This window comes from Rhinolophus ferrumequinum, chromosome X, assembly GCF_004115265.2.
Source record: "Rhinolophus ferrumequinum isolate MPI-CBG mRhiFer1 chromosome X, mRhiFer1_v1.p, whole genome shotgun sequence".
Taxonomy (NCBI): domain Eukaryota; kingdom Metazoa; phylum Chordata; class Mammalia; order Chiroptera; family Rhinolophidae; genus Rhinolophus; species Rhinolophus ferrumequinum.
Window position 1 is genome coordinate 7,356,935 of NC_046284.1, and position 72,089 is coordinate 7,429,023.

Genomic DNA, 72,089 nt, shown 5'->3' on the forward strand with positions numbered 1-72,089 from the left:
CCTCTTCCCACCCGCACAGGGCTTTCTTGCCCTCTATGCTGCGCGTCCACATTGGCAAAGGAGATTTTAAAAAATGTTCTTTATGAAGACCTCCCCGCAAATGGAAATAAGTGTTCATATTGTACTTTGGTGCCACAATGGCTTGCCATGTTTTAAAACTTTTGTTTCAAATGATTAGAATGGCTTGTGCAAAAGTGTAAACTAATTTCAACTGTGATGTTACTATTTCCCTTCCATTTGAAAACCGTGGATTCAAATGTCCCCGGGTACTAGGAGGATAATGTGCAGTGCTGGGGGAGGGCAAAGGTGAGCAGTGGAAGCCAGAGGCTTTCTGGGCCCAGATAAAGCTCCTTCCCATCAACAGAGAAACCACAATGACCCATAAGCGTATTTGCCATTACATATATATTTATTTTCTCCTCTGGCCTATTTACAAACCTTTATTTCAGCATACTTTTCAGAAGCATCGTTTTTGTTTCTTCATGTTATCCTTTTTTGAAGTCAGAACCGCTCAAGGTCCTTTTCATTCAAAAATGTACATTTAATAAGGACAAAGAGGGGACCAGGTGTCTTGGGGGGGCGGGGTCTCTGTTGCTCTGTGTCCTTTCATGGGTCAGGCCATCCAGGGCACGTGGGTCTTGGTCCTTTTCCTTTCTTGGTTTCCACTGTCTGGGCCCAGCACCACTCCTGAAGACCTGCATGTGTGTGTGGTTTTACTGTCTTTCATCTGCCTTGGCTGCCTTCTGAAAAATTCCCTGGCATGGCGGCTAGTGGCAATACACTTCGGCACCTTCAGTTGTGCTGATGACTGCTGACCCCGGGAACATAGCCAGTCTGACAAGATGTTGAGTCAACAGAGATGACCCTGACCAACTGGGGCTATTTCATAATTGAAGTATATGAGGGAGACACTGTAACACCCTCCCCCTCCCTACCCCGAAAACCCAACACTAGTAATAGAGATTTCATATTGATCACAGGACACTATACAACAAACACAACCGCACTTGGTAGGACAAGTCACAATTTCCTTTGATACTCAGCACCACAGTAGGGTACCATGCAGGTGGATAGCTTAGTAAATGCATTCATTAGTTAATAGCTCAGAGGGTTAGCTTTTTTACGTACAGAATAAGGAATGGCCACAGTCTCAGCAACACATCTCTACATATGCAGACTCTGCAGCCTTGCTATTAACAAGATGACGTGGATTGTAAGAATACATTTGAAAAGCTCTGGTAAGACCCAGCAGATTGTCTGTTATCTCTGCAAAGGCACCCCACAGTGGCAGGTGGAATGGGCAAGAACTTGGTAGGAAACGTGTGACACATCCCCACAACGACACTTTGGAGAGACACAGGATGTCTTTCCCACGGTGGTGACAGAGAGGGGATTCGAGGGGAAAAGTTAATGATAGCCCATGTGAGGAAAAGGGAAGGGGTGTAGAGGAGTCAAGTGGGGGTGGCTCCGTCCCAGACTTGGCAGGCTCCTTCCCATTGCCCAAGCTCCAAGTTATCTATCCCAAGCATTCTCTGATTGGCTGGGGTTGAGAAAGGCTCCATGGCCTGAACCCCAGAAGTTCCCTGTGAGATGCTCTCTGTACTTCCAGAGTGACTTGGTGTGAGATGAGGAGTGGGAGGGGATGTAGGCAGCCAGTTGGAGGAAAGTGTGCCTGCAAGGCTGGGGACAGCTGAGGATGGTGCTCAATGACGATGCTGATTACAAAACACACATAGAACATGACAAGGGGAGATCTGGCAATTTTCAGACTCACATGACCAAGTCCATGGCAAACTCAGAAGGTTCAAGTTTCTGAAAAGGTGTCATTGCCAAACCTCCGCCTCACCTTGACACAACCTCACATAGTGTGAGTCGCAGTCGAGTTCAACTGCTCTCATTGCAGCACAATAGGGCAATTATACCTTTTTAAGGTATAATGTTATTTCTAGCTACATGGATCTATAGATATATTTACAATTGGCCTCTTTGCCCTTCCTCACTGCTCCAGTCTGTCTGTATGACCTCACCCCAAATGAACTGATTGCCTCCCACAGGGCTCAAAGGCTCTCCAGGGTCCTGGAAACCCCAATCCAAATCAACCAACCAATGTTGAAGCCTTTCCATAGCCCTGAAGGGAGCTTTAGATGTGGGGTTATTGCTCTTCCCCCAATCTGGATCTCTCTGTGAAAGGGTGTCCACCTAGAAAGAGGCAATCTTAGACATTCCAGAGGCAACTTTCTTGTTTCTACCTGTCTTACAAATTTGTGTGTGTGTGTGCATGTGTGTGCAAATATGACAATAAATGCACATGGTTGTGCTTGTGAACATATATACTGCTGAGAGAGCCCAATGTGTATCCATGTACCCAAGGTCTCCGTGGGTGTGTATGTGTAGAAGGCTATATTTATATACTACGTGTATAGAAAAGAAGAGGAGAGATGGCAAGCTGGGCTGATCCAGGCAGTCAGTCCCTAGGGCTCCTTTGCACTTCTCTTCTTCACCAGCCCTCTTACCCCTCTGACTATCTCTTTCCCTGGAGGGGGTGGAAAGAGGGAGTTCCAGCTCCAAGGCTGAAGTTCAGCGCACAACCATCCCAGGATGGCTACTAAGTTGCCCCTGCCCCTGATCGGGCCCACCACCACGGTCCATGCCTGCAGCCACCTCCCAGGCACCTTTGGTTCGCTGTATCCAGCTGCTAGCAGCCGATTCCCTGGGCCATTTCCTCCCATCACCTACCTGCTTGGGGCTGCCTCCAAGGCCAGGCTTACAAGGTGACTGGAATAAAGGGATAAGTTATAAAGGCTACATACAACCATGTCTCCAGTTCTTTAGCTCTCTGTATTACGTTTCTGTTCTCAATGCATCTTCGAGGCATCCCAAACATGTCCTTCCAGGACAAAGCAAAATGCTCTGCAGGCCTAGCCTATCCCACAGTTGAGAACTTCCTACTTCAAGGCACTAAATCATCACTTCCTAGGTCTCTAGGACTACATTCACTTTTTCTGTGTCTTTTATCCAGGAGATGGCACAGATGGGTAGAGAGGAAAAGAAGAGTGGATAGGGACCGGGAGATGCTGCTCCCTGAAACAGGAATTGGAAAGAAACAGTCAGTTAATCAAGCTGGCCAAATGGGGGTCCCCTTACGTGGAAACAGGTCAAGGGTATTCTGGTGGTTCTACAAGAGCCACCAACAGGGAATACATATGCTTTCAGGTGTATCTCCTTTCACACCCATTCAAATCAGGGAAATAAACATAGGTATGCACTTATACGCATATACAGAATACACCTATGTGTGCACACACATAAGTCACAAGGGGTGCACACATACATATATGCATCCACACGTTGTTACATGTACACTTATACACACCAATATAGATTTACACCAATAAACATCCAGCTTCTCAAATAGTTGTGTGTGCACAGAGAACTACCTTGATGAACACACACACCCAAGTATACACAGAAACACACATGTGGAAACACAGTTAAAGGGTAGGTGGCTGAGGGGCTGTAGGGGAGGCTGCCTCGGGAGGGTGGAGGCATATAGGCTGAGTGCTTGGCAAGTCTTGTTCTCCCATCGCCTGCATCAGTGACGTGGAACTGCTTGGCAAGTTGGAGCACAAGCTCCTTTCTACTTCCCTTCGGAGCCTCACTGGCTGGGCAGTGCCCATGTTGCATCTGTTCGGTTCACACTGGTCACTCACCAGCCTCCATCTGCAGACATGCTCCTGGTGCTTTAGAATGAGGTCTGGTGCCTGGTAGATAAGCAGAACCTGATGGAGCACCCCGTTTTGTAAAGGGGAGAGGTGAAAGGCGAGCATCTCAGTTGACAGTTAAGAGGACAAGAAGAAGGAAGAGCAAGTGGGGTGGCTCTACTACTCACTGCTGCATGTCCTCAAGCTCCACTGTTTTCCCCTCAGAACAATGGGGACAATGTGCTTTGCCTTCCATGGTTCACAGAGCTCCTGTGAGGGTTTGACGATGTGATGGGTCGGTGACCTAGTTGACACTATGCACTAGACAAATAGAAAGGATTAGTATACAGATTTACAACAGTTGTTCATCTGCTATTCTAAATCAGATGGTAGTCTTCGTTCACCAAGTGCTTGCTCTGTGACTAGTCAACTCAGCATCTGACTCAGACAGATGCACTGAGTCCCTATGGTCAAGCATTGGGAAGCAGAAATATATACAAGAGAAGTTCCAATCCCTCCAAAAATGCTAGCTCAACTCGGATAATCTCCAACCTGACACCACTCACCCCCACCCCCGCAAGCTCCTGTTGGAAACCTGCTCTCTCACTTGCCCTGACGTCTCACTCAGCACCCCTAACCACCCACCTACATTCCATGCCCAACCCTTGAGTGGGCCACAATACCACACTCAAAATACAACAGAACAAATAGTGGGGGAAAAGGCACTTTCAAAATTCCTCAAGTTCCCTAGGGTCAGTCCCCTGCACTTCCAAGTCTGACCTTGCAGGTGAGCAAGGACCATAATCCCTAGGAGGAAAAAAACAGAAGAAAAAAAAAGCAATGAAAAGGAAAATTCAACACCTCAGGGGGACAGAAAACTCCCCAGAAATGCTTGTGTGCAGGGCTCGGCTCCTTCCTTTGTCCCTCATCCTGGTTCCTCTAGATCCTCTCAACATTTCCAGGGGCTTTTCTGTGCTTATTAGCTGTGAGAAGTTTTTGAAAAGGTGTTGTCTTCTAGCAGAAAAGGAAAATCAATGAGCTATTTACCTCCAACTCCTCCTCAATCCTTTTCCTTCGAGCCAGAACACATCCTTTCCAACTACTCCCCACCTGGAGTTTCCAAAGAAAAGGGTAGAACTGATTCGACTGCCCAAAGACCCAAAACTAACATGAACAAAGAAAAGAAGGCAAAATAAAAACAAAAGGAACTGTGAAAGGAGCACCGCACAGCGTGCCGGCTACTCTGGGGCAATACGGGCCTAACTGGTATGGTACACCCAGTAAACGATGTTGAACACCACAAAGGCCAGAGGAAAGAGGACCCGGGACCACTTATCAAGCTTAGGGACGTAATCAGGGTCAAAGAGCTTCTGGGAAAACTTTTTACCACAGGAGTACCCAGGGCTCGGGGGACAACTGTCGTCAGATTCTGAGTCGCTGTCCTTGTCTTGATCGAAGCCCACGAAACTGTCACCATCATTGCTGCAGATAGTGTCGTCATCACCGTCACAGCTGCAGGTAGCGTCATCATCATCCCGGCTGCAGATAGTGTCGTTGTCATCATCATGGCTGCAGGGAGTGTCAATATCGCGCTGGACTTCCTCCTCTAGCACAGGGTGGTTGCGCTGAACTTGGTTCTTAGGAACTCTAAAGAACTCATCAAGGCTTGGAGGGACACAGCTTGCTTCTTGCACGTGCTTCTGGCCACGGACGAAAGGATGCCTCCCTCTGGGGCCATGGTCATGGTTGTCATCCACGCTGGCGCTCTCTTCAGTGTCTTCTGGGTCACGGGTCTCAGCACAGCCCTGGTCCTCGGCACTATGGTGGATTTCAGCAGTAGTAACGCCATCATCGCTATCGAAATCATTAAAGTTAATGTCATAGTTGTGCACGATATTCCGTGAGGTGGACGAGAGGTCATTGAGTCCTTCTTCACTGGGCAGGCAGGACTGGTCCGAGAGGGTAGACAGTGAGCTGAGGCTTTCTGAGGTGGCCAGTGGGGCCTGCTTTGAGACGGTGATCAAAGACCCGAGGCTTTCTGAGCTCGCCAGGCGGGCCCGCGCTGGTCTGGAGGGAGGAGAGCCACTTTCATGTTCGACGTTAACCCGGTCAATCTTTGAGGAGACAGTGGATAGACTCATGAAATCAACAGATTCAAATCCTACATGAAGAAGCACTTTCAGGGAGGGAGGACGGAGGGTGCCTTCCTCATCGGCACTTGTAATGTGCTTGTTGGTCTCTTTCACTAACAGAATCACCTCTTCCTGGGGTGTCTGGTGGGCAAGGGACTAAGGAATGGGACCGAGAGGCTGTCAGCGTTTAAGGGAAGTCCCTGGTGGCTGCCAAGCCTGTGTGTCCCTGGGGCAGCTGCTGCCTCTGGAGTGCTGAGTGGCAGACAGAGGCAAGGCCTCCTCAGGCAGGTGGGTTTGGGCTCCCTGTGAAGGAGGGAGGGGTTGCTGGACATGAATGTACCACTACCACGAAAAGCCTCAGCATGGCTTCGGGAGTTGGAAGAGCAAAGGAATGAGGGGTAGCCCAGCCTCTCTGGTGTATGTCTCTTCCGTTTAGCCTTCCTGTGCTCCCTTTCCCCCTGGCTCCATCGCCTGCCCTTGGAAGCATGCTAAGTGGACTAGATTTGAAAGCCAAAGGACTGGGGAAAATCTAGCTCTGCCACTTACTAGCCTTGTGAACTTGGACAACAACAACCTATAGGGGAGTGATGATAAAGTTTACTTCTTTATTATCTGGGGTGTGTGTGTGTGTGTGTGTGTGTGTGTGTGTGTGTGTATGTATGTATTAAAGGAACCACTAAAAAATGTGAAAGCATCAAGGGCTAAGCGTAGGCTGAAGGGGTACTCAGGTAAAGCTGACTGTCAGACAGAAAGACAAACCTGGTGTACCAATTCCCGGTAACGATAGCGGGCCATGATTCTTCGGGCTCTCCTGCGTTGCCTGTAAAGGCGCTGGGCTCCTCTTCGGTTGTAGAAAAGATAGTTGATGCAGACATATTCCAGCAAGGACAGGAACACGAAGAAGAAGCATACAACCATATAGATGTCAATGGCCTTGATACAGGAAAGATGGGGGAGTTTTTCCTGCAGATGTGAGTTGATGGTGTTCAGGATGAGCATTGAAGTCAGACCTACAAACATGGCACAAAGTTAGTCTCCTCAGGAAGCTGCAGTTCTTGACAAGTCACTGGGCCCACATCCTACAGGAAGGGAGCCATCTCTGTGGTGGGGAGAGCCCTCAGCAAAAGGCCTTCAGCTCTCTAGGACTGGGGTCTCTGCTCTTTGTTCCTCCTCCCCCATCTGTACTCCCAGCCTGTGCTTCAATGGTTCAGCGACTTCCTATCGCACTTAGGATCCAGTCCAAAATCTCCAGCGAGGGTTTCGCAGTGATTTAGATCTCCAGCCCCATTTTGCCCTGTAACGGCTCTTTCCCCTTTGCCTTCTAGTCCGTCGGCTTTCCTTTAGTACCTCAATACTAAATGAAGTCATGTCTCTAGGAAGGTTTTGTGAGCCCTAAAATATTACACAAATATAAAGGGTTAGTGCAGCACATGCTCCTAAAGGAGGCTGAGGAGTCTGCCCCAAAGATGGTGAAGGAGAAACCAGACCTGGATCCGAGATACACTGCATTCTTCAGGGTGAGACCAAATGAACGTAGGAGCTGTTTTCTTAGGCCCCTCCTTGGTACTGCTCAAAAACCTGTGATGCTCCCATTGTCTAGACATGAAGTTCCAACTGCTTAAAGTGGAATTTTTAAGGTCTTCCCAAGTCATCCCAGCTACTTTCTGCTACTTTCCCCACTTCCCCAGCTCCTACTTCAAGCACCCTGTGATTTAGCTCCCTCCTTCCCCTCTAAGGCCCTTGTGCCTTCAATCAAGCTATTTCCTCTTTTAGGGAATGCCAAGTCTTGCGACTCTGCCTCCTACAAGTCTTCAAAACCCAGTTCGTGCAACACTTGCTTGGTGTGAGGCTAGCTAACAAGACCTGGGTCACTTCCTTTTCTGGACTCCAATGGCATCTGTCTCAGCATTACACTAGCTATTCATCGAGGGCAGCTCCTCTGGAAGTCCTCTGCTGCCTAGTAGGGTATTCTGAGATGTTGCTTAATCAATGTTTGTTGAATTGCATTTCTGATCTATACGTATGACTTCTCCATTCATTTACACATCCAGAAAATAATAAATTCCGCTACTTTGGGCCTAACATACGAAGATCCCATCCCTGATTTTTTTTCACATCTGTCTCCAACAGGTCTCTCTGCTAGGGATTGGCTGAATACCTATACAAATGCTTGTTGAGAAGGCTCCATTTTGTTTGCTTGCCTTTGTAGTCACACACTCCTCCCAGTACTCTTCCTTTACTCTCAACTTTTTTTCTGAGGAAGATGACCCAAGTCCCTCTGTGGGATGGAGGAGGGTTGGGGAAGGACCTACCGACTGTCACCCTGGCAACAGAGAATTCATGGTTCATCCAAAATGATATCCAAGAGGTGGAAGTGGTGAGGACAGTAGGCCAATAGACCTGCACAAGGTAGCTGATAATTTCCCTCTGGACCAGGAACTTCAGGATCAGGCGCTCATAGGAACCTGGCAAGGAGACATACTGGTATCAGGGTGGCAGGGCTAAGGTAAGGGGAGTTTCAGGGTGAAGTTCAGGATGGAGGCGGGGAAACCGACGGACAGTTCAGCATCTAATAGTTCTGCCTGGGCAGTCTGCAGACCTGACCCCATTTGCTGCCTGAAGACCAGCAACAATGGCATGTGTCGGTAGGCCCATCAGACACAGGAAGTCTGCTCTCTCCTCCTTCCTTCCTTCCTTGCCCCATGTCAAGTGAAGTTTTGAAATGTGAGGGACATGAGATATTTCAAAGCTGTAAACAGATGGAGGGTGAGGGGCTGGCCCTGAGAGGCTTTTTTTTTTTGCTCAACGAGAGCATGAATCTTTTACACCTGATGAGCGTTAAATCTGGCCAAGTGCTCCCACTCCCATATCCTTATTTGCAGAGTAAGCCATTGGGACTTATGAAAGGGGTTTTGGAAGGTTCCAGAACCGGAAGGAAATGCGAAAGGAGGCAACACAGAGTGTGTAGAGGTCCAAGGCAGAGGTCCTCAGGAGTTTACCAGGGTACAAAAGAGACAACAGACAGGAAACAAAGAAGGGGGCAAACCCACCTGTGTACAAAGGCACCTGTTTGCTAGTCAACGTCTTTCCCAGCAAGCTGAACTGAGGGATGTGCAGCTTGTCAGTGCCCTGGATGGCACTCCCATTGCCTTCCCAGTATAATACGATGTCATCCACCGTGTAGCCATCTGGGAGATGGAAAGAAACCGCGTCAGTCAGTCTCAGAAATCAGGCGCAGGCAGATTTCACACCAGGGCAGTCTGTGGGATCCAAACAATGCTTGGAACCTGCACTTTTGGGGGTTCCTTTGTGTTTTGCTAAGCCTAGCATGGGGGCACTTGGAAAGAGAACTCTCAGTTTGGAGTTCTTTAGCCAGGAAGGAAAGCACAGCAAAGAGATGTGTTCCCACCACGACCTTGTGCACAATTTCCCAGAGCAAGGTAAATAGTCCTATGGGACTATTTACACCCTCAAGGCCATCTTCTCCCAGATGCCATGTATCTATCTATCTATCTATCTGTCTATCAAGGGGAGAGAGAAAGGGGGAGGGAGGGAGTAGGGGAGATATGCCGTCCCTTTCACTGTCAAGTCTGCCTTTGCTTTTCTGATGGCCACAACCCCAGGCAGGGAAGAAGGGGCCATGGGAGACAGACGTACAGCTCTCCACCTCCAGCTTGCAAGTCTGCTTGTCCATAGGGAAACTGTCCAGATTCATAGAACAAGCTGCTGTGGTGGTGAGTCTACAAAGGAAAAGCAAAAGAAAGGAAAAAATGAGTCAAGCCCAGGCAAACAACCATTCCTGAGAACACTGCAGGACTGGGGAGGGAGAGGTACCCCAAGGAGTGACCCATCCAATACCTTCCCACACTGCCTTACTACAGCTGGGCCCTCCTTCTCACCCTCACTCTCTTCTTTCTTCCCTTCTTTCCTTCCCAGAGGACAACTGAGTAGCAGTTTTGTAGGGAGGAGAGAGGGAAATTGTATGTGACAAAGAAACCAAGAGATCTGGCAGGACTTAAACAAATAACACGCGTGGCATGTCAGGAAACCTCAGGGTGTCAGAACAGGAAGGGCTCTTGAGGAAACTGAAAGCAGAGACGGAAAGGGGTGCTCAGGTGTGGATGTGAGCAGTGGTCCAGGCCCACCTTTGGCCATGGGAGCTGCTCCCACCCCACAGCACTCTCACCTCTGTGTACCTGCCTATGAGGGTACCAACGCCTAGCAAAATGCCCATGGGTATAAATCGATCGGAGGGATTAACACATCTGAGGTGGGCAACGGAGTGTTGGGCAGGGGCATCAAGTTGCCATGTGTTGGTTCTGTGAGAGGAATCTGAGGAGAGTTCTCGGAGAAGCTGGGGAAGTGGGAGAAGTGACCAAAGGGAAAGAGGATCATTCCAAAAGCTCTCTGCAGCCTTAGCTGGGAGGCTCTGCCCCACCCCTTATGTTGCCCTTCCCAGCTACTAACTCTAGCCTAGTCCCTTTCAATCCTTGAAGTGATTTCCATCTGCACAGAGGGTAGGGGGTGTGTGTGTGTGTGTGTGTGTGTGTGTGTGTGTGTTGTTCTCCCTCCTATGAATCCTCCATGCAGCACTCATCAGCTGACGCCCCCTTAAATGAAACAAGTGTGACCAGGCTCCTGTTCCCTGCAAGCTTTGTTGTTCTCTGAGTCCAGTGCCTTGGTCCATGGGAAAGTGGATGGAGAAAGAAGAAAACAAGGGACAGAGCAGGACCACCATAGAGAAAGAGAGACCCAGATATCGCACTGAACCCTGGCAGCTACCTCTTAGATAAATTTCATGAGCTAAATTTATATCTTGCACTGGTCTTAAGGGGCGGTTTGTAGTAAGAGGTGACGCTGTGAAGTGAGCCTTGGTGGCCGTCTGTTGTTGTAAATAGAGCAGTGAGGAGTTCCAGCATGCACACATTCTGTGCGTACAGAGCCACAGACGACAGACGCATACTGCACACCCCTGGGCCCCTATATGATGCAAATGACCAATGGCAGAAATCGGTCCCCCTCCCTTACTGCACGAGCTTCAGCATTTATGTCTCCCTCCCTCACTGAATGGGAGAGAAAAGACCCAAAGAGAAATGACAACGTGTATACAATGGTAAGGCGGAGGGAGAGACCTTCCAGTTGAGAGAATCAAGGAGGATTTCTTGACAAAGAGAGCATCTGCGTTAGGGATTGAAAGATGGCCAAGGTTTAGACTCATGGAAAGGGCCATTCCAGACAGAAGCAGAAGCCAAGGTACGGGGATAGGACAGCCAAGGATGGCTGTGGGAAACTGGGTGGGGTGAGTGATAGGGCAGTGAAGACAAATCTGAAAAGCAATGGGATCCTCTATGTGTCCGTTAGAATGCGTTCCTCGGATACTCGATGGGAAGAAGGAAGCCTGCCAGGACAGCCTCTAGGCCCTGGGAAACTCACCGGATGCCATACCGCACCGTTCCATCTGGCTGAAGCTGAAACATGCGATTTTCCACAGTCACATCATGCACGAAACCATCCTTGCTATTTAGAAAGTAGCAGTCGGGGACCCACAACTTCTCAAGCATGCGATAGTCCAGAGTCAGGTTCAGGTTGGTCTCATAGTATGCTAAACGTGGGTCTTTCCAGGTCTGATGAAAAAACATTGTGATCGTGTAGTCCTGGGGAGAGCAAGAGAAATCCCAAATATAAGCGACGTTGTCCAGCCGGACAACTCTGTCCTCAGAGAGTGCGTGTGTGTATGCAGGGGTGCAAAATACATTATAAACATAGATGAGTAATGAAACATATGTAAGAATATTAAATGTTAAGAACAATGAAACGAACCTTGTGTAATTAAAATCCAGGTTAACAAATAGAACTATCAGTAACTTTCAAGCTTCAAAGTGTCCCTTCCAGAACCTGTTTCCCACACATCTAAGCATTGTCTTAGATTTAAATGATAATGCCCTTACTTTTTGTTAGAGTTCTATTGCCCATGTATGTATTTCTAGGAAACATATTGCTTAGTTGGACCTATTTTAAGATTTTTTTTTCCCGAATGGCATCATACTGTACGTATTCATAATTTTCTTCCTTCACTCAACATTGTATTTGTGATATTCATTTGGGCTGATGTGTGTAATTAAAATTTGTTCACTTGCTTTGCTTGCATATTGGATAATCTTCCTGCATATGGATATACTATGCATATTATTGTGTGGACACACCATAAATACCAAAATCACGATGAAATAAAAACTATGAAGCAAATGTTCCGCTTTACACCCCTGCCAAGAGCAGATGAGAATTTCCAAAGCCCCTGCCTTGCCAACACTGGCATTGTCTGACTTTGGATTTTTGCCGATGTGGTGGGTATCTAATAGGTTCTCATTGTGGTCTTATTTTGCGTTTTACCGATTAATAATCCAGTCAAAGCATCTTGTCACACTTTTATCTGCTACTTGGTTTTCTTCACAACAGTGAAGTTCCTGTTCAAATTTTCTGATCATTTTTATTGGTTGTTAAATATTCTTATTAATTCACAGGAATTATGTATATTTTCAATATCTTAGTTCACTTTGACTTATCCTTTTGCACTTGTTACACTGGTTTTGTTTGTTTTGCAAAACAGCAGTTCCAGAAGTTTTGGCTAAACAGAATTTTAACATAGTTGGTTACCAGTATTTATTTTCATGGTTTGTGTTTTCTGTTTCTTTTTAAAGAAGGCCTTAGGTACCATAAAGGTGCAAAGACAGTATCCTATTATATTTAAAAAACTTCATAAGCCTTTCACTTTTAGGTCCAGAATCCATCTGGATTTCTTTATTTTTTATTCCAGGTGCCTGTGGTTTCCAAAACCTACTGTGTTTACCCATGTGGGTTCTGTTGCAGGTCAGAATAACTGGAGTGGGCTTGTGACCTTGTCCCATGTACCTTGCCCTCAGCTTCATGGCTGGAGCTGACACACTTACCATAGTCGTTTCTGAGATCTTTTCAATACTGGAGATATACATAGATACTCCCACTGGCACAGGGGCACCTACAATACAGGAAGACACTATTACATGCAGGGTAAGATAAAGGGTACAAATGTGGACTCAGGAGCCAGATTGCCTGGGTATGAACCCCATTTTGAACTAGCTGTGTGACCTTGAATAAGTTACCTAACCTCTCTGAGTCTTAGTTGCCTCATGGGTAAAATGGGGATCATTATAGCACAGATCTCATAGCTAATGCAGGCCAAGTACTTAGAGCAGTGCCTAGCCCGTGATACGCTGAAAGGAAGGAGTTAGGGCAAAATCAAGAGAAAATAAAATGATGAAGCACTCTTCTTGTAAATGTTTCCCTGATAAAAACTGAGGAGCAATGAGCCCCCCCAAAAGAGCTAAGATTTGTGGTGTGTATGAGCATTTTTGTGTGAGCGCATGTGAGTGTGCCCATGTGTGAGTGAATGTCTCTTTGTGGGAATAAATGTGAGCTGTGCACATGAGTGTGTGAGCATGTGTGTGTGAGAGAATGCATGAGCGTGATTGTGTCCTTGAGTGTGTTTTGTGGGAGCAAATGTGTGTGCATGTACGTGTTATGTAGGCATGTTGTGTGGGAAGGTGTGTCTATGTGAGCATGTCTGTGTATATGAGTATGTGTATTCACATGTGAGTGAATGTATAAACATGTTGTGTGCTTGCATATATTGCATATGAATACATGAAAGCACATGCAAGCATGTAGGCATGTTGGTGTGTGGAAGTGAATGTCTGAATGCGTTTGTGCATGAGTGAATTTGTGTTTTCATGTATGAGAGCATGTTTGTATGTGAGTGAATGTGTGGCCATGTACATGTGAAGGGACGTGAAGATATTTACATGCATGTATGTTTAAATATTAAATATTTAAATGTTTCTGAAGGAGTGAATGTGTGAGCACGTCCACATAGATGAGTGCACGAGTGTTCCTGTGGATGTGTGAGCGAAGGTATCTGAGTGTGTTTATGAGCCAGTGAATGTCTGAGCGCATTTCTGGGTGAATGCATGTGTGAGCATATGCGTGCGTTTGAATGTACTGCATGGGAATGAAAATGAGGGTGGTCTGTGTGAGCCTGTTCCTGTGTTAGTGCACTTGTCAGCATGTCCATGTGTGAGTGAATACACGGTCACGTTTGTGTGTGTAAAGCTGTTGTGTTTATGCATGTATGTGACTAGGTTGGTGTGCCGAGTCAATGTGTCTGTATGTTCATGTGTCTAAGCATGTTTACATGAGTCTGTGTGTGAGCAGGCATGATGGAACGTGTCCGTGTATATTTGTGTGAGTGAATAGGAATGTAAGTGAACTTATGAGTGTGTGACTGACTGTCTGTATGAGCAAGCGTGTTCATTATATGAATATGTGACTGTGTTTGTGTGTCACTGTGCAGGTATGAGTGAACGTGTAAGCATGTTAATGTGAGTGTGTTTGTGCGTGCAGATGTCTGTGTGTTAATGAGCACCCACGTTCATGGGTGAGCGTGTTTGTGTGAATTGGTAAATACGTGGATGTGTTTGTGTGTGTGAACATGCTCGTGTGTGAGTGAATTCATATGTTCATGTGTGTGAATGTGCAAGCAGGTGCATGAGTGAATTTGACTGTTTGTATATGTGAGCATGTTTGTGTGTGAGTGGACGTGTGGACATGTTCATGTGTATATGTGAATGTGTGAGCATGTTTGGGTGTATAAATGTGTGAGCATGTGCAGGTGAGTATATGGCGGGGTGTATATGTATGGGACTGAATTCGTGAGTGTGTTCATGTGAGTTAGTACATGACTGAAAGGTGTTTATGTGTTAATATGTGTGTGTGGTTGAATGTGTGTGTGTGTTCCTGCCTCCTGGCTTTCTTTTTCAGGTCTAGGTGGTGGTGCTGCCCACTCATATGTGAGCAGGGATGTGAAAATATGTAGTAAACTATAAGGTGCTGTGGAAAAATACATTTTTATTGTTTCCTCATTGGCTCAAAGCTGCCTCCAGCCAGCCCCACAGTTAAGCCTTTATTCTATGTGTATTACATCACACCGCTGCTATGGAAACACGCATGACGCTTGCAATTCAGCCTACTGGCTTCACTGAAGGCTCATTGCCCAGAAGCTGAGCTGCAAAGCAGAAAATGTGTTATTCCTATCCCAGTGCTTCAAAAAGCAAAGTACTATTGGGAATCAGTGTATGAATAGCAGCTGAGAAGTAAATGGACCTCTGTGTGAAGGTATAGCCCAGACTCCAACATTCAGGGCTATTGTGAATGATCCCCAACAAAGTGCTATGTAGTGACAGGAGTTTCTAGAAAGGCAGTTCTTTATTACAGGCTTTCAGGCTCCCCACATGCCTTTGGAGGGTGGAAGCTCTGTCAGGCAGGCAACAAGCCCCGGAGAGGCCAGCCAGACATTCCCCCACCACCTCACTGCACTGTTAGACTTCCTGTCCACTCATGCCACTCCATGCCACTGAGGCAACCCTGTCCCTTACAGCAGAATCCTGGGGCCCCAAACACTAAAGGACCAGAGCGTAGTTCTGTCCACGGGTTCCCAGTTGAAGGGGCAAGTGGGAGCTGGAATGTAGTCACCAAGCCACGAGTCCTGGCTTGGGGATGTAGGCTGGAGGAAGAGGACCTGGTACCTTTTTCTAATTTCTCCACCTAGAGGGGACACATTATGTGCTAGCAGTGGTCAGTATGAGGGCTTGGCTAAGGTATCCTACATCCCTAAAAGAGGAACAAGAAGCTTCCAGATAAGGTCCCTAAATGTGTCACTGGGGTGATGGCCTCAGCCCCATAACCCATCACTGTCCCTCCTGATGGGCTGAGAAAGGCAGGAATAGTGGAAGAGGGTAGCCACTTCTCTCTCTCTGGGAAACTTTGTTGCGCCAACTCCTCTTCCTCCCTAGAATCCATTAGAATACCAGAGGAAGACAAATAAATAAAGGAATGATGAGGGTGCCCCAGTCATTCCTTCACTCCACACCTATGTCATGCCAGGTCCTGGGCTACACGAAGTCCTCAGGGACCTGCCTTGCGCAACACTACGGAGTCCGCTTCTCTTGCCCAGAAAGAAGCAGTTTTGTTCACTTTCCCTGGCTCTTCCTCCTCCTTTTCCCCCTCCTCCCCCTCTTCTCAAGGAATAAGGCTCCCCTTTGAACCTGACCACCTTTAGGTACGCCCCTCTTCATGGGGTGTGTGTGTGTGTGTGTAGCCTTGAAAATCTACTTCACCTCAGACACACAGGGGAATCTGACTCTGTGTCTAGTGGGAGGCCTTCCTGGGAGTCCTGGGCTCCCCAACCCTGAACCCCCTGGCCCAGCTATCCCACTGATTGCTTTCCTCCCACAATACAACAGCCTCAGACTTAGAGCCTGCAGTGTCCTCACTCTCCCACCTTCATCTCTGCGGATGTATGTTGCGTGTGAACATGTTCATGTGTGAGTGCATGCACGAGCCTGTTTGTGTGCAAACACGTTCCTGTGGGAGTATGTGAATGTGAGTGAATGTGGAAATCAAGGACCCATCTTTTTTCATAAGCACCAGGTCTGCATGCCCATAATGCTCAGTGTAACCAAGAGGCTAGGCATCACGTGTAAACAAATCTGAATTAACTCAAAGGATGGTGGTGAGGTGCCTTGGAGATATTGTGAACCAGCGACACCTGACAATCCCCAAAGGTTGGTCCTTGCCCCTGCTCGCCCCCCCCCCTTGTCCTGGGCGCCAGCAGAGATGGCATCTTGAAACAGTGGAGAGACTGTGCTTGGTTGTACTTAAATGGCTGTTGGTCAGCCTTTGCTAAGAAACAAGAGAACGAGGAAAGGAGACAATGTAGTAGCTACTCCCTTGACACCCACTATGCTTGGTGCAACTGATCCAAAACCGGTGTCATGCAATGGGGTGCTGGCTGTGCCCTAACACCTGAATTCCCATATTGAAAGAGCCTGCCTTCCACCCTCTCCATTTCTGCTTCCCATCTCGGTGCACACTCACCTTGGATCCTGGAGATGCGCCATCTGCCCTCACACTCTGAAGGAGCAACAGTAGCAAAGCTTAGCCCGGCGACAAACTTGGGTTTTCAAGGCGACTCCCCAAGCCAATCACAGCACCCCCCACTGGTCTACCACCTGGGCAAGTCCGCAGCATAGCTTTGTGCCCTTTCCGTGGAGGCATTATGTATTCCTGGAGGCATTATGCATTCCGAAGACCTCTATTCATATGTACAAATGTGAACCATTAGCACTGATTAACCCTTTAGCGCGGGGTAATTCTACCACCTGTAGGAAGTGGAGTGCTTTCTCTGGGTTAACCACTCTGCTGTTTGTTTGTTTGTTTTAGCTCCTTCTCTGTTCCTTTGAGCAGAAATGTGACTAACCTCTAACGCACCCTTCTGTTTGTTTGTCCTTCGTCTAGGTTTCCTGGGTGTCCTGTTCTGTGAGGTCAGGGTAGGATGCCCGTCCCTGAAATCCCTGTGATCAGGCCAGTTATCCCTTCTAAGGGGGGGAGGCTAGGCAGCGATATGGGGAGAAACTTATGTATTGGCTTCTTGGAGGTTTGTGCTTTCGTTTCCTTGTGGTTAAGATCTGAGTGCTAGGCTAAGGAATTTGGATTTTATTTGGCAGTGAAATAAAACCATCAAAAGTTCCTGAGGTGATCAGGCTAGATTTATAAAGATCACACTACCTGTAATGTATTGAATGAAATGAACTTGGTGGGAGCTGAAGGTCTTGGTGGGAGCTGGGGATGGGGGCAGAGGCAGAAGTGCCCGGGAACTGGTGGGGGAGTGGGTGAAATAAACAAGACTGAAAAGACATCGCCCTTAGTTTTGAACTAGCTGCATAGGGAGAGTATCCAGGGTGCACAGAATGTGTGGTCAAGTAAAACAACGTGTGCCTTCCCTATAGATGAAGCAGAAAAATTCTAGCCTGAGAATCGTGGCGCGTTTTGTCTGGCATACCCATTTCTGTGGTTAGCACCTTTCTATCCACACCAGGAAGCCAGCTATTGGTTCGCTCTGTGACATTGTAAAGGAGTGTGGAGGGGCCAGAACACATCCTGCATAAGAAGGTAGAGAAATGGGGAAAATTCCAGGGGCAGAGTTAAAGGCCTGGATGTTGGGGGGCTGGGAGTGCTTGCTGCAGGTCTCCCAAGGGGAGAGGTGGAAGTGTGGAGCCAGGGGAGTGACCCTGGTCAGCTTACTGGATGGGGCTGGTTTATTGTACCTCAGCTCTATTCCACCTATACGCAGGCCTCTAGTGTCTGGACGTGTCTTACCTCCAAAATTTGGTCTCAGACGGGCATCATATCGCGACAGCACCCTGTCCAAAATCTTGTGAACCACAGCTCCATTTGCACAATTTTTGCTAAAACAGAGAAGTCATTAGTAAATGCCACATTGCTTCTCAGAGAACAAAAACAAAGAGCGCAGCAGGTGTCAACTTGCCAGGGCCTTGCCTTCTGCACACGCGCAGACATGTACAGTCATACATGTAGAGGTCGCTCCGTGCTCCTCTCCCTCCCCACAGTGAGTCAGCCAGAAGCGCGGCTGTGACGCAGACTCCTACTTCCCCGCCCCCTCCTTAGCTTTTATCCAGAGGGTAGGGCACAATGACTGGATCCTGGTTACCAGGCAGGATTGAGGGTGGGGAACAAGGGAGCCAGTAGGGGAAGTGGACAGGGGAGGGAGTGGGCAGGTGTAAGCCCTCAGATATATGCATTACTTCAACCTCCTAAGGGGCACCAATTGGATACAGCTTTCTGGGTTGGTGGGAATCCTTCCAAGGGCACCTGATTGCCCTAGGAAAGGCCAGTCTTCTACCTTCAGGGCCCGCCTGAGCTGAGTCAACCAGTCTACATTCTCCAGCTCTACATTTTCCTTACCTGGGCTAGGGCTGGGCATTTTGTTGTCACGTCTATGTAAACCTTCTTTTTGTACACCTCTGTTTTAAGACTTGGCATGTGGCATAGGACTCAGAGAGAGAGGATGGCGCATGCAGCAGAGATTTATGATCCTCACCCAACCAAACCATTTCAGATTCTTGGGGTTCAGGGCGGTCCTCAAAGGGACATATTCTGGGAGCAGGCATCCCTCTGGCTAAGTATGTGCTTCTAGCCTAGACGTGTCTTGGGTGGGCACATGTAAGTAGATCCAGCTCAGCTCGGCATAGATGGCCTTTCCAGAAGTCTCTAATGTGCTCACCCAATTCACCTAGTGGGTCTCTTTTCCCCAAGAGGGACTTGTGAATTAGAACAGCCCCTGGGGATCACTATTACTCTCAGAATCTTTGACACAATGACTAGGGGAAGACAGCCCCTGTAAATCTGTGGTGTGTGTGTGTGTCTCTGTGTGTGTGTGTGTGTGTGTGTGTGTGTGTGTTCACTAGCGCAGTCTGGTATGCTGGGTTGGGGTTGAGGCCATTGCAGAGCTGTCTGCTGGAACCTTGCCCGACTACCCCCCCCCCTTTTCTGAATACGTATTCATTTCTGGCTTGCCATTTAAAAAATTATTTCCAATCATCTTTAATGACAAAATTTCATTTTGCTTCATTCCAAAGTGTGCACATAAATTATTCCCGAATTAAAGCAATACATTCCCACCTGTTTAGGACCACGTATTCCCCATATGCCAGCGCTCAGTTTCCCTGGCCACCACAAATACACATTTCTGTATGCTCTACATGTAAAGGCTGACTGTTTAACATCTCTTCGGTTATATACACACCCGAAGAAACTTGATATCAACCAGAAGAAAACCTGAATCTTCAAATGTTTTCACAGACAAAAGCGCACCTATCTCAGGCCACCCGGTTATACGGTTATACAGACACGGATCGCACTGTCTGAGCTCCGATTTAGTTCAATAATTCTATCTGTGGCATCGGAAAAGGTCCTCACCGCTCAACACGCACACGCACGAACACACACACACGCGCGCGCCTCCGGGAACAGACTAAAATGAGGACTCAAACAGGTGTCTCTACTGTCTATGTTTTGAGAATTGCTCATCACCCTGTACCACCCCCACCCCAATCCCACAGGTGTCAAAGGACGTGACTGGGAAAAGCTACCCAGGGTCCAAATCGCTGGGGATGGATGGCAAACCCTGGGTTGAGGGCATTCTCTCCGCATACCCCTGGCTGCAGTTTGGGCACACGCAGAGCTCTAAGGCGCCACAGTAACAGGTGGGCTTTAGCACAGCGCTCTTTCAACCAGTCACCCCCTCACTGCTACCCCACTCCCCTCCAAGTACCAGCAGGTAGGGCCCGAGCAGCAGGGCTCGGCGAGCCCGGGGCCAAGTCTCCCCGAGCCCGCTCCGTCCAAGAGGCCTGAGGCCGCCCGCCCGCCTCTGTCGTCGCCCTGCCCAGCCTGGCGGCGCCCGCTTACCAGTTGAAGACGTTCTGGACGACTTCGGGCACGGGAGAGGAGACCTCGAAGTGGAATTTCGGGATGGGACTGGCGTCGTTGCCCTCTGAGAGCCAGGTCCTGATGAGCAGCAGGAGCACGGCGGCTCGCAGCATCCCTCGGATGCCCATGACCAAGGCTCTCTGTGGGCCGGAGGGCACGAGAAACGACCGGCCGCCGGCGGGGAAAGGGACGGAGTAGGGGCAGTGCAGGGCGAGGGGGAGCTCGGGGGTCGCTAGGAGTCGCCTCCAAGGACAACAGTAGCGAGGGTAAGGGGAGCAGGGAGCGTGGGAGGAGCAGCCCCGGCAGCTGTGCCCGACTCAGCGCCCTTGGACGCGCCCGGCAGCTGCCATGGTGCGCTCCGTCTGCGGCCGCTCCTGGCTGCGACTGGGCACTGAGCGGGTCGTTCGGCTGGCTCCGCCCACTCCGACGGCAGCACCGGCCGAACCAATCCGGCAGGTGCCAGGAGCACACAAAAAGGCGCGTACTCTTGCCTCCGCCCCGCAGCCTGCGCGCCACCCGGCCCCCCGCCCCTTCAGGGCTTTGCAGTCGTCCCCTGGCCAGCCTCAGACAGACAGGGGTGGGGCCCGGCCAGGGGAGGAGGAAGGGGACGGGGAGAGGGAGGGCATCCAGCTGCTGGAGGGCTGGGCACCGATCCGCGGCTAGGGGCACCAGTTTGGTCCTGCTTTTCCTCTCCGCATATACATAAAATGTGCGTTCCTCTTGGAAAAGCGTGTGCTCGAGAGTTTGTGTGTGTGTGTGTGGTGAAGGGACTGGGGTGATTTGACTGCCCTGGCTGAATCTGTGTAATGAAGGAGCTGGACGCAGTTGGGGATCAGGAGGTATCTAACTGATGCTCATCCCCAAACCCTTGGCTCTCCAATAAGCCCACGTGCCTTGCCTCTGGGTGGAGTGGATCGGGATCACCAGTGGGTTTTATGACAGCTCTGGCCGTAGCAAGAGTGCCCCTCCATTAGGATGGAAATTGGGCTCCAGGAGCCCAAGACTTTCTTGAGTGCTCTTGGCCCCAAGTTTGGGTCCCTGGGACAAAGCTCTGGGAACTGGAAGGATTCAACAACTGGGATCACTCTGAGTTGTGACTCTGTCCCCCAACCAGGGCGTGCAGAGTTGACATGAGGGTCCATGGCTGACACCATGAAAGGGGAAAGAAGTCAAAGGCCTGTGTTTCAGATGTTCAAGGGAGTTACGGCTGCTCCAATTCTCCTGCATTCTAGCCCATCGTGTGAAAAAGTCTAGAATTTTGACTACAGGCCTCTTATTCTTTCCACTACTTTGAACACTGTCCTATGAAACAGAAGGATCTCAGAGGATAAGCAAAAACTTCCACCCAATTCCGTGTCTCCTTCCCATCTCAGATTCATAACAAAGCAAGACCATGGGCTAGAGGGCAGTCCACCGAGAGACCTCAGTCATGTTCACAAGTGCTGAACCTCCTAAGGCGTGCCATTGGGAAGGGTTGCAATGAAAATGGATTTCACGTTCACTCTTGGTTAGCTAGAACATTCACACAGAAATACAGCCCTCTTCCCCTTTCCCTCAGCATTTGGCGAAGGGAGTTGGGGCTGCTTGTACCCAGCAGAGATTCAGTTGCCTGGTTGGCTGTGGTTTTCCACAACTAAGGGTTTAAGTCTTTATCTCCACTTTCTTAACCACTTTAGAATCAAACTTTAAAACATTGTCTCATAGTCCTCTGCCTTCTTTTAATGAGCAATGTATCCTTGCACCTTCCTTTCCCTCCCTTCCCTGCCATTGCAGCAAATGTTCTCCTTTCCATGTGAATGCAGAAGCAAAAAAAGATGGTGGAACCTATATGTCACTGACTATCATATACAGGAGTGGATCAATCGACCCACCCCTATCGCTATTAGTTCTGTCCCCATTGTTCATGGTCACCCAGGCATCCTGTACAGACAATCCTTGCTTGGTAAAAGTGGAAGGGCCATTCTAGGTCATTTTGTCCAACCATCTGGATTACAATATGGGGAAACTGAGGCCCAGAGAAGGAAAATGGATTAGCCACATACAAAAAGATCACATAACAGTAGAAGTCCAAACTAGAATCCCCATTTCCAGGTTTGTCTATTCCAGAACGTTATGTTTTTTAGTGTGATTCAGCTTTGAGTGGAAATTCAGGCAATCACCAGCAGGTGGCAGTAGATGTATTCAGATGTGGGATGTTCCCAGCACCCTGGAATCAATTTCCGTAGGCAATCAGTCCCTCATTTATCAGGGAAAAACAAGCCCGAAGCTTGAAGTTTTATTCCTCCAGGCCTTTTTGACTATGAAGATTGCCAAAAAGTTGGTGATGATGATGATGAATTCACTTCCAGACCTTCTATCCCAGACGGCCTCCCCCCACTTCTGCTCTCCCTAGAGGTAACGCTTAGTTGAAATTTCTAATTCACAAGACAAATGGGCCGAAAAGCAACACGAAATACAGAAATGCCACTATAATTTGTACTTGTTCAGATTTGGCTAGTTAATTTATTAGAATATTCATAAACATCTAGATTTAATGGACTTAAACATGAATATGGGATCATGGTGTAGGGGAAAGACTATTGACCTGGAAGTTAGCCCATCTGTGTTCTGGACCCAACTCTGCCACATGACAGTGAATGTTCCAGTTTGGCTGGAGTGTAGGGTAAATCTGGAGTAAAACAAGAGGTAAGAGAGGTAAGAGGCAAGGGATTACGTAGAACCTGACCTACTGAGCACCATACACACACAGTACATGAAAAATAAATGAAGCCAGAAAGAGTTTTGTACCTAATTGTCAAAACTAAGGGATTTCATTTTTATTTTAGAGCAAACCATAAGCTTTTAAAGTGTTTGTGCGAGGGAATGACTTAATCCAGTGGTACCTTGGAAGAATCCCTGTTTATTTCGGAAAAAAAGAACTGGAAGGGAGCCTGAGGACAATGAGGATAGTTAGGAGGGTATCATATACCTCTGCTTCTGGTAATGGCAACCTAGGTGATTTGGACTAAATGTCCAAATGAGGACAAATAATTGAACTGAATGAAATATAGGAAGAAATCATCTTCATTAAAAGCTAAATATAATGAGGCTAATCTATAGATTCGATGAAATCCTTATCAAAATTCCAAAGTTACTTTTCACAGAACTAGAACAAACAATCCTAAAATTCGTACAGCACCACAAAAGACTCCCAAATACCCAAAGCAATCCTGAGAAAGAAGAACAAAGCTGGAGGCATCATAATTCCTGATTTTAAAATTTATTATATAGGTATAGTAATCAAAACAGTATGGCATTGGCATAAAAATGGACACATAGACCAATGGAACAGAATTGAGAGCCCTGAAAAGAGCCCAAGCATACACAGTCAATTACTATTTGACAAGAGAGCCAGGAAGACTCAGTGAGGAAAGGATAGTCTCTTCAATAAATGGTAATGGGAAAACTGGATAAGCACATGCAGAAAACTGAAATTGGATCCCATCTTATACCAAGCACAAAAATTAACTCAAAAAGGATTAAGGACTTAAATGTAGGACCTGAAACTGTAAAACTACTAGAAGAAAACATAGGGAATAAGCTCCTTGACGTTGGTCTTGGCAACTAGTTTTTGGATATGACACCAAAATTACAAGCAACAAAAGCAAAAATAAAAAAAAATAGGACTACATTAAACTAAAAAGCTTCTGCACAGCAAAAGAAACAATCAGCAAAATAAAAAGACAACCTACAGAATGGGACAAAGTACAGTATTTGCAAACCACACATCTCATAAGGGCTTAATATCCAAAATGTATAAGGAACCCATACAATTTAATCATCAATCTGATTAAAAAATGGGCAGAGCAACTGAATAGATATTTTTCCAAAGAAGACATACACATTGCCAACAGGTACATGAAAAAGTGCTCAACATCACTAATCACAAGGAAAATGTAAATCAAAACCACAAGGAGATATCACCTCACACCTGTTAGAATGGCTGTTATCAAAACGACAAGTGACAACAAATGTTGGTGAAGCTGTGGAGAAAAGAGAACCCTTGTGCACCTGCTGGGAGTGTACATTGGTGCAGCCACTATGGAAAACAGTATGGCGGTACCTCAAAAAATTAAAAACACAACTGTCATATGATCCAGAAATCCCACTTTCGAGTATATATCTGATGGAAATTAAATCAGGACCTCAAAGAGAAATCATGAATAATATTCAGCCATAAAGAAGAAGGAAATCCCGTCATTTGCAACAACATGGATGGACCTTGAGGCCGTTATGTTAAGTGAAATAAGTCAGACAGAGAAAGACAAATAGTGTATGTTCTCACTTATATATAGAATCTGAAAAAGCTGAACTCAAAGAAATAGAGAGTAGAATGATGGTTGCCAGGGGCTAGGGGGAGAAGGGGAGGTGAAAGTGTGGAATGCCTTTTACTCAATTTTTTCATGAAAGACAATATAATAAAGATGTTACCCATTTCATTCCCAATTAATAAAATATAGTTGTTAAACATTCGATTATTTAGAGCAACCTAACAGATAGAAGCCCTTTCCAGTCGTCATGCTTGGAAAGCCATCTTCCTATAAGTATGTTTCCCTCATCTCATGGGCCATGAAAGAGGCAAATTTTCTCCACGGGTCTGAAATGCTAGTTGCAGCTGAGTTCTAAGGCTGGAGAAATGTGCTTATAGAAAGCTTTCTAAGAGAAAGCAGAATAAAAGTGAATCTTTGTAGAAAGCCTTCCTTTTGCTTACCCCTTCCCCCCACAAACTTTCCCTCTGTTTCTAATGAAAAGTATATACAATAAATAATTCTGTGCTTCCCAGGGTGTCTTACTACACCCTTCAGGCTTAACCATGTGCATTCACTCACTGGGCTATCTAATGCTGGACTGCAGTTAAATTTCTGCAGGGGTTTATATTTGTGACAAACAGCAAAACATGCAATGAACTGTATTTCGAGAGAGTGAACTCCTGACTTGTTACTAGGGCTGTTCGTACACTGACTGACTCAATGGCTCCTGTCAGGATTGGCCACATGGGAGCACCAGACTTTCTGTGGTCTCCTGTACCTAAAAAATATCTATTTACAGCATCTTCTAAGAGGAATTTCAAGTGTTTTTAATCAAACTCCTTCATGCATTTCCTGTTTGAGGGTCAAACATTCTTATATACCCTCTGGACGCCCCCGCCCCACAAAAAAATCATTTCTCCAAGAGAAGATACACAGAGGACAGGGAAGCTTTCTCTATTGCCTAACCCCAAGCCAAACAGAAAGTTGTCCAAGAGTGAAGGCATAAACCTACCTTCATTTGTGGCATGCAATATGTCAACACCAATGTTGACCAAATGTTAACTTGAGAGAGGAATTTCTGGAATTTTGATTCTGAGTTTGCAGGGTTTTTCTTCACTTTTTCTGGGCATTTACAATTTGTGTAGATCACAGATTTACCCCCAAAGTCTGCCGAAACCTGCACTTTAATATATAGCATCTTCAAGTGGTATCTCCCTCCCTGAGCATGGAATGGCAGGAATAGGGAGAATGCGCCAGTAACTCTAAGGTTTTTCTCCTAGTAGGTACTGGTTGTAGCATATGTGATAAAGAGCATTTGACCACATATCTGAAGATCTAGATTGGAGCTCCCTCACTAGCTAGCTCTACACTTTAGTTTTTTAGTTTTTACACGTAGTTTTCTGCATACGGGGTGACAATAATGTCTACTTGTTAATGGAACAATCCTGCCAGAAGGGAATCCCTGTCCATCCCAATTTCCTAGCTCCGTAGCTTTACCTCCTGTATTCCCTCAGCCCCATCAGGTTTCTCATCTCCATCTGGAAAGACAGCTGTCATTACCACTGCTAGCCACCAGGTGTCCTCAGCTCTCTTGGTCTAATTGTGGACTGACCCTTTCTGTTTATCTAATTGTTTCCCTGAATCCATGCAAGCCAGGCTGACATTTATGAAAAGAATTTTCTTCAGAAGCTCAGTGAAACAGAGGGGGGTAAAAGCACAGAGAGCAGAGATCCTTCCGAGGGAGGAGGTTTTAGTGCACAAATGGATGGATCTCTACTACACTGGGGTCCTAGTTGCCATTAGCTACTCTGCCTCTCAGTGGGGCTGCTGCTGGCGGGCTTTGGGCGAGAAGTAGGGGTCCTGTACACATGGTGAATGGATAGCTCCTAGAATTGTGTAGGGTGCAGCCTGTGTGGCCATATCATGTGCCCCTGGTGAGAAGGGCTCCTTTCTTATGTGACTCCCAAAGCCCCCTGCGTGTCAGGGGGCCTGCACTAGACTTGAACCAGTCCTAATTCCTTTTCAGTTCCACTCTCGTCACCTTCTACATTTGGCTCCTAATTATTGTACGTCTGTGTCATGCAGGGTGTTATGCGGGGTTTCAGCTCCCACTCCCCGCATAAGAACGCAGGACATGGTGAGGCCAAAAAGGAACACCCACAGAGCCATAGATAGGGGAGTCATATTCTCGCTGGTGGCTGGATTGGAGACACAGGAAACAGGATCCACATGACCTGAAACCTGCTGTCCACTTCTCTGTCAACCAACCAACCCCACTTGCTAGCAGCAATCCGCCCTGCTAGTTGCAATCCGCCCTACTAACTGCAATCTGCGCTTGCTAGCTCAGCCACCATCTTCTTGCTAGCCCCCATTTTCTGCTAGCGTAGCCAGAGCAGTTATATTAGTGGCCAATGGCTCACTGGTTCCAGCTGATGGCCAACTAGCCACAGCTGATGGCCATCCAATCACAGTGGATGGCCATTTATCAACTGAGCCAGCACCTTTCCATGTGAGGCTGAGAGCTTGGAAACTGCACTCCTGGCTCTGTCCCCACACTCTGTATCCTTAGCCATGTTGTCTCTGCTCCTCCCTCACGTTAAGCTCTACCAGACCCAGGGGATTTCTTTCAGGTAGTCTTATGATCTCAATATAATCTAAACTTGTGGTAACAGCAATAATTCATAGTAAGGCATTTAATCTGTCAGCAACTCTTTCAGCAACACTTGCATTTCCCCAAATTGCTCAAAACAGCCCTTTTCTCCATGATCTCTGAGACAGAGTCGGTAGTGCTCCCCAAGTATTCCAGATGCTGCCCTCACTCTCCAGCCCCCTTTCATTTACCTGGGGCTGTGTGACTCGTACTAGATAATGTAATGCAAACATCAGTGGTACATATCGTTTCCAGGATGTGGCATTTAAGAGACAATGTATAATCCATAAGCTTTCTTTTCCCTTCCCTGGTGATACTGAAAGCCAGACGTTAAAATGGTGACATCAGAGACAGAAAGAACATAGACCCTAAGTCCTCAGGTGGAAAAGAGAGCTGATGAATTGCATCTGATCTTGTGTGAGCTCAAAGTCAAGCTTTGATTATGCTAAGCTGCTGAAATTGGGGACTTATTTCAGCAAAGCCTCGCCTATGTGAATACACCCCTTCTCCAGGACACCTCCCAATATCTGTACTGCTATTATAAAGGCCTGTGGGGACAGAGTCCCAGAGAGCAGTTTCCAGGCTCTCGACCTCACATAGAAAGGTGCTGGCTTGGGTAGTAGATGGCTATCAGCTGTGACTAGTTGGCCATCAGCTGTTACCGGTTAGCCATTAGCCACTGATATAACTGCCGTGGCTACGTTGGTTGGTTGGTTGACAGAGAAGCGGACGGCAGGTTGCGGATCGTGTGGCTCCCACTTCCTGTGTCTCCAACCCAGCTGCCAGGGAGAATATAGTAGTCTGACTCCCCTATCTATGGCTCCGTGGGTGTTCCTTTTTGGCCTAGCCATGTCCTGCGTTCTGGTGCGGGGAGCGGGAGCTGAGTCCCTGCATGACAAGGCCTATGGACAATTCTTTCTGCATGTTTCATAGGTAGCTTGAATCCAATGTATTCCAAGATCGTCCTAGTCCCCTGAAACTATGGTGCCTTTTTTGGTATTCTTAATCTCTGTGAACTGATACTTAGTTGTGAGCTGATAGTAACCTAGAAGTCATCTAGGCCATTTCCTTCTATGTCTCCACCCTTGTACCCATCCAACCATCCATCCATCCATTCAAAGCCTATTATTGAGTACCCATTATATGCGAAGTACTTTTCTGAGAACTGGAACATAATGGTGGGAAAAACAAAAAACAGTCAAAATTCCCTGCCATCACAGAGCTTACATTCTAAGAGGGGAAAGCAGACAATACACAAGTGAAATGAGTAAAATATCTTATCTGTGAGGTGATTGTAAGTGCAACAAAGAAAAACAAAGCAGGGAAGTGGTGGCAGAGGTTGCTAGATAAATGAGATGGTGGTGATTGGAGGACGAGGATGTTAGTTCAAATAAGATGCTGAGGGAAGGGCTCATTATGAAGGTGGTATTTGAACAAAAAAAACCTGATAGAGGAGAGGCTACGAGCCAGGCAGACATCTCGGAAAAGAGGGCCCCGGGGGAGAGAACAGCAAGGGGAAAGGCCTGAAGGTAGAAATATGCTTTGTGTACTCAAAGAAGAAGAAGAAGTGAGGCTGAAGAGGATGAGTGAGGGGGAGAGGAATGGGAGATGGTGTCAGAGTGGAATCAGGTAGAACAGATTATGTAGGCCATGTAAAACCATTATAAGAACTTTGCCTTTTACATGGACTGAGCTGGGAAGCCAGTGGCAGAGTTTGGACATAGGAGTGACATGATCAGACTTATGTTTTAGAGGGATCACTCCAACCACTGTATGGGAAATAGGCTGGGGGCGGGGTCGGCAAGGGCAAAAGCAGGGAGGCCAGTTGGGAAGCAATTGCAATAACTCAAGTGGCAGATGATGTGCTCACACCAGTATAGTAGCAATGGAAGTGGTGAGAAGTAGTCAGATTCTGGATATCTCTTCTAGGTAGAACCAAAAGGATTCCCTGCCAGATTGGATATAGGATGTGAAAAAAAGAGGAAGTCAAAAAGGACTCTCAGAGTTTTGGCCTGACCCGTTGGGATAATGGACTTTGCTTTGACTATTAGGTGCCTAAGTGATGAAGTTGAGTAGGAATTTGAATATATGATCTCCCCCTTCTCTGCCCACTGCATCGCTACTCGTACTTCAAAACTCAGCCCAGCTGTTATGAAGCTTTTCCCAACTGGCCAGGCAGTGATAGTGACTCCTTCATTCACGTTCCGGGGGTACCTTGATGGTCCGCTAGAAGAGCAATTTGCTCCTATATTGTTATTACTGCCTCTCATCTCTCTTCCATGATGAATTGGGAGCTCCTGTAGTCTGGGGACTGTTTCTGACTCATCTTGTGGCTACCTGGAAACCAGTCCAGAGTCTGCCTTATAGTGAGCACTCAAGAGATGTCTGTTGAATGAAGCATCCCAGAAATGAAGAGAGGAGAAAATTTCCCAAACTTGGAGTTCATGGAGGATGAGGACTTGGAAGTGGCCATCATATTTATTGGTTAGAGGCCTCAAAGGTGACTCCTGGGAGAGCAGAGGCCTAAGTGCCACATGTTGAGGGCTCAGATTTTGCTACGTGGCTTTGTTTGGCTTTCATTTTGATCAACGAGATCCAGATTCGTATCTCTAACTGTATCTCAAAGAGGGCATCCTCTTCCCAAGAAGAAATGTTACAACTCTGTTAATGGGTGGGATTTACAGGCAGATGGATTTGGGCTTAGACTAGTTCTAGCGGAGGGCGCGTAAGAATCAGATAGATTTAGGGGCTCAAATATCCCAGTTCTGCCACTCACCATTTGTATGACCTTGAACAAGCACTGTCTCTATCTGATCCTCAGTTTTCTCATCTGTAAGATTTGAGGATTAAGTAGGGATTAAGTGAGATCAAGATAGTAAGGTACCCAGAGGGCTTACTAACACAGTAATTGTTGGGAAGAGTGGATAAAAGACAAACAACATTCAGGGAAAGCAGAAGACGGATTGAGCTCCCCATCACCGGACATGTCCAAGGACAGACTATATGACCACTTTGTGGCAATATTATGGAGAAAATACTAATGGTTGAAAATTGAGGTCCTTTCCAGTCTTGAGTTTTATAATTCTAAGAATCCCAAGCAATAGCAATGCATACACAAAGGTAGTTACTGAGCGCACTTGACTGATAGTAAAGTGCTCATGCCCAGGTGGTTTTTTCTCTGCAGCAATTGGCCTAAGAGTGAGAGTACATGCTATACAGTGGCCTATGTGTATGCAGCAGTGTTGTTTTTTGCGGGGTGGAATGGAGGGTACTGGTACTGTCTCAGATTTGAGAGGACATTGCCAGCTGTAGTGCCTGCTGCTGCACACATGGCATCTTGCCTCAGCACCACATTTCCTTCCAATAATCAAATAAGTCCCAGAAGTGACTGCATGTTCATTTTGCTCCTTGACTCAGTCAATTGGGGCTTTCCATACTAATCTCTCATTTACTCTCTTGCAGTTTTATTACAGTTGACTCCTGTTTGAAAGAGAATATTGCAGGAGCTACAGGGAGAAAGAGTGTTTCCTGATTATCTTGGCTTTTCTGTGTGGCTCACCATACCTTTTTCAATCTGATCTTCGAGACTATCTCCATGATGCTTTCCCCCCACTGTGTCCCCCTCACACCACTGCTCTCGCCCCCAGCTCTGGTCTTCATGCCTGATTTGGACTCTTGTGATAGCCTTATGATTGCTTTGCCCTTTTGATGTTTGCTCCCTCTTTAATCTATTCTGCATTCAAACCGTTTTTTATCTGATTCCAACCTACCCTTCTAGCTCTCCCCCACTTCCTGTTATGCATACCCAGCTTCCACCCAAAGGTGCTACCTGCCTTTCCCTGAGCAACAGCCTCTTGGTGGATATTCAGTTTGCCACCTTCATCTGTCAAAATCCAATCTGTCTTTTAAGCCCAAGAACATATAGTCACCTGTGCGGATTCTGACTGTGTGTGCACTGTGTGTTGCCTTTGTGCCCTGATCACACAGTGCCTTTTCTTAGAGCTCTGTGGGTACATGGCTTATTTCCCTTAAAAGTCTGCAAGTTTCATTTCTCTCATCATTAGCTGCGTTCTCTTCATGGCTCTTCTCATCTTAAAAGCAAACTCTTTTTTTGCCCACCATGCTTTCTCTCCTGAATTCCTATCTCATTTAACAAATAAATAAACCCAATCAAGATTTGTGTGGGTTGTACTGAAAAGTAATTTTAACACCCTACATCCTAAAAGCACAAATTACATAAGCTATTTTAGGTACTAATTGACAATGTAGAAGTCTGAGTGGGGAAAAAAACTCATGTTACAAATGATCGATTCCACTGAATGTTGCGTAAGTGTTCTTAATTAATCAAAAAGAAGCCACATTTGCTCCCCTGGCACCCTTTTCTCTCCTTTAGAAATGCCAAACCCAAGGGAAATATTGCTTAAACTATTTATTTGATTCATTTCTTAGTGTCTGAGCTTGACTAGCTTAAGCCTTTGGTTTGTTCTTGGGGATTATGGGTTTTTTAAGAATTGAGCCATTCTCTAGTTTGCTCTTTGGGATGTGGGCATATTGCATTTATTTAATCCCTTGAACTTACAGAGCATAGAAACCAGAGGTAAGCATAGCATTTATTTGGGTGGCATGGATTTCCATAAAACAAGATCACAGCAACCCACTGCAGTGCTTCTGACAGCTGTCATGTTCCTGATGTTGTTTATGGGAACATTGCCAATTACAGTGAGTTGGTTCCTCTAGACATTTCTTTCATGTGGGGTCTATTGAGTTGAGATGGAAAATGAAGGGCCAACACGCCTTAGTGGATGAACAGCCATCAAAGCTATGCTTGCTAACTTCGATACCACTAAAGTGGGACAAAAGGCTTTCAGAACAGGGTGTATACATATTAAAGTACATAACATTATTCCACAAGTTATTTGGTCTTTGAAAGCTTTTCCGTGAATCCGTAGATGCTACTTAGGAGTCAGCTTTGGAAATAAAGTCAAAGTGACCCTTCTTGCGTTCCATTAACTATTAACATGTTAAGAGAGCGTCTTTCCAAAAAAATTATTATGCAACTTTGTTTATGCAGAACTTCACTTTAGGTTCATTTAAGTTTATTAAAATAAATGGAAATGCTTGTTCCAGACTGTGTCTGAAACTTAATTTGCAAAATGTACTCTCAATCCCAGCGCACTAGACAGAAAATGCCCACCCTGTTTCAGAGGACTAATAATAATAATTTAGTACTCACAACAGCTTTGTAAGCTAGGTGCTGTTTCACAGTCAGGAGTGGGGAGGATAAGATGGAGGTCAGAGCTTGGGCTGTGAAGCTAGACTGTCTGGTTTGAATCCCAGCTCTGACATTTACTAACTGCATGATCTTAAGCAAGTTACCTGACTTCTCTGTGCCTCAGTTTCCTCATCTCTAAAGTGGGATGAAAGGACTTCCTCATAGGGTAAAATGAATTAATATGTGGAAAATACCTAAAACAATTACTGAGCACATATTCAGTGTGCCAGCAATGGAAGATCTTTAGGAGTTAGGTGACCATTTGCTGGCCAGCCAGTAGGACAAGTGAGATGAAAGAAAAGAAAAATGTGGGTCACTGAAGCAGGCTGACCTTATCCATAGTTCCTGAGATGGAACTATGGTAGGGGCAGGAGGAGATGTATAGAAGGGTTGCAGAAGGTAGGCCAGGGAAAGCCAGTGCCTGGGATGTGTCCCAAATATTTCTGTCCCAACCTAAAGCTCCTGGAGCTCAGGAGATAAGAAAGGGTCTTTTCCTACACATACCAGACTCTAGGAAGAGTTTAGAACCTCAGGTAACAAACCGCTAAGCTCAGTGAATCACAGTTCATTTTTAAACTACTAATTTATCTTCTTAATTGACATGTGGCAATTTATAAAGCAACTGATCACTCATCGTAGGTTTGTTTTGGGGGGCCTGGAACACAGTTGCTGGCTTATCCATTAGGGTTGTCAAAAACCTGAGTCACATGAGAGTTGTCCTTTTACCCTGGAATTCCTAATGATTTCACTTGGTGTTTTATTGTCATTGTACAATGTAAATGTTTCAAAAATGGTTTTGTTCAAAGTTCTCAGTCCATGTAGAGTGAACGGATGCTTCCGTTTTACTATCTAGAAGCACTTCCAGGGCAGTTTCTACCGCAGCAGCTTCAGCATTTATGCCCTACGTTGTCAGCAGCTTCATGTCACATATCAACGTGGACATGGCTTTGGTTCACAATGAGCACATGGGCAAAATACAGGATTTCTTCATGTTTCTGTTTTGGTACAATGAAGTATAGTGCACTTAAAAAGACCACACAGGCCCTTGTACAGCAAAGAAGAAATTCAGCCCAACATAGCATTTCTTGGCTTGAGTTGAGTAAGCCTAGATCTCATGCCACTCACTTGGAATTGAATTCCAGTTTCTGACTGCCCAAAGGATTTCACAGTGCACGCTATGCAGCCCCAGTCAGCAACACTGGCAACGAGCAAGAAGTCGTAAGGGTCCCTTAATACAGAGAGATTCACCAGGCCACTGAATAGATGGACTCAAGGTGATATGGTATTCCTTTATCCAGTCTTTCTCTGTTCTTTAATAGCTTTATTAAGATATAATTGACACACCACACAACTCACTCTTTTAAAGTGTACAGTTCAATGGATTTTAGTATATTCACAGTGTTGTGCAATCATCCTTCTATCTAGTCACAAAAATTTTTCACCACTCCCAAAGGAGGCCTCATGGCCATTAACAGTCACTTCCCCTTCTTCCTTCCCCTGGACCCTCTCAATTACTAGACTGCTTTCTGATTCTGTGGATTTGCCTATTCTGGACATTTCACATAAAGAGAATCATACGATATGTGGTATTTTGTGATTAGCTGCTTTCATTTAGTATAATGTTTTTAAAGTTCATCCATGTTGTAGCACGTGTCAGTACTTCATACCTTTTCAAAGCTGAATGATATTCCATTGTATAGATATCCTCCATACTGTTTCTCCATTCATCAGTTGATGGACTTTTGGGTGGTATCCACATTTTGGTTAGTGTGAAAAGTCCTGTTTTAAACATTCATGTATAGGTCTTCACCTTGTGAAAGAAAACATCTGTTTTAAATTTTCTTGGGTATATACATAAGATGGGTCATATGGTAATTCTACTTTTAAGTTATTGAAGAATCATCACCCTTGAATTCCTGAGATAAAGTCCAGTTGGTCATGATGTATACTCCTTTTAATGTGCTGCTGGATTCAGTTTGCTAGTATTTCGTTAAAGGCTTTTGCATCTGTGTTCATAAGGGATAGTGGCCTATGGTTTTCTTTTCTTGCCCAGCTTTGGTATCAGCGTAATGCTGACCTCATAGAATGAGCTAGGAAGTGCTCCCTACTTCTTTTTTTGGAAGAGTTTGGGAAACATTGGTGTTAATTCTTTAAATGATTGGTAGAACTCCCCGGTTGGTCCTGGGCTTTTCTTTGTTGGGATGTTTTTTAGTACTGATTCCATCTGTTTATTTGTTATACGTCGGTTCAGATTTTCTATTTATTCTTGAGTCAGTTTTGGTAGTTTGTGTGTTTCTAGGAATTAGTTCACTCATGTCTTTCATCCATTCTTAGAACAGCATTGATTGAGATAGCACAATGTGCTAGGCAGGCACAGACACACGCTCTGCTCCTGGGGAAGTGAAAATGCGGTAGAAAGATAGATGATGAAACAAGGGATTCAAGTCCAGGGAGATGCTCATACATGGAGACATACATAGTCTCCTAAACCAGGTTTGTTGGTTCATAAAAAAAAAATCCTCAAGGATGGCTGGGACAGGGGTGGTTGAGAGTCTTAATGTTCATTCTCATATCTTTTCATCAACCCTGCCCCAACTATAAACAAGTCTCAACTTTAGAGGAAAATATTAAATCCAACCATTTTTCAAAACCTTTACCTTTTTTCATTCAAGTTCGACTCATCATCACCATCATCATCATCTGTCAGAGAGATCGCTGTAATAGCCTCTAACTGGCTTCCCCACTTCTGATCTTGTCTCCTGTGGCAAATCTCATACATTAGCTCACTTGACCTCATTCCAACCCCAAGTGTAGCATACCTTACTAAATGATAGAGTTTGGAAAGCTAAAGACCACATTTCCAGATCTCTCTCATGACCTGGATTCCGCAGGGGACCTAACCTCTGTCAAGCAGATAAACCTGCATACAGTCACAGAGCCCATGCTTCTGTGATTTTTGATTTTTGCCAATGAGCATGGTCTTGGAAGCTTTTGCTTCTTCTGCATGAGTAGTAACAGATGTCACAAGGTGCAGTTCCTAGTTTTGTGGGCATCAAAAGGCAGGTCATGGGGTATTTACTTTGTTTATGTGTATGGGGAAAGAGGCAGTATGGTCTTGCAGCCAAGATTTGTGATGATCTCAGCAGAGGTGGTGTGGTCCTGGAGGCAGTGGTTGGGGAAGTGGCTTCCTGATTCTCCAGCTTCCTGATGGTGCCAAATATGTGATGTTATTATGGGAAACAGCTCTGGAAATTCAACCTAGAGTATGTTATTTTGATTCTTTCAACAACTTGTAAGCACCTAATTCTGAACACTTTCTGCCTAAATGGGTAAAACTGGTTTCTGCTATCTGTAATGTAACTCTACACTCTACACAGAGGTTAAAGGAAATGTTTAAAAAATAGAAATCGGATCCCATAACTTCCTTGCTCAAAATTCTCCAACGGCTTCCTGTGCCACTTGCAACAAAAGTCAAACTCCTAATTTCCTTTCGCTCTCTCCTGGCACACTTTACTGTGGCTTTACTTGCCTTCTGCCTGTTCCTCAAACACTCTAAGCACACTCTTGCCTCAGGGCCTGACATTCGCTGTTCCGTCTACCTGGAATAACTTGTCTTCCTGATAGGTGCATGGCTCAACATTTCACTTCATGCCAGTCATCTCCTTGTAATCTAAGGTTCGCCCAACTTCACTCTTTATGACATTGCTCTCTTGATTTTCTTCATGAGCCTTTGAGGTCATCTTGTTTATTTGATTTTGTGTGTGTGCGTGTGTGTATGTGTGCACGGTTTGTCTCTCTTCAGTAGAATATAAGTTACACGAGGGTAGGAACCTTGTCTGACCCTTTTAGTGGATGCAAGGGAAAAACAATGACCCATACATGTCGAGAAAATATCCAGGAATTCAGGAGGGGGAAGAAGAAACAGAAGACATCGGGTATTTTTGAGCACTTCTAGAGTGTGTAGGGAGTGTTAGAAGGCAACGTGCTGAAGACTGAAAACTCAAATCACATGAGAAAGGTGGAAATTTCTGAAGAATATTCTTGCGATTGTGAAATAAAAATTATATATGCAAGCAGTGTGAAGAACAGCCAGACCTGTGTCTATAATGACTGTCATTACATCTTTGGCATCCAAGTAGAAGGCTTGTTCATGACTGGCTCTGCAGCTAATTTGGGATTTTCTTCTGTAAAAACATGTACTTGGTCCAGTAAGTTCATGTGAGGAGCAATAAAACACGGTTTTGGGGTGCATATCATTTTGAGGGGGCAAAAACACTTTGCAGGCCTCTGTCTGTTCAGCCCACCAGGCATTCTGTGATGGAAGTTAGAAAGGGAAAAGGCACGTACCTGACCTGCAAAGAAGGAGGGCAGACAAAGTACTGTCCAATGTGAGTCAGGGTACCGACTAAGAAAGGATGGGCGTGTAGGACTCAGTAGTGTGAATGCTCTGGAGAGAGAAGAATCCAGGAAGACAGAGAATCAGAAACCATGGCATCAGTGAAGACGAGACGTTGAAGTACTTTGGAACTAGGGAAGAATTCAAAATCCAACCTCCCAGCCCCTACTACCAGTAGCTGCCGGGCCACTTAGAGAAGGGGTATTAACTGACAGGACCACTGCCAATGCCCGGTCTCCCACCCCTGCCCAGGGCCACAGGTGGCTAGCGCTTGTTTGCTCATTGCTGCAGCCACTATCATATGAACTATATCACTATAAATTCATAATCACCAGTTTCAGCTGGACCCTCGACACCACTTAGAATTCCTACTCTGTTTCTCTAGCCATCTACCTTATCCTCTCTCCGCTGTTATACTATCTTACGCATGCTCCTTAAGCACCCTCTCCCACAGAAGACGACCTTAACCCTCCTACTGCGCAGAGAAAACAGAACTTCAAACTTCAAATGGAATGCCCTTAACTTCCTATCACCAAACCTCTGGCTGTCTGCATCAGTCTCCAGCTTCTCGTTTTTCTCTCTCTGGCTCAGACGTGATAGTGGCTTTCAGGTAGAGTTTGCACAAGGAGAGTATTTCTGGGGTCATTGATTGGCTGTGGCTGGGTCTCTCTAATAATGCCACATTCCACTGCCTTGGTGCTTTTGTCCATACGAGCAAATCTTGTTTGGGACTGAATTGATCAGACATTTTTATTCATGCAGCCAGAACTGAAGGAAATATCAGATTCTGAAGGCTGATTTCCATGTCCCTGGATCACTTGCATTAGAATCACCAGGTGTGTTTGATCAAAAAGAAGATTTACTCTACCTGCCCCATACTCTACAAGGAGTGGCTTCGAAGATCCTGCAATTTAACAATCTTCTCATAAAATGATTTTTGTGTACACTAACTTTTGAGAGCCACTGATATTGACCAGAGCTAATTTGTCAGGCGAAAAGTTCTGGAATGGGTCTTCCATCATGAATGAAGGTGGACCTGCCTACGCTGTGGTTCTTTAAAATGCAGGGTCAATCACAAACCAGGAAAATTCTCCTAGACCATTTTCTCGTCAGACAAATTTAAAAATGGTATGGCACATACTATATGAACCCCACTTCAATTTTCAGATTCACCAAAACACATCTACATACCCAGAGCCTGGATATTACGTATTCATAATTTTTTTTTTTTTTTTTTTTTTTGGTGTTTGGATTGTGTCCAGCTTGGGGCTATTACAAGTATTGCTGCTCTGGACCTTCTGGGCTGTGTCTCCCAAGGCACTTGAGCATGGAATTCTCTAGGTTGATGGGATTTATCTGGCAGTGGTACTGCTGGGTCTCAGGGCAAGCACATTTTAAACTTATGGGATACTAACATAGAGTGTTTTCATTCATTTCTAAATATTTATTAATTTCCTTCCATCCAAGGGTTAGTTATTAATATGCTATTTTGTTTCTAAACATTTTGCATTTTTAATGATATCTTTGTGTTATATCTTTGTGTTAACTTCTTCATAAGCATTATGGTCAGAGTGTCTAGTTTTTATGATATTAATCCATTGAAGCTTATGGAGGTTTCCCTTTTCCTAATTTATATTCTATTTCTATAAATGGGAAATGTGCCTCCAAATAATTTGTATTCTTGGGGCCGGCCTGGTGGCTTAGGCGGTTAGAGCTCCATGCTCCTAACTCCGAAGGCTGCCGGTTCAATTCCCACATGGGCCAGTAGGCTCTCAACCACAAGGTTGCCAGTTCGATTCCTCGAGTCCCCCAAGAGATGGTGGGCAGCGCCCCCTGCAACTAAAATTGAACACAGCACCTTGAGCTGAGCTGCCTCCTGGATGGCTCAGTTGGTTGGAGCGCGTCCTCTCAACCACAAGGTTGCCGGTTCAACTCCCACAAGGGATGGTGGGCTGTGCCCCCTGCAACTAGCAACGGCAACTGGACCTGGAGCTGAGCTGCGCCCTCCACAACTAAGACTGAAAGGACAACAACTTGAAGCTGAATGGCACCCTCCACAACTAAGATCGAAAGGACAACAACTTGACTTGGAAAAAAGTCCTGAAAGTACACACTGTTCCCCAATAAAGTCCTGTTCCCCTTCCCCCAATAAAATCTTTAAAAAATAATAATAATAATTTGTATTCTTTTTTAGTTGCATGTTGAAATTTATATTATCTACTAGCTCAAATATATTATTGTGTCTTTGATATTGCTACTTAGGTTTTTATAATTTTTTTTTATTTTTCAGTTACAGTTGATGTACACTATTATATTAGTTGCAGCTGTGCAACATAGTGACTAGACATTTACTACCAATTTGTACTTCTTTTTTTTTTTTTTAAAGATTTTATTGGGGAAGGGGAACAGGACTTTATTGGGGGAACAGTGTGTACTTCCAGGACTTTTTTCCAAGTCAAATCGTTGTCCTTTCAATCTTAGTTGTGGAGGGTGCCGTTCAGCTTCAAGTTGTTGTCCTTTCAGTCTTAGTTGTGGAGGGCGCAGCTCAGCTCCAGGTTCAGTTGTCATTTTCTAGTTGCAAGGGACACAGCCCACCATCCCTTGTGGGAGTTGAACTGGCAACCTTGTGGTTGAGAGGACGCGCTCCAACCAACTGAGCCATCCGGGAGCTCAGCGGCAGTTCAGCTCAAGGTGCTGTGTTCAATCTTAGTTGCAGGAAGCAGAGCCCAACATCCCTTGCGGGACTCGAGTTGTTGAACCGGCAACCTTGTGGTTGAGAGGACGCGCTCCAACCAACTGAGCCATCCGGGAGCTCAGCGGCAGTTCAGCTCAAGGTGCTGTGTTCAATCTTAGTTGCAGGAAGCAGAGCCCAACATCCCTTGCGGGACTCGAGTTGTTGAACCGGCAACCTTGTGGTTGAGAACCCACTGGCCCATGTGGGAATCGAACCGGCAGCCTTCGGAGTTAGGATCATGGAGCTCCAACCGCCTGAGCCACCAGGCCGGCCCCCAATTTGTACTTCTTAATCCATTCCCCTTTTCCACTCAGCTACCAACCCCCTCTAATCTGGCAACCATCAAAATATTTTCTGTATTTATGAGTTTGTTTCTGTTTTGTCTGTTCATTTATTTTGTTCTTTAGATTCCACATATAAATAAAATTGTATGGCAATTGCCTTTCTCTGTCTGACTTATTCCACTCAGCAGAATACCCCCTAGGTCTATCCATGTTGTTGCAGCTGGCAAGATTTAATTCCTTTCCATGGCAGAGTAATATTCCATTGTATACATGTACCACCTCTTTATGCATTGATGGACAATTAGGCTGCCTCCATATCCCAGCTACTGTAAATTATAATGCATGAACATATGGATGCACATGTCCCCTCGAAGTAGTGTTTTAGATTTCTTCTGGATAAATACCCAGAAGTGGTATTACCAGGTCCTTCTTTATCTCTTGTTATAGTCTTTGTTTTAAAGTCTATTTGTCTGGTATAGGCTCTTTTTTTCTTTTCCATTTTCATGAAATATTTTTCCCATCCCTTTACTCTCAGTCTGCGTGTGTTTCAATCTGAAGTGCGTCTCTTGTAGGCAGCATATGTGTGGTTCTTGTTTTCTTATCCATTCAGCCCTCCTATCTTTTGATTGGAGCATTTAATACATTTATATTTAAAGTAAATATTGATAGATATTCAGTTATTGCCATTTTGTTATTAATATGTCTTATTTTTTTTCATCTTAAAGAAGTCCCTCTAAAATTCCTTGTAATACTGGTTTGATAGTGATAAACTTCTTTAGCCTTTTCTTGTCTGGGAAGCTTTGCTGGGAAATCTTGGCTGTATAAGTCCTTGCTTTTCATCATTTTGAGTAGTTCTTGCCAATCCTTTCTGGCCTGTAAAGTTTCTGTTGAGAAATCAGCTGACAGTTTTATGTGAGCTCCCTTGTAATTAATTAACTACTTTCTCTTGCTGCTTTTAAGATTCTCTCTTTGTCTTTAATCTTTGCCATTCTAATTATGATGTGTCTTGGTGTGGGTCTCTTTGGGTTCATCTTGTTTGGGACTCTCTGTGCTTCCTAGGCTTGTATATCTATTTCCTTCAGCAGGTTAGGGAAATTTTCCATCATCATTTCTTCAAATAGGTTTTCAATTCCTTGCTCTCGTCTCCTTCTCCAACTCCTTGCTCTCTTCTCTCTTCTCCTCCCTATGATATGAATATTTGTATGCACAGTGTTGTCCCACAGGCTCCTTAAATTATCTTAATTTTTTTGGATTCTTTTTTCTTTTTTCTGTTCTGTTTGGATGTTTTCTGCTACCTAATCTTCTAAATCACTGATTCGACCCTCTGCTTCATCTAATCTATTGTTGATTCCCTCTGATGTATTCTTCATTTCCGTTATTGTATTCTTTAATTCTGATTGGTTTTTATGTTTTCTGTCTTCACTTTCGTGTTTCCTATCTCTTTGTTGGAGTTTTCACTGAGATCATTGAGCATCTTTATAACCACTGTTTGGAACTCTGCATCTGGTAGATTACGTGTCTCCATTTTCTTTAGTTCTTTTTCTGGAGCGTTCTTCTGTTCTTTCATTTGGGACATGTTTCTTTGTCTCCCCATTTTAGCTACCTCCCTGTTTTTGTTTCTATGTATTAGGTAGAGCTGCTATATCTCCCGGTCTTAGTAGAGTGGCCCTATGTAGTAGGTGTCCTGTGGAGCCCAGTGGCACAGTCTCCTGGTCACCTGAGCTGGGTGCTCCCAGTGTGTCCCTTGTGTGGTTTATGTGTGCCCTCGTGTTGTAGTTGAGCCTTGGTTGCTGTTTGCACATCAGTGGGAGGGATTGACCCTCAGGCTGACTGGTTGTGAGGCCTGGCTGTCACTACAGTGGAGGAGCTCTTATACAGGGGGTGACCCTACAGAGCAGGATTCCCTTTAGCAGGGCCCTGGTGCCTATTGTGTCTGTCCTTTGGGAGTATCATTTATGGAGGTGGTTGGGTGGTGCTCTGATGTAATTTGAAGCTGGCCACCAGGTGTATTGGTTCTTGGGCCTCTTGGGAGGGGCTCTGTTGCAGGCCAAGGTCAGCCACTGCCTGCCCTGTGCCTGGGGCCACTTGGTATGCGCTACAAGTGATCTACAGATGATTGTCACTTGTGTTGGGCTTGGAGGTGCCTGGGAGAGGCTAAGTGGTGAACTGAGGCTTGCTGCCCCTAGTGCTGGGCTTGGAGGCTGCTTAGCAAGATGTATGGGGCAGCTGCTACCTGTTTGGGGTTTGTGAACCTTTGAGAGATTTTAGCATATGCCAAGATAGATGGTTTGTATGGAAAAACCACTGCCAGCAGTTTGGGTGAACCTGCAAGTTGGCAAGGGCAGGGTCTCAGAGAATCCCCAGGGGAAGGGGCAATGGTGTTTGCCAGGTTGATGAAGATTCAGACGTGGCACCCACCTGCATTTGCATGCTGGGTAGGGGGAGGGCTCAACAAAGGAACAATGGCTTCTGTCAGCACTGCTGTCTGGGAGAAAGCTGCCCCTCTAGCACTCTCCCTGAAGCCAGACAATTCATTTCCTCTTTTTAGGTCCCTGGCACCTTTTGAGCTGCTGCCCAGCACTGGAGCTTAGAGCGAGTGAGTCCATCAGCAAGTAAGTCCAGGCCCTTTAATTGGAACACCTGGGACTCCAGCAGCCCTCTGTCTCATTCAGCTACAATCTCTGTTGGTTTTCACAACCAGAAGTTGTAATGACTTTCCTTCCTGGCATTGGAACCCAGGGCTCGGGACCCCTTGCTCCCAGGGGAGACCTCGGCAGCTGAGACATCCCTCCCAATTTTTAACTGCCACACATGGGTGTGGGACCAACCTATTCCACATCTTTTGCCCTCCTATCAGTCTTGATGTGGCTCCTTCTGTATGTCCTTAGAGGTAGGGCATCTGTTCAGCTAGATTTCAGGTGACTCTCAATGATGATTGTTCTGTAGTTGTAATTTTGATGTGGTCATGACAGAAGGAAAGCACAGCATTTTCCTCCACTGCCATCTTGACCAGAAGCCCCATCACTGCTTATTTATTTATTTATTTAATTTTGAACTTTCTGTTTCTGAAAGTTGTAGGTGAAAATATCTAGCTATGATTTTTAATGTACGCATTTCTCCAACAGTCTTAAAATTATGTTGTCACCTAATAACGTAGTCTAAAAATGCAAGAGGAAAAATTGAAAATTTTTAGGAGAAAAAAATCATAGTTATTTATTTTACCACACCTCTCTCTGTAATTGATAGAACAAGCAGAACAAAAATAGGTAAGTATATAGAAGATTTGGGAAAACAAGGATTAATGAATTTGACCTAATGGAGACATATATTCATATGCATCTTTATCTATATATCTATTTCTATACCTATACCTATATCTATACCTACTTCTACATATACATGTATGTCTATATCTACCAAGCAATTGGTAAGTGTAGTTTTTCCCAACACGTGTAACATTTACGGAAATTGACCTTATTATGTCTAGAAAGCAAGTCTTAACAAATTGCAAATGATTGTAACTATAGAGAGCATGTTCTCTGACCACAGTGGAATTAAGCTAGAGATCAATAACCAATGCTGACTAAAAAAAAATTCCTACATGTTTAAAAATAGTCAATTTAAAATAACTCAAAGATAAAGAAGAAATAATAATTGGAATTTGAAAATAATTTGAACTGAAAAACAATGAAAATACTAAATAACAAAATTTGTGGGATGCAGTTAAAGTAGTAGTAATCAAATGGAAAAGAAGAAAGTCTGAAAATTAATGAGCTAAGTATTCCTTCCAAGAAGTCAGGAAATGGACAGAAATGTTGACTAGAGAAAATAGTTAGAAAATAAAATTTAAAAATAAATTTTACAGTGACATTTAAAAATATGAAGTAAAACATGTACAAGGCCTTCACAGAGAAAATTATATAACTTTATGGGAGACATGAAACAAGGCTGAAATACAGATGCCGTATTCATAGATCAAGAGATTCAATATTGTAAATATGTCAATCCTCCCCTAATTTATTGATAATTCAATGCAATTGCAGTAAAAATTCTAAGAGGTTTTATTTTGTAGAATTTATCAACCTAACTGTAAAAATTATATGGAAAAGCAAAGGTCCAAGAATTATCAAGATACTTCTAAAGAAAATGATGGGAGGATTTGCTCTGCCAATATCATTATAAGGCTATAATACTCATAATTAAGATAGTGAAGTTTTAGCAGAAGGATAGAACCCAGGCATCTCCAATAGGACATCTTCACTCCAACATCTTCCTGAATGATCCCTGCATCTTCAGGCCTTAACTGTACCCTGGTTATTCACTGAAGATATGAGCTTATCCTGAAGTCCTCTCCAGGAGAGACTTGGTTCTCTCATACACCATGAACCTTAGGACTTGAAGAGAGATGGGTCTTCCTCACTCCCATGTTGCTTCTAGGCCAAATAATATCTGCTCCTTTGAGGTTTATGCCATTCTGCTATGTCATCTTCTATGTCTCTTCATGCTATCATCCACTGACCTTCTAGTTATTCCATCTTGTCAAGGACAAGGGAGACTGGCTCATGGTCTTCCTCTCTGCCCATCCCACCATGTTCTAGGCAAGTTTAACATCCTAATCCATCATTCGGCAATTTGGCTTTCTCATTTCCACTGAACGTCTTTACCCTATACTAGCCACGCTCCCCACAGATACATGCTGGGTTTATTCTTCACCTTAAGCTATTCTACCTCTGACAACATAAATATCAGAAACTCCCAGCCATTCTGCACTCTCATTCTTCAACTCCTTCTACACCTGTACTTTGATCTTATTGAGGCCTCCATTCCTTGATCTATTTCTACCCATCTGCCCTCTCTTTTTTCTCTCTTATCTCCTCATTCATTTGGTTTGGTGAAATTCTCCTCTCGACTTCCTGTTCCTGTTTACATGCAGACTTACTAAGTGGTCAATACATCCACCACCACTTATCCCCCTATTTTAGCAACATCTGCTGCATTCCCACATCCAGTCATGGCCCATATGCAATCAACTGTTGATTATAAATTCTATGTACTTCTCCACATGCTTTCTACTACTACCTTCAGCATTTCTCATATAAATTTTGCTATAGTCTGCACTGCATTGTTGCCCCTCTTCAGTCCTTTCTCCACATTGCTTTCAGAGTGATACTTCTAAAACACAAATCACTTTTCTAATTAAAGCCTTTTGATGGCTTCTTGTAGCCTTAAGGATAAGTCCAAACTACTGATTCTGACATCCAAGTCCCCTTCCTGCCTCTTTACCCTTGCTTCCCACCATTTTACCCCAAAAAATCCTTTGCTGCAGTCACACTGAAACATCAACAGTATTCCAAATGCACATGTAGGGATGGAGTCCCAGAGAGCAGTTTCCAGGCTCTCGGCCTCACGTGGGAAGGTGCTGGCTCGGTTACTACATGGCTATCAGCTGTGATCAGATGGCCATCAGCTGTAGTTGGCCATCAGCTGTAACCGGTTAGCCATTAGCCACTAATATAACTACCGTGGCTACGCTGGCAAGGGGGTTGGCGGAGAAGCGGACAGCAGATTGCGGATCGTGTGGATCCTGCTTCCTGTATCTCCAATCCAGCCAACAGTGAGAATATAGTGGTATAACCCCCCTATCCATGGCTCCATTGGTGTTCCTTTTCGGCCTCACCATATTTGTGTCCACCCTCTGAGAGCAGAACCAGAGACCCTGCATTACAGCATAATACCTTCTTTCAAGCCTCTATGAGTTTCTTCAAACCTGCTCTTCTCTCTGCTTGGAGATCCCTCTTCCCTTCACCACTTTTCTAAGTATCTCCTCATAGTTCAGAACTTAGCTTTCCTCATACTCTTGTGTGTGCACTTTACACTATTATGGCATCTATCTAGTTAGACTGTGGCCATTACTCTGTTTGCTATTAGACTTTGAGGAACTTTGACGTCAGAGATCATGTCTTGTTCTTTCTGTTCCTAGTTGTGAGATCAAGGCCGAGTACATAGTAGGTGCTCTTTTAATAAATTTTTATTGGTTGAGTGAAGAAATGAACTAGTGTCATTCTAATGATGCCTTGGCATAAGTAATACAATATTTTTCCAGGTTTAGATAATTATTTTCTCACAAGATAGAACCGAATAAGAATAAAACCTCTTATTTTGTATCTCAAATTAGATGTGAGTCAACTAGATTGCTGTGGAAGCTGCCCAGAGACCTGTCATTGAGATATAGCTTGGCAAGAGACCACCTCAGAATGAACCCTTGAGTTTATCAGTGAGTCTTAAGAGAGCAAGAAACAGATTTGAATTTAATATGCACATAACTCTTGGAAGTCTAAGTAGCTGGGATACATGATGGAGACTAATATCAGGGAGACGTATCTAGTTTGAGGCCTCAGCAGACCAACTCCTCAGGGTTTACGGTACACCAAGTAATGCGTAGACAAAGTAGCATCAATGCCATTGACTCCTCAATCAGAAACTGAGGAGTCCCAAAGTCCAGCCTCACTGAAAGACAAAGTTGTTAGCTCTCGTACAGCTGGGAGGAGATTTGCAAGGCAATGTCTAAAGCTAAATAGTCAGGAGAAACAAAAAAGAAGTGCAGCCACCACTGGTCATCACTCTTGTTGTATATGGACCCAAGACATAGAGTAGGGAAAGAATAAGGTAGAAATTGGCAACCTTTCTAGAGGCTCTACTTTCCAGATTTTCTTTCACTCTTTCCCCCAAACCAGGGAGTGAGAAGCAGTAATTATCTTCTCATGGGGGTGAAAAGGAACATCTAAAAGAAGACAGCAATGGGAAGCCTCCTTCTGCCTTCTTCCCTCAGTTCAGACGCAGCTCAGGCTGGAATCTCCCTAGTTAAAGCCCCATTTTCCCCCCAACTCTGTTGAGCTCAAGATACAGTGTTAGAGTTGGAAGTTTCCTTAGGTTTTGGAGATTTGGTAAAATTGTCCCTTTACACTGATAAGAAAACTGAGACCCAGGGAGGAGAAGTGACTTTGTAAAACATATATCCACAGGGTAGGCAATGGGGAAGTGAAGATGGATGTGAGGTGGGGGAGAGCAAGGACAGGCTGGAACCCGCAGGATGGACTAAAACCGATGTCAGTTCTCGTTGCCTCTGCCCTTGCTGGTATAGGTGTCTCACAGAAGATGGACATTTAGCCCTTTGTCATTATGTTAAATATACATCTGGTCCAGAAGTCAGAGAAGCTGAAATAGAATCCAGAGGAAGATGGAACAGTTGCAGGCCTGGTTATTGCCTTATGCCAACAAGGTGAATCAGCAGATTCGCGATAACGTGTGTGAGCTACAAAATGGCGGCTGCTTCCCTTCCACCTTCCAAATCTCCCACAAGAATCTCTCTCTGGCCCACTGTAGTCTACAGGAAAGGTAATTTTGTGAAATGTAGTTCAGTTTAGCCAAGATGACAAATTACAAAGCCAAGTGCTATGTGGAGACAGGTGGAGAATACCCTCCGATGGAAGGGGGAGGGAATATCAGATAGGTGGGAATAGATGAGAGGTGAGGAGTGTGGAAACCAGCATGTATCTGAGTTTCTCGGACGCTTGGGTAATATGTAGGAAATCGCAGATTAAATTGGAAAAGAAGGTTAGGACAATATTAAGCAGCTCTTGTACGCCGGGGTGATGAAACTAATACCATAATGAATGGAGAAATCATTGAAGTTTGCTGAGCAGGTGAATGGCATTTTTGGAAACTTAATCTGTCAGCAAGGACAGGATGAATCGGACAAGGGGAAGACTCAGGCAGGAGAGAAGCTTGGTGCAGAGGATTTGAGATCATTTCTGCCCCATTCCAGCCTTCAGACATTAGAGAGACTTGAGAAGGAACACGAACTGCTCACCTGCTACATGGCACTCGGTTGCCAGCTCTTCTTCTCTACCTGATCCTGCAGACCCTCTGGCCCTAGTTACCAACTACTCCCGTCTCTTAAAAATCCCTCCCCCTATCCAGGAGGTTTTGCAACCATTGGTGGTTATTCTGAAAATGAAAGCGGAAGGGTTTTCCTGGGAGAATTGGTGCCCAGGGGTATCTCAAGGGGTTGTTAGAAGATGGCTGTGCATCCAGGCCAATTAAGCTCTGCTCTGGGAGGTACAGATGGACACATTCACACACAGAGGGAAAAGAGAAGCCCCTTATTGGCTTGAGACATTTCAATAACTCTTAAGCTCTCACCTCAGTAGATGGTGGAGAGCAAGTGCGTCACCTGTAGGTCCACCACGCTTAGTTTGCAATTGGAAAGACCCAGCAGATCAGCATCCCAGCCCCAGTCATGGAACTTGGAATCAGACCCCCAGTATGCATCCTCATAACCTTACTAAATGTGGGGTCCTGCACAACCACTCTTCCTCTTCAAGCCTCAGGTTCTTCATGTGTTGAGTTGAGGTCATAATAATTCCTGCATAGTCTACCTCATAGAGCTGTAGTAAGAGTCCCATGAGACAACAGCTGTGAAAGCACTTGGTAAACTGTAAGAGCTGAGCTTCAGGGCTGAGTTGTCACTGTGGTGGTTATAAAAGAGGATCTTTGCTGAACTGAGCAATGCTGTGGACCTGATGGTGCCTAATAAAGAATTCCCGGTGCTGCTCTTGCAACTGAGCGTTTGACCTTTGAGAAAAAAAAATTACAGGTAGAAAAAGAAACTGGGTAACTTTCATTGTTAAGTAAAGGTAATGCAGTAGCCATCAGTGAGGGGACCTGGGAGAAGGGGCCCCTTCTGCTAACTCCATCACCCCTTCATTCCCTCCTTTGGACGTCTCTCTTTTCAGCCGTTACACCTCTCCCCTTTTCCATCAACAGAGTTCATCTCACAGCCCTTTTCCAGAACCCATCTCCATTTCCCTTTTCCCCTAAATTCATCCTTATTATCCCTCACTTCTTTTCTTTGTTTACTAAACTCTCTCCTTTGCTTGTCTTTGTCTGTCTTTACATTTCACTCTGTCTCTCTGTCCCTCTTCATTTTCTGTTTCTCTCTTCCCTTCTCTCTCTCTCTCTCTCTCTCTCTCTCTCTCTCTCTCTCTCTGTCTCTCTCACATACTCTCTCTCTCTCTGTCTCTTTTAAAACCAGTTCTCTCTGCTGAGAGGCTCAGGAAGGAGAGCCTCCCAGCCAGTGTTGCTAGGCAACCCAGTATCACATGGCCAGCCCCACATTTTCTGTCTACTTCTTTAGAGCTCTGCTGCTCACACGCTATACTATAGCTCACACTGAGTAAAGAAAGGACCCAGTTGATTCACTTCTACTTGGCCAAAGGTGTCAGCTTTGCTGTGGGATATCTAAGTTGCTGGAAATATAGTAGGGGGGAAAAGCTAGGGAAATAAGAACTGTAGCACGATCATGTGCATGCTTACAAACAGCTCTCCAGAGCAGAGGGTTATTAACTTGTATCCATGGAACTCCTACGTAGGTACACTATGGAGAGGCCACAGGTACTGCAAGATCCCTTGAAATGTCATGCAAAATCAAATATTTATACTTATTTGCACTTCTCTGTTGATGTGAGGGTTTATAAAAGCTGTTATTAAATTCTCAAAGGGAGAAAGCCTTTCCAGGAAGTTCTTACATGTATTTCCAAATCCTATCAAATGGTCTGTGTTGAGTGTTTTCCATTGCCAGCCCCCATACCCAAGCTTCCTACTTCTCCACCCTGCTTTGACCTACATGGGTTGCGTTCAATGGACCCCCTTTGCATTAACAGAAGATTAAAAAGATGGGTTGGAGGAGAATGAGGACAGAGTGTTCATTCCCCTGGCTCCCTCTCTGTTAGCTCACCAGAGGTTTGTTGCAACCCCTACTAAAGATCACAGATCCTGTCTTACATCTCTCTCCATATAGCTACCATCTCCCTCTGGGTTTTGGTAACTGCTATGTCTTCTTGCCCCCTCAGACGTGGGGATAGTAAGGGCTCCAGCAGTTAACATTCCCAGGGAACCTTGTTGGTTTCCTTAAACCATGACCACACACCAGTAAATAGTCTCTTTATTAAACTCTTATTAAATCATCTAGTTTGAAAGAATTATATATTTCCTGGAGGACCCTGACTAATAAATGGGGTCATAATAATTAAAAGGTGGAGGCAAGAAATAAGGATTTGGGAGTTATCTGCATAGCAAATATTTGAGTAGGTGTGGTCATTTTCAAAATCCAGCTTTAGTGGTCATAACATTCTATTTCAGATGGCTTCATGTTGTTCCACCAGGATTCATTGCCAGGAATGGAAGAAGCATGACTATTTGATGGTTCCTAACTCGTCATGACATCATTCCAATGAATCAACTGGTGGCACTTGCCTCCACAGCAATGACAATTTGAGATTCAGCGTGAACCTTGTCGCAATGTGTGTTTCAATAGTCTTCATTCTATGGGATATTTCAAGATGGTTCTTTCTCATCCCACCTTGCCTAGATGTCCAGGAGTTTATGAGGGTACTGGACTGCTGAATGGTTGTAGCTAGGCATCGTTTCTGCTGGACAATCCATCAGTGAGCAATGGGTTCCTTGGCACATGGCTTTCTGGTGCTGGCCACTGATAGAATTTTCTTCTGTGAAGCTTGCTGTTCCTTCCCTCCTGACTCCACTCCTTTCCCTGCATTCCCTCCCCTCTTTTCTGCCCAGTCTGTGGAATCTGGAGCACAAAAAGAAAAGTAGGTTACAAGTGTGTCCAAATCTTCTGTCTTCCACTTGAACCTCTGGCTTTTGAAAAACTCAAGAGTCAAGATTTGGACTCTTTTGTTTACTTGCTACAGTTTGACAACTTCCCCTAAAGCCATGGTGACTCATGTCTAGCATCTTGGCTGGGGAGGGAAAGGGTCTCAGGTAAATTTCACTGAGGCACAGAAGAGGAGAATGCGCAGGTTAAAGTTCCAATACCTTACCTTGTCATGGCCACTTTGTACTGGCTGGGCTTGAGCATCCAGGTTCATTTAGACTTAGCTGTTCCCCTGTATTTCTGAACTGGGAGCATTTTTTTGGTTAAGATTGTGGGGGATGAACAATGTGGAAAAAATCAGGAGGACAAAGAATTTCTGGATTCTTCATATGTGTGCGAGGGTCCCATCTGTAATTGAGGACACCATTTGGGAAGCCCTCAGTAATCAGTCAAAATGATATAATTTAGAAAGTCCACTTTTCTGGGTCAATGCATATTTTCACATCCCCCCCCCGGTTTTGTATCTAACTGGTAATTCTGCAGATATTGTAATAGAGCTTGTAACTGGCTTCTCAAGTTCACCTAATGTAATGGAAAAGATCAAGATATTGTCCTCACAGATGATGATGAGCTGGTTCGTGAATTCCTTTGGGATTTTGCTGGGAAAGACTAGAGAATTATACAGCAAAAACAGCATGGTGCTATATGCAAAAAGTCCACATCTCAGGAAGAATGCTGTCTTCCATTTATTGCCTTTGTACCCTCAGACTTGATTATTGGCTCTCTGGAGGTTTTACTTTGTTAACCATCTGGCCTATCAAAAATGTTTGAATAATTCGGGGATGAAAGGAAGCACTTACCCATTTTTTACAATGAATTGACTGAGCATAGTAATCAGTATGGAAATTTTTTTTCAATTTTTCATTATTTTTCTTTGTGCAAAACCCTGGCTAGTGATGTATGTGTTTGCATAAAGCAGGGGGAGGAGCATATTGAATGAATACATCAGTTCCCTGTGAAATTACTTACATGACAAGTAGATGATTGAGTCATTTGAGTCCTGTAGGAAGCAAATACTGGGTAGGAGATGTAGGAATGCAAGAGGGAAGCATCTATGAAAAATAAGAGGGTAATGAAGCATGATTGGGCTGGACAAACTTCAAATCTCAATGCATATCTGACAGAGTCTCAGCCAATGTAACAGAGAGCTCAGGAACTAGGATTTTTCATTAGAAGAATTCTGTGTTCGGCAGAAATGGCCAGGCCCTTGCTAATCAGTGGCCACGGCCTGCCCAGGAACTGTGTGGTCTCTTTTCAAAAAGTGAGATGGATCCTGAAAGTGCTAATAGATGAAGGTTGTCAGATCACTGCACTCTTTGTAGCTGAACTGCAAGTTCTTGCTTTAAAGGAGACCTGAATGGTATACCCCCATAGCTGCCGCAACAATCTGCTGAATTTGGTGCAGAAGTGAAGTGTTTTGATTCTTTTATTCTGTCCTTCATCTCATTTCACAAACATTTGACCCTGTGGCCACTGAGTGGCATGACTAAAATACATAGGAGCCCGAACCTTCAGATAAGTAGCATGCTTTTTATGCAGTCTTAGTATGAAGATGAGTCATTTGGAAGAGGAGGTAATGCATATTGAGTAGGACTCTGCTCTAAAGAAAGACAGTGCCCAAGAGTTCCAAGAACCAAGGGGAATATAGGGTTTAGAGTATCTTTGGAAAGAGTATTCCAAACCTTGGCAGTGTGACAGATCCAGAGGTGAAGACCTGTAAACAATCTCACTGATAGCCACGAAGACGTACTCGTACAACAAAATGTCTATCCTCTAAAACTGCCATTCACAGAACTCAGGGACACTCAGAGCCAATGTAGATAATTTCTTCTCAGGGATTAGAACTCACAGTGAATATAAGTGTTTTCATGGAGACTTTCATCCTAACCAGCTGTTCCATGACGCGCTAAGGCCTTGGGGAATGTCTGCTCAGAGAAAAAAATCTTCATAATAACCTGGTTCCTTGGAAGGCCATCTCTCAACCTCTGAGAGGCTTTGCTTCTCCCCATTTGGTTCGAGAGTTACCAGCTTTTATGGTCCATATTGGGAGCAAAGGCCCTTCTGGGGAAACTCCCCCTATGCCCATCCCCTACCCCCAACTTAATATAACTAGTGCTAGTTAAGCTCCTCTAATTCTAGGGTATGGTAATTTGTGCAGGCTCATTCCTTATAGTCTAATTGACTCCTAGCCTGGCATAGAAGAATTTGGTCAGCTCATTCCATTTGAAGAATGAAGAATGGGAGTAACACCAAGCTAATATCATTGACAATACCTGATAATTATTGCGCACTCATTATTTGTCAGGTACTTTGCATATAATTTGGTAGGTACAATTATTATCCTTGTTTTACATATGAGAAACTGGAGACATGAGAGATTAAATAACTTGTCCTAATTCATACCATCTAGGAGGAGGTGGAGCGGGGATTCAAACCCAGGAGAACCCAGGCTTTTAACCACTACACTGAGCCATATGGAATGCATCTCCCTCTCAGAAGACGAGGAACGTGGTAAAAGACACACAGTAAACAATTCAGATCAAAGTCATTAGACGTAGAAGCTCAATTCGGACTCTATTGGAGCAGAAAGATATTTGGGCAGCTATGGAACTGGAAATGGCAATGACAACAAGGCAAGCTAGTCAGAGAATGACATGGTAGGGTAAAGGATGGCCCACGAAGGTGTATGTATACCTTAACCCACAAAGGCACTCGCTACAAGGCATGCTCTGCCAGTCAGTGTCATGTTACTCCCTGCCTAGCCCTAGAGAGAATGTCATGCCAAAGTATGATCAGCATGTAACACCTGGAAGGCCCTGATATTGGGAGCCTAGCTATGCAGAAAACTATGGCAGAACCCCAGTTCCAGCCAAGCCAAGAATCAAGATTAGGGCAGTTAAGAAAGATATGGAGGAGCAAGTAGGCACTGCAGGTCCATGCTGGTTGACAGGTAGAATCTAGAAACCAGCAAGTTAGAGTGTATAAGCAACCAACATCAGCAATTCAGTTAGATGTTGATCCAAGATAAAAAGAAGTTTTATCTCTGCTATTTGCATCCTGCCTTTTGAATCAGGCCTTCTGAAGCCAGTAGGTTGAATTGGAGTTAGAAGACAAGAAACCTGTTGGTGATCCCCACCCTGGAGTATGGAGAAATATCAAGATTCTCTCATGCCTCAGATATTGTGGGATTCTCTATGTGACTTGCAGTTTGTTTGAGTTTTACATATATCTACCATGATTTTAATCACGTTATGTAGAAAAAAGAGACAAATACAGTACTTTTAAATTTTACATTAAGCAGAAATTCAGCCATAATACCAATGTCAACACTGAATTAACACTTCACAAGAAGAATAAAAAATGCAATTTTGAGTTTACCAAAATTGAATTAAGAAGGTAAAGAAGTTGAGTAATAGAGCCGGGAAGAAATATAAAATTTCTCCCATTGCAATTTTGAGACAATAAGGACTTTAAGGTGGAAATCCAAGAGAAATACATTTTTATGAGAAATAAATTTTGTTGCAAAACATAATTTGAATGTAAATAGAACCAGACGGCAAATTTTGAGATAGCACAGATTAAGCACTATTTAAGTCAGAGCAAGCATTTAGTCTCAAGTGAAGAAACAACCTCCTTCAAACTATGCTCTTCCCAGAAAATGAAAGTGAATCTAGCCTCTCTAGTTGTTCTCTAACTTGGACCTGAACGGCACAACCACAAGAAAAGTATAAGAATGAGACCAAGGACCTAGGTTTTGTGTTTTGGGGACCAAATGAAGCTAAATAACAGATTCTCTTGATTTCTTACTAAATATCTCTTTCAGTCTCTCTTCCTTGTTTTTGTCTCTCTTTTCCCTTTCTCCAGCCGTCCTTACTTCAACCCTTGACTCTTTGGTAATGAATCTCAGAGTGGTTAATACATTCCATTCCAAATTGCTTTTGGCTTCCTGGTAGTGATTGCTTTTAGGAGACATTTTTCTTTCCAAATATGTGTAGTCAGGAAATAAGTTTAGAAAAAGAGTAGATTAAAGGTTAAAAAAAAAAACAGTTCAACAGTGTTCTATTCTCCTTTGCTCATTAAACAATTATTAGTACTCCTTAGATACTATATGCGTCTCTTACTGAGTCTGGACTTGTACCTGCCAGAACCCTATTCTTCATCTAATTTGCTACTGGACTATGAAATCCTTGAGGGCAAAGCCTGTATCTTATTTGTCTCTACTTTTCCAGACCCTAAGGAAGACTAAAATGCTCAACAAAGTATTGTTGAATGAATACTGTCTTATTCCAGAAAGTATTTCTGTCTTTGAAATGGTCAAGTGGCCAACATTAATTAATTAATTAGTTAGTTAATTAATTAAAAGTCTTTAGTTGTGGACTACTGCTGTACCAGGGAATCTGCTCTTATGAAGCCCACAGTCAAGAAGAGAAGTAAATAAGGAATCTATTACAATATGGTAAGATGAATTGCTGGGAGTATCTAGGAACAGAACCTAACTAGGCAAACAGTGTCAGGGAATGTTTCTTGCAGATAATATTTGATCTGAGTCCTGAAGAATGCATAGAATTTGGTTAGCCAGATAAAAATAAGAGAGAGGCAAACAGAAGCGATGTGTAAAATCACAAAAGCAGGACACAGCATAAAGGGTTCAGGAAATGACATGGCATTCAAGATGACTGGAGGGGTGGCCGGATGGCTCAGTTGGTTAGAGCATGAGATCTGAACAACAGGGTGGCCGGTTCGATCCCCACATGGGCCAGTGAGCTGTGCCCTCCACAACTAGATTGAAGACAACGACTTGACTTGGAGCTGATGGGTCCTGGAAAAACACACTATTCCCCAATAAAAAATAAAAAATAAATGACTGGAGAGTAGGGGATGGGATGGAGAGATGAAGCTCGAGAGGTAATGAGGGCCCAGATAATGCACATTATGTGACAACTTTAGGGGATTAAACTTTATTATGTGTGCAATGGAGAGTGACATCAATTTGTAAATTATGACTCTGGTGTCACTATGGAAGATAGACTGAGGAGAGCTGAACTGGCTGCGGAGGACCAGGTAGGAAGCTATTGCAGTAGTTCTGGTGAAAACTAGTGACTTGAACAAAGGTGGAGGCAATGAAAATGGAAATGAAGAAATGGGCTCAAGAGATACTTAGAAGTTTGAACTAAAAAGCATCAGTTAGACATGGAAGGGTTAGAGAGGTAAAAAGAGTCATGGATGATTCACAAATTATGGTGCCAATAACAGGTAGAAGGAGGAACAGATACAGGCAGAGGAAAGATGAAAACAGTTTGGACATGAGTTTCAAGGATATGTAGTACATCAAAGTCAAGATCATATCCTTTAGGAAGTTGGATAGGAAAAATAGGTTCTCAGGAAAAAACACAGTAGATAAAGATTTGCATGTCATCAGCATAGAGGTGATACTTGAGATAGTAATATATTATATCAACTTGGGAGCGAGAAAAGAGAGAGCCCTGATAAACACAAATGTTTAAAACCAGGTAGAAGAAGAGAGCTTCTGAAGGAGACTGAGGTAGATCAGCTAGAGAAGCTGTCAGATGTTAAAATCCAAAAATATGATTTCTGGATTTGGAAAGTGACCCCAGGCCTTTTCCACTTTCCGTGTTCCCTCGCTGCTCTGGTTTTATCTCCTGGAGACTGACTTCCTTTATTTTCTGTCAAGGTTAGCTATGCATTTATAAGGAAATTTGATGTAATTTATCCAGCATTTTGGTTTGTGGAGCAAGAAAGTATTTCAGAATACTCAGTCCACCACACTTTCAGCAGTATTCCACCATATTCCTTTTAAAATTAAAAATAGTTGGTTACAACTTCGTAAAGGGAATTCATGAAAAACCTACAGCCAGCATTATAGTTAATGGTGAAAGACTAAATGTTTTCCCTTAAGATCAAGAACAAGATAAGGATGTCTGCTCTCACCATTTCTAGTAAAGTTTATACTAGACATTCTAGCCAGTGCAATTAACAAAACAAAAACAAAACAAACCAAGAATTAATTAACAGACGTCTATATTGGAAAGGAGGAATGATCAAAACTGTCCTTCTTTGAAGATGAAACGCTCATCTATGTAGAAAATCCTATAATTTCTACAAAGACTATTAGAACAAATAAGTGAGTTTGGCAAGGTTGCAGGATACCAGATCAATATACAAAAACACTGAATTTTTATATATAAGCAATTAGAAATTGAAAAAGTTTTTCTGGTTACAATATAATAAAAATATGAAATACTTAGAGTTAAATCTAACGGAGGATGTGGATGATCTGTACAATAAAAACTAATAAACATTGTTGAAAGAAATTAAAGAAGACCCAAATAGATAGAGAGACATGTGTTCATGGGATGAAAGACTCAATATTCTTAAGTGTCAGTTGCACCCAAATCGATCTATAGATTCAATGAAATCTCAAAATCCTAGCAGGAATTTTTGTGGAAATTGACAAGCTAATTTTAAAGCTTTCATGGAAATGCAAATGACCCAAAATAGCCAAACCAATTCTGAAAACAACAAATTTAGAAGATTTGCTCTCGTTAATTTCAAGAGGTATTATAAAGCCATAGTAATCAAAGCAGTGTAGTATTGGCATACAGATAAACAAATGAAACAGAACAGATAGTCCAGAAATAGACCCACATATGTATAGGCAATTGTTTTTTGACAAAGGTACAAAGCAACTTGGTGGAAAAAGTATGGTCTTTTCAGTAACAAATGGTATCAGGAGGATTGGATAACCATATGCCAAAAAAAAAGAGAGAAAAAAAAAGAACTTTGACTCAAACTTTGCACCATGTAAAAAATTAAGTCAAAATGAATCCTAGGCCTAGATGTAGAACCTAAAAGTTTCAAACTTCTAGAAAAAATAAAAAAATATATATGATAAAATTTTTGAGACCTTGGGTTAAGCAAAGATTTCCTTGATAGGGTACAAAAAATATGTAATCTGGGGTGGGTTTGTGGCTCAGGCGGTTGGAGCTCCATGCTCCTAACTCCAAAGGCTGCTGGTTCGATTCCTACATGGGCCAGTGGGCTCTCAACCACAAGGTTGCCGGTTCGACTCCCGCAAGGAATGGTGGGCTGCGCCCCCTGCAACTAGCAACGGCAACTGGACCTGGAGCTGAGCTGCACCCTCCACAACTAAGACTGAAAGGACAACAACTTGAAGCTGAACGGCACCCTCCACAACTAAGATTGAAAGGGCAACAACGTGACTTGGGAAAAAAGTCCTGGAAGTAAACACTACTGTTCCCCAATAAAGTCCTGTTCCCCTTCCCCAATAAATTCTAAATACACACACACACACACACACACACACACATATTCTATAGAAGAAAATTGGATAAATTGGACATCAAAATTCAAAACTTTTACTTTTTGAAAGACACTGGTAAGAGAAGGAAAAGACAAGCCACAGACTTGGAGAAAGTATTTGCAAATCATGTGTCTGAGAATGGACTTGTATATAGAATGTTTAAAGTACACTAACAATTCAATGATAAGAAGACAAGCAACCCAATGAATAAAATGGGCAAAAGATTTGAACAGACAGTTCACCAAACAAGATATATTGATGGCAAATAAGCACGTAAAAAGATGCTAAATATCATTAGTCATTAATGAAATGCAAATTAGAACCTGAATGAAATGCAAATACCCACTCAGTAGCATGGCCAGCATTCAAAGACCAACGATAACAAGTGTTCACAAGAATGTAGAACAATTGGAACACTCAAACACTCTTTTTGGAAATATAAAATGGTATAACTTTGGAAAATATTTTGGCATTTTCTTTTAAAGTTAAACATGCAGCTACCATATGACCTAGGTATACCACTCCTAGGCATTTACCTGAGTAATGAAAGCATATGTCAACTCAAAGACTTGCAACAAATGTTAATAGTAACTTTATTTTTAATAGCCCAAAACTGGAAACAATCCAAATACCCATCAACAAGTGAATGAATAAGTAAATTTTGGTACATACATAAAATGGAATATTATGCAGCAGTGAAAATGAGCCATTGATACAAACTACAACATGGATGAATCTCAAAATAATTATGCTGAATGAAAGAAACTGGACAAAAAAAGTACATGCTGTATGATTCTACTTATATACAAAGAAACCTCATCTATTGGGAAAGAAAGCAGATCGACGTTTGTCTTGGAATCGGGGTGGAGGGAGGGATGAAAAAGAAGGTTACAGGAGAATGAGGAAAATTTGGGGCATAATTGGTATGTTCACCATCTTCATTGTGGTGATGATTTCACAGGTATGCACATATGTCAAACTTAAATATGTGTGTTTGATGTGTGTCAGTTATACCTCAATAAAGCTATTAAAACAATTGATTAAAAATCTACATATTAAGAAGAAACAGGGTCCCACAGGCTGCCTAGTTGGAATACAAATTTATAAATTTGTATCAACCCTCACTTTACCTTACCTTTCCAAACTCAGGTAAACTTCTATGAATGCACTATCCAGCTTTACAGATGGATACTCTCACCCAGCAATTCTGCCTCTGTGGAAGGGCATTCCATATTTACTTTTTTTCTCTGTCCCTTTGAATCTTGAATCATTTAAGAAGTTTTTGTTTTTGGATTTTTTTGTTTGTTTGCTTGTTTGTTTTTTGTTTTTTATCCTGAGGCAATTGAAATTTAAACTTCTGAAGCCTGGTTTCATTATCTATCCCTAACAATATGCTATGTCTCCTGTATCCCTTATGAAACCAAGATGATTTTGTTAATAAAGGTTTATTAATTATTTAAAACCACTATTGTTTTCTACACAGAAGGTCCTAAAATGGGGGGAGGCCTTGCTGATCTGCAAAACACTTTGAGATGGATGTGGGGCTTAAGAGCTGGGCTGAGTTACAGGCTTAACATCAACTAGAATCGCGAGCCTGGCACTATCCAGGAGAAAGAGAGTAAGCAGTTAATACTAGAGCAGGGAAGAAGAGAAAAGAGCCGGGCAAATAACGTCTAGGCGTGAAATGGTAATGTGAGAGACTGTCAGTGCCAGGGTGGCTGAAAGAACACATGAGTCATTGCAGGCTCCATCCCCTGCTGTGTGCAAGGGGAGCCCTCCCAGCTCTCCAGGAAAGAGTTTTCTGTCCTAACTGAGCAATTGTCTCGGATGAGGGGAATCAACCAGAAGGGATAGTTTGTGTGGTCTGGAATGATGTGTGGCTTTGTGCAAATGCCTCGTCTTATCCTCACACATATCTGAAAAACAATGATATAAGGGTCATCTCAAAACAGACAAAAGACAATCAAATTCATAGAGACATTCTACAGACAACAAAGACCAGGAAATGCAGATACTGCTGAAATCTCCATGTAAGAAATTTTTGGGAGTGCTTTTTATTTACTTGTAGAACAAAATAAAAAAAAATCAGCTGAATTCTATACAGGATGGATACAGGCATAAACTCTAGCATCTTTTATTTTGCAGTGGTCATATCAGAAATCGAAGTGAAAACTGGTTTAAATGCTACAGATAAAATGACTAGAGATGTGTACATTGAATGACTCCTTTTGTGAACTATCTTAAAATATGACCCACTCTTACTTTTAGAAGCTCACTTTCATTTGATCTATTTTAATCCTCCTAATTTATTTTAAAGCTGACGTCATATCTACTCTTCTCTGAGTATTACAATGGCTTTCGGCCAAAAATAATGCTATCCTGGTGTGATCAGAATATCAGAAAAGCGTTCTAGTAAGGAAAATGATCAAATTGCAGAACTGTCAGAGGATTCATTGACAGAGTCCTTTCCTGCCCCAAGTTTTGAGGATTCTATGACCTCTTATACTACGTGTGTTCTTTACCTGGAGTCCGATTACCCCTTGAAAGTGCAGGGAAAATTGTGTGGATTTTTATGGAGAGAGGTTTAAAACTTCCATCACTTTGCTCCCTTCCTTTGTAAGTTACGCCCAGGTCATACTCTGTCCTCCAAATCTAAATCATTTACGAACTTATCCTTTTATGAATATAAGGGGAGAGAGAGAGAGAGAGAGAGAGAGAGAGAGAGAGAGAGAGAGAGAGAGAGAGAGAGAGAGAAGAGGAGGGAAGGGAAGAGGGAAGAAAGAGAAGGGAAGAGAGAAGAAGAGAGGAGGAGGGGTGTGAGCTGTGGCACTTGCCTTGAAATCAGTGAGCCTGGGTTTGCTTCTCGTTCTGCCATGTACGGTGTGTGTGAGTTCAGTCAAGTGTTCTTCCTCTCTTTTGGCCTGTTTCTCTATCACTTTCAAGTTAAGAGGTTGTATTAGATGGTTGCTAAGAATGCTCGCTTCCAGTTCCAACTTCCTAGGGTTCTGTGTATTTAGGAAGGATTTCACCTTGATTTTCCTTCCCTTTCCCCAAGTCTTTGGTGTTTCCCCTCTTTTCTGCTAAGGCTTTGCATCATGGTGATACAGTTCTCCAGTTAGATCGGCTTCTAGCCTTGGTCAGTACCATTGCTCTGCATGGCAAGACAAGGCTTTAACAATGCCAAGGACAGCTGCTGCCTTTCCCCCTGAGGCTTAGGGTCTGATGCATCTTCCCTCCTTCACATTCCCTGACAGAGGGTAAAACGTGGATCCCATGACGGCGTGCCCCACAGCCATAACCCAACTCCCTGTACTTGATCAATTCATTTAGCAAGTTGTGGTCACTCTTGTAATAGCACATCAGGTCAATAAGAGTCCTTAGAAATTACCTAGTCCATCACTCTCCCCACCATTGACCCATTGTTTTTCAGATATGTGTGAGTATAAGAGGAGGGATTTGCATAAAGCCACACACCAAGTTCACGCATCAGGATTGAAACCTAGGGGCTCTTCTCCACGTTCAGTGCTAGTTCCACAGCACCTTGTTGCCAATCACATTGCCAGGCATAGTGGCTTCTTTTATCTGGCTGTTCATTCAGTCTTTCATTAAAAACAACGACGAACCCCTACTATGTGCCAAACACTGTGCTTGGTGCTGGGGAAAATGCTGACAGGAGCAAGTCATCTCTGTCCTAAGATGCTCCCAGGCTGACTTGGGCTTAGTGCGACACAACAAGTTGATTATCATCATTACTATTATCCCAGCCTCCAGGCTCCCACCTACCTGTACTTCGAGAAATAAGGTCTAAAATGCTTTGAAAGAGAGGCAACGCACAACATTTAATGCCATTTCACTGATTCATTAAGTACCTGCTGACTCAATCGTAACAAAGAAAGAATTAATCATCAAAAGAGAAATCTCAGGTTCCCACTGAGTGCTTTGGTGCGTATTCCCTATGAAAGGTAATCTCATATTAACCGAGAGCATCCCTTGTAATGGTCATTGACACATTGCATTTGATTTTCACAGCTGTGCAAACTAGGAGGAGGAGAATTGTTATTCCCATTTCAAAGAGGCTGAAAGTGCCAGAATGTGCCAGAGTCAAAGCTCCTGATTTCTATGGCCTTATGATTTTCTATATATTTTTTAAGTGAGACTACAATGTAGAAGCAGTTTGTTTTCCGCTAGAAAAGAGGAAATGTGAAAATCGATGCAATTAACTAAGAAACACAGTGTTCTGCCCTGGCAAAAGTAGTCTTCTGGAATGGCGACTGTACTTTAGAGAGGAGGTTCCCAGGAAAAAGTGACACACAGAGGAATGGGTACCAATGAGAAGGACCAAAGTCAGGAGGTAAAGGAAATAGGAAGCACATGGAAAGGTCCCCAGTTTGTGGTGTGCATCAGGCCGAGGCTTGGTATAAATAAAGGAGGGGCAAGCAAGTACCAGAGAGCCAGAGGGAGTGCAAGTTCTAGAAAAGAAGTAAAGGTGGGAAGAAGCAGGCGAGTGTCCTGAGCCTTATTCAGCAAACAGTCCTGTCTGGCAAGGGAGCAAAAAGAGGAAGAAGCAGGTGAGCTAGCAACGTTTGGATAGAGAAATCATATATGTTCTAAGACTTTAATTTACACACATTCAAATATGCCCGCTGGTAAAAAGCCATGAGACTGGGGAGAGAGAAGAGTGATTGATGGTGCCACTCCAAGAATTTATGGCCCAGGGTGCTTGTGAGACAGAGACATGATCCAGATGTAGTCTTACTTAGTCTCACCACTGAGAGCTTTTAATCTTGGGAGAAAGTTTGTCTGAGCATGATTCCAGTGGTTAAAGGTGGGCATTTTGCAATCAGTAGTGCTGTGGCTCCTGAACGGAAGCCTAAGAAAACATCTGGTGCTCAGCCGGACACAGAGACCTTTTCCAGTGCTGGTGGCAGTGGGCTTACAGACACATGGTACCGCTGAGCACTCTGCTCTGGAATAGCAGAGTTCTCAGGGGTAGCAGCCGGAATGAGCCTTTCAAACCTGAAGTCCCAATAAGAGAAGGACCTCTCCGCTGTGCCTACGTGGGTGGACTTTGGGGCCAACTCACCTGGCTTTGTAGCCTGGCTCTTTCACATACTCGCTGTGTCACCTTGGGCAACTTGCTAGCCTTTCCTGCCTCACTTTCCTCATTTAAACAATGATGGCGATGGTAATGGTACCTATTTGTCAGAGGCACGCTGTGAGGATTAAATGCATTCATATCTGTAAAGTTGTTTCAAAATCTAGGACACAGTCAAGTCTGCATGTGTGTTTGTTATCATTGTTGTCACTCCTTCACTGAAAAGACTGCAATGATTTTGCATTTTTGTCCCTCAAAATAAAAGCCGACATTCTTTTCATGGCCTTGTGAGACCCAACACAATCTGGCCCCCATTACCTCTCTGCCCTCACCTCCTACTACTCTCTCCTTGGCTCACTCAGCTCCAGTCAAGTTGGCCTCTTTGCTGTTCTGCCAATGTGCTAGGCATACTCCTGTCTCAGGTCCTTGTCACTGGCTGGTCACTCTGCCAGCATCCTCAGTTGGAACTCTCTCAACTCCTTCAAGTTCCTGGTCCACTGTCAGCCCCTCAATGAAGCTTACCCTGACCACCTGGTTCCAAGTTGAAGCCCCCACCCCCAGCACCCCTAATCCCCCTTATTCTGCTGCCTGTGTTTTTATAGTACTTATGACGTTTTAACATGCTGAGTAACTTAGTTATTATATCTATCATTTATTGTCTGTCTCCTCCTGCTGGAAGGGAAGTTTCACAGGGCAGAGACCTTTGTTTTGTTCGTTGTTGGATCTCAAGTATCCAGAACAGAGTCTAGCACGAAGCAGGTGCTTCACGAATATTTGCTGAATGAATGAATTGTGGTTTGAAGATTTTCAAGGGTAGTTTGACCATACTTGATTTTCTGTCTGTGTGTGGCTTTGTTTTCTCTTTTTAGGTGTTCGGATGCACAGAACTGAAATGATCGTACTCAATAGGTCAGGGTACACGAATGTCATTGAATGGCGTGAGGCCACTTTTGTTATCTTTTTTTTTCCCTTTCATTTCATTTCTCATCCCCTCTCTACTTCCTCTTCTTAACCCACTCTTGGGTATTTGGTGGATGTCCTTCCCATGCAACTTCCATGGAGTGTTTAGATGCGTGTGTACCTTTGAAAAGAAATCATAGCACTGTCATATATGTTTAAGTTAAAGAAATAGAATGATATTTTAAATATCTATTCCTTTCTTGCCCTTTCCATGCAACACCAGGTTTTGAAGTCTAGCTTTTTGGCTGCACATAAACTTAACTCCTTATTTGTAACTCACTTACTTTTCCACTTACCAAATGATGGACATCAAGGATACTCCCATCTTGCTCCCCAAAACACCACTTCAGGAAACATTCTCTTAGGTGTCTCCTTTTGAATCTGACTGAGAGTTTCTCTTGGTGTATAATAACATGCCTATCATATCCTTTGCCCATTTTCCTAGTGGAATTCCTGTCTTTTATTCACTGCTTGGAAAAGGTTCCTTGTTCATCCTAAATAATGATCCTTTGCTTTTAGACATGGCAAGGATCTTTCTCACCCTCCTGTTAACTTTGTCTATGGTGTTCACTGTTGGAAATAAATCTTTAGTTTTGGTATAGTCAAATTCATTGCTTTTTCACCTTACTATTTGTGCTTTTGGAGGTTTATTTAAGAACTCCCCCATGAGGTCTCAGAGATATTCCCCTTAGTTTGCTTTTATTTAGAGTTTTACTTTTTGCCTTTAGTTCTTTAATCCATCCAAGTTTATTTTTGTACATGGGGTAAAAATGTATATATATTTCTATTTCTCCATACAGTGAGCCAATTTTACCAATAATGTTTACGAGATGGTCTGTCTTCCCCACATTAATTTGTAATACCAGCTCTATCATATACTAAGATCCTACCGCACTATTATTACTTGGGTTTTGCAATAATTCTTAATATCTAGTAGCTTTGTTAGGGGCTTAAAGAAGATGCTTGCTGACTATTCTCTTTTTTTTCATTAAAGTTGATTGGGGTGACAATTGTTAGTAAAGTTACACAGATTTCAGGTGTACAATTCTGTAATACATCATCTATATATCGCATTGTGTGTTCACCACCCAGAGTCGCTAGCTGACTGTTTTCAAAAACAGCCTAAAGATGGCTGCATACATACATTTTCTGATATTTTTGCCAGCATTTACTGCTTTACACTTGAAATCACTTGAAAGGTTTGTCTTTTAACCTCAGATCTACAAATGTAGCAATGAGGCAATACAATTGGCTTTCAAAATAAGCAATTTGCCTATGAGTGCCCATCTGCATCCCAGCTCTCACTGATGCCCACCATTTCAAGCAATTGTAATTGTAACTCCCAATTTCAAGGCATGTCAGTTTGGTTACTTTTTCACAGACTCCAGCAAACAAACTGCTTTCTCTGAGAGCAACCAGTGGTTGTCAGAAAGTCCTGCTATGTTGGTATTGCTGCCGCCAAAGTACAGTATTAAGTCTTTCTTTTCTTCAAACAGCCCCCTTTCAACATGTAACAGTTGCTGTCCCATCTTGTTTGAACATCTTGTATAAGTACGTAATGAAGTATTCCCTAAATTTTGTATGATATACAAGTAGAATGGTCCACTACCTTTCTGCTAAGGGCCTGGAGTTCTGATGTTACTTGTGGAACTTTCTAAATACATCATGTGAGCAAAATCTCTGTTTTCCCACCATATACAAACTAACTGTAAACTTAACTTGGAATTTTTTCCCTTTAAATCCATTTAGGCCATGAGTCAAGAAGAAGTCCTATTTGAGAATTCTTCCTATCTACTAAAGATTGTAAATTTTATAAAAAGTAGATTGCAGATTTAAATAACTGACGTAGCACAAATCACACAAGATTAGATTTATACTCTAATCATTATTATTCTTTCTTGTGCGATTTTGGCTAGGATATGAGCAAGAAAAGAAGCCTCAGAAACAAACACTTTTAGGTAGCAAAGAAGTTTATTTGTAGAACAGGTTTGCAAGGCAGTCAAGGCTCTAAAAGCAGTGGACAAGTATTTAAAGGTGGGGTAGGGGTAAAAACAAAACCCACAAGATGGATGAGGTGGTTACTGAACTTACACTTAGTTTGTGGTGGAAAACAATAATTTTCTCACATGATCACCATTTTTCAAAGGATTATAGCGTATTTGCCGGCATTGGCATCATAAAAGGAAGGTGAGAATTGTTTCTGCTAGAGTCAGTAGCTGAAAGGAAAGACCTAAGGATTGCCTTATTTGGGGCGTGGCTAGAACTAGAAAGGATATCCTAGTTTTTGTTAGTTTATCTCAGGATATAAAGTGTTTTTTGCCCCTCCCAACTATGAGTTATGTGGACTATACTTACTGACAGTGACTTCAGAGCAAGACAGCATTTCTGCATCTACATGACTAATAGGGGCTCCAGAAAAGAACAGAGAAAAAAAATGGATGGGAGGAAATTACCAAAATAATAACATGAAAAAATTTTCCTGAGCTGAAGAACAATATAAACCTTAAATTTGAAAGAGCCTATCATATGGTGATGGAAGGAGAACTGACTCTGGGTGGTGAACACACAATGTAATTTATAGATGATGTGATACAGAATTGCACACCTGAAATCTATGTAATTTTACTAACAATTGTCACCCCAATAAATTTAAAAAATAAAATTAAAAAAAAAAGAGCCTATCAGGCACCCAGAGAAGTAAACAAAATGTTTTTTTTTTTTTTTAAAAAAACCATCGAAGCAGATTAACATGAAATTCCAAAACACCAGTCATAAAGAGTAAACCCTACATGCATTCAAAGAGGAGGGAAAACAAATTACAGTCAAAAGAACCAGATCTTCAAAATCTGAAGAAAAATTATTTTTGACCTAAAATTCTAAGCCTTGAAAATTATCAGTCAAATGCAGAAGTAGAATAAAGATATTTTAAGATGACCAGGAATTTAGAAAATTAAATCCCCACACATGTTTTCTTAGTATGTTCCTTGAGTATGTGTGTTGAAAATGAGATATAAAGCAAGATGGTCCAGCTGAGGAGATCAATGAAAGGAAGTCCTTGGATGACAGTGGAGTGAGAGGTCTACAGAGCAATTAGTCTCCATTGATGTGGGACAGAGTCTTCAGAATAAAGAGGATTCCAGAGATTTATTGGGATCCTTAAGAGTATGAGTCATCCTAAGAAGGAGATAAAGGCAAACAAAGAAAAGGAACAAAATATACAAATAGAGCCTCCAGGAAAGCAATAAGGTTGTACTAGGAAAATAATATAATAATACATTACTGGGCTGTGCAGTAAGCAATATTTAATATCTATAGTAATGCAAATATTGTATATTAATTTTCAACTTTTTAATGGAAAAAAGTAGATGTGATTTTATTTATTTATTTTTAATTTTTCACTTACAGTTGACATTTAATATTATTCGATATTATAACCAACTATAGACAAAGCTTTTATAAACTACACAACAGATTGTAAATGTTATGAACCTTGACCACAGAAAAATACAAGTACAGAAGCACCAATGGATAGATAGAAGAGGGGAAGGAGACATGAAGGGAAGAGTCAGTAAATATCTTTATTTCACATGGAGAGTGAAGGGATTTTACTGATAGCTCAAGAAACAAGAACTGAAGGTATAAGTACAGGAAGTCCTCATTATCCAAATCTAATCTATTCCTGAGGACATGCTGGAAAGAAAATATTCAGATGGCAGCTGTTTTTCCATTATTTAAACGGAAAACACTGCATTCACAGCCCGTTCAAAAACCCCAACCTGTTTCCCTAAATATTACTAAAACACTCTCAACCATCTATATAACAAAACACTAAAGATTTCTGTACAATAGAAAGCATTTGAAATACCAATTGCCTAATTATTTAACAGTTAAGAAACTCATTAGTGGGTATGTTTGTGAACAATAGGCAACAACAGTGTAGAGTATTGGACATGAACTTGATTTTCCCCGTATCCTTCAATGGCTTGTACTGTAATGTAAATAAGCAATATAAGGACACATTGCAGATAATTTCTAAATCAGACCAGATTTAGTAGTTCTCCGAGGGACCTGGCAAGAGTAAACGCTGGGACCAACTAAAGGCTAAACCCTTAGGGCAAAGATGAGGAGGATGGCAGCTCTAATGCCTAGCATATTTTAAAAAGGCTGTTACCTCTAATTGGAGTAGTTCACAGTCTCAACATTTTGGCCGACACTGTATGAGGATTTATTAAAGCAGCTTCCCACTTCAGAGTTTGAATTTTGGATAAACATTTTTACAAGGGGTATAGCCGATCATTGGATAGTGAGAGCTCGGCTAGCTAGGTAAAGGCAACCCATAAAGGAAGCAAACATGGTCTATAGCTGTATGGGGAAGAGAGTGTGTGTGGCTGATGTCACTGAGTTAAAGCCTCACTTTCCACAGTTGTCAATAAATACCATAAAAATGATAAAGCACAAAATAGCAGTAGAAGCAGATGATTTAGAGGTGTGATGCAAGTCCCTGGAAGATCAAAATCAGAATCAGAAGAGTTCAAAGGTGTCCTTCTGGAGAACAGGACTGGGGTCATGGAGGGGACAATTGCTTTGTGTTATTAATTTTTTTAAATTTTTCAATTAAAATGGACATACTCAATTATGTTAGTTTTAGGTAAACAGCATAGTGGTTAGACATGTATATAATTTATGTAGTGATCCCCCCGATTAGTCTATGTACCTGACACCGTACATAGTTATTACAATATTTTTTACTATATTCCCTATGCTGTACTTTACATCCCCATAACTATTTCGTAACTACCAATTTGTATTTTTTAATCCCTTCACCTTTTTCATCTAGCTTCTCCAATGCTCCTGCCATCTGGCAACCATCAATTTGTTCTCTGCATCTATGAATTTGTTTCTGTTTGTTTCTTTTATTCTTTAGATTCCACATATAAGTGAGATCATATGGTACTTGTCTTTCTCCGTCTGACTTATTTCACTTAGAATAATACCCTCTAGGTCCATCCATATTGTTGCAAATGATAAGATTTCATTTTTTTTTTATGGCTGAGTAATACTCGATTGTATGTACGTACCACCTCTTCTTTATCCAATTGTCTATCGATGGGATAACCCAAGTGGTTGCTTCCATATCTTGGCTAGTGTAAATATGCATTATTAATTCTTTATATTGTTTGATTTTTAAAAGCACAGAGCACATATTTGTGCTAAAAATAAATTTGAATATTTGTTTTTTAAGAAGATAAATCTGCTCAAGTATCCTTCAAAGTTGCCTCCATTCTACCTCATTCACTTCATTTTTTTTTGACGTAGCGCTCTTATGACCACCTTTATTAAATATATATAGAGAGGTGTTAATAAACACCTCTCTCTATATATTACAGAATGGCTATCACATCCATTCCCTTAAATAAAACTGTTTTCAATATAGCAAGATTTTTTTTATTACAATCTTTATTGCGTGTGTTTTATTTTGATTTAATTTGTAAAATTAGTTTATTTTTAATTGAGATATAGCTGACATATAACATTGTGTGAGTTTACGGTGTACAATGTGTTGATTTGATACATTTATGTGTTGCTGTATGATTGCCACTCTATCTTTAGCTAACACCTCTATCACATCACATAATTATCATTTCTTTTTTGTGGTGAGAACATTTAAGATCTAGTCTCTTAGCAGTTTTGAAGTTTATAATACTGTACTCTTGGCTGTCATCACTGTGCTGGCATTAGATTTCCAGAACACATTCATCTTCTGTTTGCAAAGTTGTACCCTTTAACAATACCTCACCAATTTCCCCATGTCCCAGCCCCTGATAAGTACCATTCTACTTTCTCTGTTTCTACAAGTTAGACTTTTTAGATTCTACATATAAGTGATATCATATATTACTTGTCTTTCGATGTCTGGCTTATCTCACTAAGCATGATGCCTCAAGGACCATCCATTTTCTTGCAAATGGCAGGGTTTCCTTCCTTCTCATGGCTGAATAATATTCCATTTCATTTATATATATTTAAAGGTTAGGTAGAGGAGAAGGAACTATCAAAGAGCACTCACATTTTCTTTATCCATTCATTTGTTGATGGACGCTTAGGTTGTTTTTATATCTTGGTTATTGGGAATAATGCTGCAATGAACATGGGAGTACAGATATCTTTTCAATATCCTGTTTTCATTTCCTTTGGATAAATACTCAGAAGTGGAGTTACTGGATTATATGGTAGTTCTATTTTTAATTTTTTGAGGAACCTCCATACTGCTTTCCATAATAGTTGTATTGATTTACAGTCCCACCAACAGAGCAAAAAAAATTTTTCTCCACATCCTCTCCAACACTTGTTATCTTTTGTCTTTTTGATAATAGCGATTCTAACAGGTGTGAAGTGATATCTGACTGTCGTTTTTATTTGTATTTCCCAGATGATTAGTAATGTTGAGTACCTTTTCATATCCCCATTGGCCATTTGTATATCTTATTTTGAGAAATGTCTATTCAGGTCTTTAGCCCATTTTTTAAATCAAGTTATTTGTTTCTTGTTATGGAGTTGTTTGAGTTCTTTATATATTTTGGATATTAACACTTCATCGAATATATGGTTTGCACATAATTTCTCACACTTAGTAGGCTGTCTCTTCATTTTGTTGATTGTTTCCTTCACTGTGCAGAAGCTTTTTAGTTTGATGTAATATCATTTGTCTATTTTTACTTGTGCTGCCCGAGCTTTTGGTCATATAAAAAAAAATCATTGCCAAGACCAATGTCAAGGAGATTACTCCCTATGTTTTTATTTATTTTTTCCTAGTAGTTTAATGGTTTTAAGTCTTACATTCAAACCTTTATTCCACATTGAGTTGGTTTTTGTATATGGGTGTAAGATAAGTGTCCAATTTCATTATTTTGCATGTTGGTATCCAGTTTTCCCAATACCATTTGTTGGAGAGACTGTCCTTTCCTCCTTATGTGTTGTTGTCAGCTTTGTCGAAGAATAATTGACCATAATTGTGTGGATTTATTTCTGGGCTCTCTATTCTGTTTCATTGGTCAATATATGATTACTATAGCTTTGTAATATATTTTGAAATCAGGCAGTGTGATGTCTCCAGCTTTGTTCTTCTTGCTTAAGATTGCTTTGGCTATTCAGGGTCTTTTGTGGTTCCATATGAATTTTAAAATTTTTTTTTCTATATTTGTGAAAAATACTGTTGGATTTTGATAACAATTGCATTGAATCTGTGGATTGTTTGGGATGGTATGAACATTTTTTCAATATCAATTCTTCCAATCCATGAACACAGGATATCTTTCCATTTATTTTTGTCCTTTTCATTTTTTTCATTAATGTTTTATAGTTTTCAGTGTGCTTATCTTTCACCTTCTTAGTTAAATTTATTCCTCAGAATTTTATTCTTTCTGATGCAATTGTAAATGGATTGTTTTCTTAATTTCTTTTTCAAATAGCTCATTGTTAATGTATAGAAATGTAACTGATTTTGTATGTTGATTTTGTATCCTGCAACCTTACTGATCTTGTTTATTAGTTCTAAGAGCTTTTTGGTGGTCTTTAGGGTTTTCTGTATATAAGATCATGTCAACTGCAAACAGAGACTATTTTACTTTTTTACTTTCAATCTGGATGTCTTTTATTTCTTTTTCTTTCCTATTTGCCTTGGCTAGGACTTTCAGTACCATGCTGAACAGAAGTGGCAAGAATGGGCTTCCTTGTCTTTTTCCTGATATTAGAGGAAAAGCTGTCTTAGAAGAAAAGTTTTTCACTGTTGAATATGTCAATTGTGGACTTGTCATATATGACCTTTGTTTTGTTGAGGTACATTCCTTCTATACCTAATTTGTTGAAAGATTTTTTTAATCATGAAAGGATGTTTAATTTTGTCAAATGCCTTTTCTTCATCTCTTGAGATGATCATAGGGTTTTTATCCCTCATTTTGTTAATGTTGATGTATCACATTTTTCATTTGTATATATTGAACCATCCTTTGATGGCAGAGATAAATCCCACTTGATTATGGTATATGAGCCTTTAGATGTGCTGGAGAATTTGCTTTGTTATATTTTGTTGAGGATATTTGCATGTATGTTTATCAGGGATATTG

The 72,089-nt window shown here is 43.0% G+C and overlaps 1 protein-coding gene across 1 annotated transcript; it reads right to left on the minus strand.

Moving 5' to 3' along the window:
• Positions 1-401: 401 nt before the first annotated feature.
• On the minus strand, positions 402-20,526 carry GABRQ (gamma-aminobutyric acid type A receptor subunit theta). Its single transcript, XM_033113573.1, has 9 exons — positions 20,192-20,526; positions 18,083-18,171; positions 12,781-12,848; positions 11,267-11,487; positions 9,491-9,573; positions 8,884-9,021; positions 8,146-8,298; positions 6,593-6,843; positions 402-5,815 (listed from the first exon to the last, which is right to left on the minus strand). The coding sequence occupies exons 1-9, from the start codon at positions 20,338-20,340 to the stop codon at positions 4,961-4,963; spliced, it is 2,007 nt and encodes a 668-aa protein (XP_032969464.1). The 5' UTR covers positions 20,341-20,526; the 3' UTR covers positions 402-4,960.
• Between the last annotated feature and the right edge of the window lie 51,563 nt (positions 20,527-72,089).

Excerpts from the sequence above, each read along its gene's own strand:
- GABRQ (XM_033113573.1), bottom strand. The coding sequence starts at position 20,340 with ATGGGCATCCGAGGGATGCTGCGAGCCGCCGTGCTCCTGCTGCTCATC. Across the intron at positions 8,299-8,883 it reads ACAGGTGCCTTTGTACACAG|GTTCCTATGAGCGCCTGATC; the intron begins GTGGGTTTGCCC and ends TCTCCTTGCCAG. Across the intron at positions 5,816-6,592 it reads ACCGGGAATTGGTACACCAG|ATTGACCGGGTTAACGTCGA; the intron begins GTTTGTCTTTCT and ends GTCTCCTCAAAG.